This window comes from Castanea sativa, chromosome 2 (genome assembly GCF_040712315.1).
Source record: "Castanea sativa cultivar Marrone di Chiusa Pesio chromosome 2, ASM4071231v1".
In the NCBI taxonomy this organism is placed as follows: domain Eukaryota; kingdom Viridiplantae; phylum Streptophyta; class Magnoliopsida; order Fagales; family Fagaceae; genus Castanea; species Castanea sativa.
In genome coordinates, this window is record NC_134014.1 from 38,912,131 (window position 1) to 38,984,219 (window position 72,089).

Genomic DNA, 72,089 nt, shown 5'->3' on the forward strand with positions numbered 1-72,089 from the left:
CCTAGGACGTTTCCCCTTTCTTGTTATGTAACAAAGACTTTCTTTGTAATGTACATTAGAAGTAATTAATGAAAGACTGTCTTGTTTAATCTTCATTTGACTTGTACTTTTTAGTATAAGAGTTCTCATCAGCACAAAAAGATGAATGAGTGGAACAACTAACTCCATTTTCAATATTAGAACTATCATAACTTTAAACAACAGTACACATGCTTAGCTTACACTTTACAAATTACGCCTCGAGAACATAACATGTGTGACACAATGATGAACGACTAACAACCTAACTTAGGATTCAATTTGAGGCATAAAGTGGTCAAAATACGTCATCAACATCTCAACATTAATACGACATGGATTTTTGCTAGTATTTCTAAAATAAAGTATTCAAGGACCTGACATAAATAAACTTTGTCTTAATAATAAGTACGATATCAATTTGTACAAGGTACGTGGGCCGAGAACCATACATACCCAAATTCCTGTTTGATACTTAGAATCTGTAACTTGAAACGTTAATTTCACCAAAGTAGGAGGTCTATGGACCCAACGTAACTAAGGTTCTGTTTAACAAATGATAAGACATCAATTTTCACAAGGTATGTGGTCCGAGGACACTGCATCGCCAAGTTTCTGTTTGATACTTGAATAGATATCAATTTCCACAAGGTATGTGGTCTGAGGACCATGTGTCACCAAGTTTCTGTTTGATACTTAAAAATTGTAACTTAAGATGTTAATTTCCCCAAAGTAGAAGGTCTATGGACCCGGCATAACTAAGGTTCTGTTTAACAAATGATAAGACATCAATTTTCACAAGGTATGTGGTCCGAGGACACTGTATCACCAAATTTCTGTTTGATACTTAAATATATATCAATTTCCACAAGGTATGTGGTCCGAGGACCATGCATCACCAAGTTTCTGTTTGATACTTAAAAATTATAACCTAAGATGTTAATTTCCCCAAAGTAGAAGGTCTGTGGACCCGGCATAACTAAGGTTCTGTTTAACAAATGATAAGACATCAATTTTTACAAGGTATGTGGTCTGAGGACACTGCATCACCAAATTTCTGTTTGATACTTAAATATATATATCAATTTCCACAAGGTATGTGGTCCGAGGACCATGCATCACCAAGTTTCTGTTTGATACTTAAAAATTGTAACCTAAGATGTTAATTTCCCCAAAGTAGAAGGTCTGTGGACCCGGCATAACTAAGGTTCTGTTTAACAAATGATAAGACATCAATTTCCACAAGGTATGTGGTCCGAGGACACTGCATCACCAAGTTTCTGTTTGATACTTAAATAGATATCAATTTTCATAAGGTATGTGGTCCGAGGACCATTCATCACCAAGTTTCTGTTTGATACTTAAAAATTGTAACTTAAGATGTTAATTTCTCCAAAGTAGAAGGTCTGTGGACCCAACATAACTAAGGTTTTGTTTAACAAATGATAAGATATCAATTTTCACAAGGTATGTGGTCCGAGGACCATTCATGACCAAGTTTCTGTTTAACACTTAGAATTGTGAGAGATAAACCCAAGTACATATTGATAATTTGAACAACGAACGATAAAAGTGCTTTTTATTAATAATAATACCTTCGTAGGTTGTTTACATTCCAGGGGCGTTGTACAACTTTTTCATCTAGATCAGCTAATCGATATGATCCTATGCCCGCTACAGAGATGATCCGATAGGGTCCTTCCCAATTTGGTCCTAGCTTTCCCCACGCTGGGTTTTTGGCAGTACCTACAACTTTTCTCAACACCAGATCCCCAGGCGCTAGTGGCCTTAGTTTCACATGGGCATCATACCCTTGTTTAAGCTTCTGCTGATAATAAGTCATTTGGACCATAGCGGCCTCCTGCCGTTCCTCAACCAAATCCAGGCTTTTTTCCAGGAGATCATCGTTATTTTCTGGGCTAAAAGAACTCGTCCTTAGCGTGGGGAAACTTGATTCTAAAGGTATCACCGCCTCGGCCCCATAAGTCATAGAGAATGGTGTTTCTCCAGTGGATCTGCGCGGCGTAGTCCGATACGTCCATAACACATGTGGTAGCTCATCTACCCATCTACCATTCGCGTCATCTAGCCTCTTCTTGAGTCCACTGACTATGACTTTATTAACGGCCTCAGCCTGCCCATTTCCCTGAGGATAGGCTGCGGTGGAGTATCTGTTTATGATGCCCATGTCACACAATACTTCCCGAAAGCTCTACTATCGAATTGAACGCCGTTATCTAAGATAAGTGTGTGTGGTACCCCAAATCTAGTGATAATATTCTTCCATATAAACTTCTTGGAGTCAATATCCCTAATATTTGCCAAGGGCTTAGCTTCAACCCATTTAGTGAAGTAATCGGTTCCCATGAGTAGCCACCTTTTGTATCCCATAGCCCTCGAAAAAGGCCCTACTATATCCAATCCCCATTGAGCGAAAGGCCAAGGACTGGTCAAAGGATTAAGGACTCCCCTAGGCTGATGAATGTTGGGAGCGAACCTTTGGCATTGGTCACACTTTCTTGCGTAGTCCTGAGCTTCCCTCTGCATATTAGGCCACCAATATCCCTGAGTCAGAACCCTATGGGCTAAGGACCTTCCCCTAGTATGGCTTTCGCAAATTTCCTCATGCAATTCTTCCAAAAGTGCCTCCGTTGACTCGGGGTGTACACATAACAAGTATGGTTTGGAGAAGGAGTGTTTATACAATTTTTGATTCTTGGATAGCTAGAAACGAGGCGCCTTTCGACGGATCTTATCTACTTCAGACTTGTCCTTGGGAAGAATGTCGCTTTTTAGAAAAGATACCACAGGATCAATCCAGCTAGGTCCGGGCCTTATGAGATGGATACGGACGGCACTTACAGTGGTCAGAGTTGGTTCTAGCAAGTCTTTGACGAGGATAATTCTAGGCAGACACTGAGCCGAGGACGTCGCCAAGGTGGCCAACGAGTCTGCATGTGTGTTTTCGCTTCTAGAAACGTGAGAAAGGATAAAAGAATCAAATTCTGATTGTAAACATTTGACCTGGGTCAGATACTCTTGCATTCTTGGATCCCTAGCCTCCATGGTCCCCGTCACCTGGCCAACCACTAACTGAGAATCCGAGAACATATGAACTTCCTTTCCCCCCATTCTACGTACCATGTTCATGCCAACCAAGATCGCTTCGTACTCAGCCTCGTTATTGGTTGCCGAGAACGCTAATCTCAATGATTTTTCGAAGACAATTCCCTCAGGGGATACCAATACAAGTCCGACACCAGACCCCCTCTGGTTGGCTGCCCCATCAACAGACACTTTCCAAATCGGAGGTCCTTTGTCCATGATCATGCCAACTGATTTTTCATCCACGTGTGATTCCTTCGCAGTTTATTCCAACAATGGTTCAGTAAACTCTGCCACCAAATCTGCGAGAACCTGGCCCTTCACCGAGGTGCGCGGTATGAATTTGATATCAAAAGCTCCCAAAATAGTTCCCCACTTAGCTACCCTTCCGGAGTAGTCAGCACTTCGTAACACCGACTTGAAAGGCAGTTGGGTCAAAACCATGACGGTGTGGGACTGGAAATAGTGAGGAAGCTTTCGCGTGGCATGGACTACGGCCAGAAGTGCCTTCTCCAAGGGCAAGTAACGCACCTCAGCTTCACCCAAGGATTTACTGACATAATAGACCGGTCTTTGCACCCCGCCGTCGTCCCTTATAAGGACTAGGCTGATTGCATGGACGACCACAGCTAGGTACGCAAACAGGATTTCATCAACCTCCGGCCGAGACATAATGGGTGGCCGGGAAAGATATTCCTTAAGTCGCTGGAAAGCTAAAGCGCACTCCTCGGACCATTGGAATCCTTTCCATTTATTTAACAGTTGGAAAAAAGGCCTGCACCGGTCAGCTGACCGAGAGATAAATCTGCTGAGAGCAGCGATCATTTCGGTCAACTTCTGAACTTCCTTTGGATTCCGAGGTGGCTGTAAGCCTTGGATGGCTCTGACCTATGCCGGATTCACCTCTATCCCTCTATGAGTCACCATGTAGCCTAGGAACTTTCCGGAACCCACCCCAAAAGAACACTTTAAGGCGTTAAGGTGCAACTTGTACTTTCTAAGTATTTAAAAGGTGTCATCCAGATCTTTCACATGCGTGGGTATTGTCTTACTCTTCACTACCATATTATCCACATATACCTCAATGGTCTTTCTAAGTTGCGATTCAAACATTCTGGTCATCATACTTTGGTAAGTAGCCCTTGCGTTCTTCAATCCGAACGGCATCATTTTATAGTGATAGTTCCCTGTTGGAGTAATGAAGGCAGTCTCCTCCTGATCATCCGCCGCCAATGGAATTTAGTGATAGCCTTGGAAGGCATCTAAAAAGCTCATCCGAGGATGTCCGACCGTGGCATCCATAAGCTGATCAATGCGTGGCATCGAGAACGAGTCCTTTGGGCAGGCTTTGTTTAAATCTGTAAAGTCCACACATACCCTCCACTTTTCGTTCTTCTTTTTCACCACAACTGTATGCGCCAACCACTCCGGGTAGAAAACTTCTTTAATAGCTCCAGCCCTTTTGAGCTTGAGCACTTCTTCTTTAACAGCCTCGGAATGCTCCTTGGAGGAACGCCGAGGTGGCTACCTCCTAGGAACAACTGCAGGGTTGACATTCAAGTAATGACAAATGAAGCTTGGGTCAACCCCCGGAGCCTCATAGGGATCCCAAGCAAAGACATCGATGTTGTCCTTCAAAAACTCCAGCAATTCCATCTTCTCTTGGTGTGGTAAACGTACGCCAACTTGAAAGAACCTTTCGGGATCATCAGCTATCAGAAACTTCTCCAAATCTTCAACATGGCTTCCTCTATTGTCACCGCATCGGGCGCATCCAGAGTCGTTAATTTCTATAAGTCCTTCATAACCGAGGCCGAAGACTCTGACTTGGCTTGATGCAATACTACAGCCGATATGCATTGCCTTACCACTGCTTGGCTGCCAAGAATTTCTTCGGTGAATCCCCCCGAGGGGAATTTTACTTTAACATGCAAAGTTGAGGAGACAGCACCTAAAGCGTGTAACCAAGGCCTGGCAAGGATGGCCATGTATGGGGAGTATGCGTTAATCACAATAAAATCTTCCTCTACCGTTTTCGAGCCTGACTGTACAGGAAATTGAATCTGTCCCTTTGGTATGACAGCCTTCCCCTCGAAGCTTATCAGTGGGGAGTCATAAGGAGTGAGATCCTCTAGTCTTAACCTTAGCCCCTTGAATAAGTCGGGATACATAATATTCGCGCCGCTGCCTTGATCGATCATCACCCTTTTGACGTCGTAATTGCCTATCCTCAAAGTGACCACCAGGGCATCATCATGAGGTTGAATGGTCCCAACCTTATCCTCTTTCGAGAATCCCAAGACAGACACATTCCCTTTAATCCTCTTCGGCTTCGAGCTTGACTCCTCTGCCTGGGAGTGTGACACTGCCATCACCCTGGTAGGACAAGAACCAGTCCTGCCAGGTGCAGCGAAGATAACGTTAATCATTCCCAAGGGCGGCCGAGATGAGTTGTTCTTCTGATTATTTAAGCTGGATTGACTGCATTGCCCGTTAGGTTGGTACAGGTGCTGCTTCAATTTTCCCTCGCCAACAAGCTGTTCCAGATGGTTCCAGAAGGTCCGACAGTTCTTAGTAGTATGACCCACATCCTGATGGTATTGGCAAAAAAGGTTCTGATTCCACTTCGTAGGGTCCCCCGCCATCTTACTAGGCCATCTGAAGTAGGGTTCCTTACGGACTTTCTCCAATAGTTGGTGCATTGGTTCTCAGAATACAGTGTTAACTGTTTGAGGAGTGGCTGAGCCAGACTGCCTAGAGTAATCTCTCCTCGGCTTATTGTTGTGATACCTGTCCGACCTGAAATCTCTCCTATCCTGCGGGATAACTTTCGCCTTACCTTTACCCTGCTGTTGATCTTCCTCAACCCTTTTGTATTCGTTAATACGGTCCATGAGGTGACGTACACTCCATACGAGCTTTTTGGTCAAGGATTTCCTCAAGTCATGGTCAGTAGGAAGGCCCACTTCAAAAGTATTAATCGCCACCTCGTCAAAATCTCCATCTATCTCGTTGAACATCTCCCAATATCTGTCGGAGTATGCTTTCAACGTCTCCCCCTCCTTCATGGCCATAGATAGTAGCAAGTCCAACGGTCGAGGAACTCTGCTGCATGTAATGAATCAAGACGCAAATGCCCTAGTAAGTTTCCTGAACGAACCGACAGACCTCGACTTTAGTCCATTAAACCATCTCATAGCAACAGGTCTCAAGCTAGAAGGGAAGACTTTGCACATCAAGGTTTCATTGTGAGAATGCACCGCCATCCTCTGATTAAAATGGCTTACATGTTCCACCGGACCTGTCCGGCCGTTATAAATGGTGAAGGTGGGCTGGGTGAACTGCCTGAGGAGCCTTCCATTCTCAATCCTGCGTGAGAAAGACGATTTAGAGAGTTGGTGTAACGCTCGGCTCATAGCGTCGTTCCCCAAGCCCCTGGAGGGGAGCTTCCTATGCTTGCGACCTGGTAGGTCATCCTCTTCACAAGAGGAGCTTTTGCTGGGGGGCGTGTAGAACCTTGAACTGTAACTACTTCCCTGAGATTCCCCCGAGGAAGGATTGGATGAGGGTGAAGCCCGCCTTCGTCTGACACGGCGCGACTTCCTCTTTAGGTGGTTAATCTCCCTCTGCATGGCCTTGGCATCATCCTCATGGGTGGCACTGCTTCCGCTGCGCGTATGACTCGCGCTAGGATACACAGTATGAACACTTCCCTCTCGATCCCTCCAACGCTCAAGATCTTCGGGCTGTGATCCCTGAGATTCTACATGGTGTGAACCTAAACCTACCATGATGTTCCAATTCCTTCAACGCTAGATCCCCACAGACAGCGCCAATTGTAAGTGCACAATTGCACCTAGACCCAAAAACAAGTGTTGGGCTCAGGCCCAATGAGCTTTATACAATAAAATTTATAGAGAATGAGTTTGAAATCTAGGTTCAGGATGTTGGAAGTTCGATTAACAGACTAAAGTACCACAATCTAAACAAATGGTAGACAAATATGACAAAGAGACCTCCTCGGACGTAAGTCGAGGACGATATGTGTATATATGTTCTCTTTATATGTTAAGGTTTACAATTCCTAGTTCTTGTTTTTTCTCAGTGGAAATTGCAGAGGTCCCGCCTCTTTTCTTCTTCCGTTTCCTTATATATTTCTTCTTTATTAGTTCATACACGTGTCATACAAATCTTCCCCCCTGGATACTTGTCACATCCACCACCTTCTCAAGGTCTTCAAATAATAGCTAGAAGGCTGAATACTACTATTCAGAGGTCATTTCCCCATTAATGCGGCCAGGGAGGTAGATGCAAGGTCTTTAATGTGGAGATAGCAGCCTTTTTCTTAGATATTTCTCTCACATCCTTGCGTCTAGAGGGTGCTTGGATCGCCCTCTTACCCATCACTTATTTCTAGAATTCTGCTTTTAACCTTCTTGACAAGTCCCAGGGTCATTGCCGGGCCTGTTCGAGGAGACATTCCTCCTCGGACAACTCCTCGGATCTTTACAGTGCAGACTGACTTGTGGGCCTGAAAGCCTTTAATTAAAAACAAACTGGTACCCGTCAATGAAGCCCAAAGCCTAAATGTTTATCTAGGAATTTAACCCCCCACAAATTTGATTATAAGTTTTTATATATGTATATATACACTTGCATATTTGATAATCACTCAATAATTTGTTCCCAATATGTTGATTAACCTCCTAATAATTCATAAGAAAAATAAATAAATAAATAAAATTGATCACCCAATCAAGCTAACCATGGGGGGAAAAATATACACACTCTAAGTTAATACTCCAACAATAGTCATATAAGATTTGTTATGTAAAGCATACAAAAAGAAAAAGGAAAAAAAAAAGGTGAAAGAAGTGATATGAGTTAGCCTTTCATTCATTTATGATCATTCCATTCTATTATCTTATGAACTCCCAAAGAACGCCAACCTTGCCCCTTAGGGATTTGTTTCATGAAATGTAATAACTTTAGTTGTGGAGAATTTTTCTTTTCTTTGATGAGTAACTATCCCACTTGAAGTGTAGTACAAAAGGACACATGAATAAGACCTTCACTCTTCTTTCCGTCTATGTGTGTTAAAATACTTAGTATTCTCAACAACAACAAAATGACACATGAATTAGATTAACTCGTGAATTTTATAAACTATTGTGTATTAGATGAGTTCACGTGCTTATAAACTTTGCATATCTTTGCATTTGGAAGAACAACATTTATTCTTTGAAGTTTTGAAATCGTTGATGCATAGTAATGCTACATTTTTTTTCTATATTGTAAATTACTAGCATTTCAATTTCTATCGTATACAGATAAAACAATAGGTAAATTACTAACAACTCAATGTTCGTAGAATTTATCATATCAATTTCAGTCTTTTTTGCATTGTTCTACCATTTCACATTGACAAAATTTTTTTTAATAAAAATCAAAATTTATTTTAACTCATGTAATAGCACTCATACTAGTCATTGCAAAATAGAAAACATAACCAGTTTTACACATTTTACCTTGATGAGGATTGCACTAACAACATGCTTGGTCGTGACTAAGTACACGTACATGGTCTCACCTTCCTTTGGTCGATGATATGACGTAAGCATTAGTCATATAAGCTTTCAACTTTGAGAATGCTCAGCCACATTTGTCTGTCCACTAAAAATCCTTCATTTTTTTTTTCAATAATTGAAAGAAAGATCTGCGCCTATCCGTCGATTTGGAGATGAATTGGTTGAGGGCGGCAATCATGCCAATGAGTCATTGTACTTCCTTGGGACTCCTCAGCGAGTGGAGGCATTGTATGGCAGTGATATGATCTGGCCTGACTTTTATGACTCAGTAATAATTGTAATGAAGTTTGGAGCCCCTGACTGAGTTTTTGGGCTTTCCCTTTTATTAAAAGCTTATCTTGCCTGCAACATAGTTCCTTGGCCCAAGCTTAACCTTTTATCTTCATTATTCTATAGTTGTGAGTATCGTGGGCCTAGGGTATGGGCCCACAATTATGATTTAGGACAGAGCTTTTAGCCAAACCAGGTTGGGGGAATCTTCAACCTAATACACGGTGGTTTATAAAATCACACACATGTATTATATCATATGATTAATTAAAATAATATAAAAATCCACATGACTATTAAATCGATCATATGATAAAAATGCATGTTGATACTCATTTGGCATGCCACATAGTAAATTGGATGCTTACGACTTTTTTTTTTTGATAAGAGAATGCTTACAACTTATATAGTAGTTTGTTGGGAGTCCTTTCACAATAAATAATTAATGAAGTTTTGCAGGATATAGTCACTGTTAAACATAACGAAGATGTCAACGACATTGTATGAGTCATTTAACGACGTTCTGTGGGATATTTTGTTGTGTACATGCTATTGAGCACTTATTGAGAATATTAGTGTTTACGTTGTTAAAGTCCTTCATAAATACACCATAGGTTGAAACTTGCGGAAAAAAAACAAAAGCATTCAAATAAGTGGAGCCATAATCTTTGCCAATGAGGGCTTTTGATAAAACTCCAAAAAACTAAAATATTATACATAATAATATGAGAAGAATGTGTTTTGAAGGGAGAAAGTGATGTTTGATGGGTGTATATTTTATGTTTTTTTAGAGGCTCAAAGAATGAGATTGAGAATGAAAAAAATGAGAATGAGGCAGAATAAATTGATGTTCTTTGATTGCCCCTCCTATTATGCAATTGCTTTTGGTCCACCTTTGTAATGGGTTTGGATTGGTCTTTGTAAAATAGAGATGCCCTTGGTATGTTGCAAAAATGATGTATTTATATCATAAATTCTTAATCGGTTTAGAAAGCTTTTTACATTGGGTAGAGGATTGCAGTAGACTTGGCTTTGTTACTTAGTTGAGAAATTATTAAGGTGAAACTAACATGTGGTTTTAGCTACAAAAGGGAGAGATCTTTTTTTTTTTTTTGTTATAAGATATAAATTATATTCTAATTTAGTTTATGTGTATAATATATGTATATAAAACTCCCTCTTGAAGAGATGTTTTATTATTAAATCAAAGAGTAGTTGGCTGTAATTAATACATTGGATAACAATTTATATTAATGGAAAAATTGAGAGGATATAAAAGGGAAAGATCGTGTATGCGACATAATCGAGTTGAGACAACCTTTTGATTCGTGTATTCCAAAATGACACATTAACTAAGGAGATAGCTATCAAGTTTGTTGCTCATCAAAAACCTATTGCTACTCAAATTGCCCTTGAGATTAGACCATGAGTTACATGATGGATAGTAGAAAAAGATGATATATAAAATTATTGACTTCAAGATGATTGTTATGGTTAATTGAGCTCATTATTTAATCATGGTAGTTGCCTTTTAACTTGTCATGCAAATAATTTGGCTTTTGACATGCATTATATGTACAAGTTGATTTGCAAATTATCGTATTTAAAAAAGGAGAAAGAAAGATAAAGAAGAGACATGAATTGAGCTTGTCACAAAAGATTGTGAAATTTATTTAAGATTGTTTTAGTTGTAAATAACTACAATATCAATATTTATATGACTATAGAGGTAATTTATAAATTTAATTTTTGCTTATCTTAATTTTTTTACTTCACTTCTCTTTTGTCATATTTAATAATCAATTCCAATGGTTTTAGTTCTTAATACAATTTGAAAATTTTGTATATCACATCTATGAGTGAAACGAGTATGTAATAAGATTTGTAAACATAAATCAAATTTAGCCAATAATCTTATAACTTAGTTGGCATCTCCTCATGTTTATAATGGAGATATTTATTATTCAAATTCTTCTATCTCCCAACTATTGAATTAAAAAAAAAATTAGGATGCATTTTGGTGCATGTTTTGTTTATGCAAATTATCCAACAAGGTAAAAGTTAGAATACAAAGCCGACTTTAGGTTTAGGCCATTGCCGAAAGCTCTTTATTTCAGACAAAAAAAATCCCTAAAATGATGATAAGTAATTGGTTTCAACATTAAAAAACACAATAATAGTAATAATAATAATAATAACAACCCACACTTAGGTAGTACAACTCTCATACCCATCCTGAAAAGGTTGCCAAAATTGTGAACCAATAGAAATGAAATTTTATTGAAATGCTATATTGTTTCATAAAAAAAAAAAAAAAATCATGAGTGTGTTGAATTATCATTAATGATTAAATGATCATACCAGCTTAAAGCTTCAATTTTTGTGAGACAATTTTGGAGGTTTCACTTTGGTTTAGTTAGTATTATATTCATCATGATATATGTTGAATTTGCTTTTACTTAAGTAGAATGAGGCTATTGGATGATTCTTATTATTTACACTCTGTTTGTTTTGCTGGAAAACTTCCTGTAAAGATAGTTTTCCACATTTTTCAGTGTTTGGTAGCACAAAAAAAAACTGGTCAACAGAAAACTATCTTTAGTCAATGGAAAATCCTAATAAAAATAAGGCTTGTTTTTTATAGGTTGTTTTCCAATTTTTTTTTTTTAAACAATCTCTATTTCATTCATTCTCTCTTCCCTTTTCTTTTTCTTTCCTCACACCCTCACTGTCACTAACTCTGGTCTCTCCTCTTCCATAGATATCTCTCTCTCTCTCTCTCTCTCCATATTTCTCTTCCCCTTTATAACACAATTCTCTTTTTAGATTTTTTCCCCCTCATTGCTCAGCAATTATTTCATTCTTTTCTACCAACTTGCAAAAGAGAACATATTTGCAATGGTAATTATTTCATTCATCTCTACCAAAATCTCAATTCTTTACTTTGAATTTTAAACTTAATTTTATTTTTTCGCTAAGAAATTTTTGGTTTGATGGATTCTAGGTAGAAGTTTTTTGCACATAAAAGTACTAAATAAAAAATAAAAAAGAAGAAAGAATGAATGAATGAAGTGGGATAATCTTTTTTGTTGACAGATACATTATGCAGATGCTATGTAGTGATGATATATTATGTAAATACATTATATAAATACATAATTTTGAGTAATATAAAAGACTTGTGGTTGACCATAGTAGATAATTAGTGTACCAACAAAAAGAGTAGACAATTAAAAGTTATTGTTATTTGTACTTATTAAAGATGTATTCCTCTGTCAATTTTATGTATATAGACAAATGGTTGATATATATATGTGTGTGTGTGTGTGTGTGTGTGGATGTTTCTGTCCATATATATGGGCAAAATGAGTGGTGGAGATCATAGTGCCTATATAAATATATAGTGCCTATATGATTCTAAATTGCTTTTATATAGGATAATCTTTTTTGTTGACAGATACATAATGCAGATACTATGTAGTGATGATATATTATGTAGATACATTATATAAATACATAATTTTGAGTAATATAAAGGACTTGTGGTTGACCATAGTAGATAATTAGTGTATCAACAAAAAGAGTAGACAATTAAAAGTTATTGTTATTTGTATTTATTAAAGATGTATTCTCCTGTCAATTTTATGTATATAGACAAATATTTGATATATGTGTGTGTGTGTGTGTGTGTGGACGTTCCTGTCCATATATATGAGCAAGATGAGTGATAGAGATTATGAAAATTTGACAACTAATTTTGATTGTATCTATTATCAAAATTTTAGTATGAAAACCAAATTCATTCTTGGTTTTTTATTATTATTTATATTGATTACATTAGTTGGTTTACATAATACACATGTTTTAAATTACACAAGAAATATAAAAAATAAAAATAAAAATTTGCATACCAAACACCAGAAAACATTCTCAAGCTCATTTTCAAGGTTGTTACAAACATTGGAAAATGATATAGTTTTCTAGAAAATGCTATCTGAAAAATGAACAATTTTCCAAAAAACGTTAATGCTGAAACAAACAAAGCGTAAGTGAAGTAACAATAGTCCATTTGATAAATTTGATTTTATAAATAATTAAATATACACTTTAAAATTTATTTTATCCTTGTTACATTATGATTATTGTTTTATATTATAGATAGTTTTTTTTTTTTTGTAAATGTATTTACTCATAAATGCCTACTGCAATATATATATATATGAAAAACTTTCTTAGAAAAATGAGGGAGACAAATAGAAAAATCAAGTACATCAAAAAAATGGTTTATTGGTAAATTTGTTACTTGCACACACACACAACACATATATTAGGAAATTGAGGTGAAAATCTCACTAATGAACAGTAATATTCATCAAGAAGAGTCAAAATATGATGAAAAAAAAAACATTATGAAGTTCAAACATATTATATAATAATTCTTGATGATTATATAAAAAGACCAAATTCTTTTACAAATGTTTGTTACATTTCTTGGAAAAAAGAAGAAGAAGAAGCCTTTAGTTACAATATTTGATATAGTTGTTTTTGGAGGAATAAGTTGTTCAAAATGAAAATTGATAATGTCATACTAAAGATTGTGTCAAAAGAAGATTAAGTCCATTAGTCATTACTCATATTACCAAGATGTTAGCAAAACCTAAATGCAAAATTGTAACAAGCAATTTTGTATCTCAAAAAGGAAAGAATAATAGAATTTTTTTTATAACAAGTAAAATATAAAAAGTGAAATAAATATAATTTAATTGAAATTCAAATATATAGTTGGTTTGTCAAATATTCATACGAAACAATATCATGCATAGCTCCAAATTTATGAAAACTAGATTAGTAAAGTTTTTAATGGCTAAATAAGAGATTTAAAGTTCAATTCCCACTTATACAAAAAACCGATTAACGTTTTGGTCTGATGATAATAGCACAATCATCATAAGGGAACGCCATAGATTGAAACTTTACTAAAATTATAAATAAAAAATGCGCCAGAGACTGAAACTCTATTATAAAAATAAAATAAATATTTAGCATAAATATAATTTTATCAATTCAGAAAATAAATAAAGAAATTCAAATTAGGAACATAGAATCATACCTTAATTGAGCAATAAAATCTATTCCATAATTTCCTTTAAAAAAAAAAAGTCTATTCCATAAGAGGACTATTTGTTAAATAATTACATGATTGGGTTTTTTATATTGGCTGTTTTGCTTGCCTTTCTTTCTTCCACCTATGCCAATTGCCAACGAAGCTGAACCTTTAATAAAAATTAAAAATTAAAAATTAAAAAATTAATAGAAATGTGTCCTACTCCTACACAAACTCGGTACTCCAACTCAAACTCGGAGTGGGACTCAGGGTGTGCGTACTACGCCCCTCACTGCACGTTAGCAACTCGCCGCTTTGTCTCTGGGTCCTTCCGTTTCCATTCTCTCTCTCTTTATTCCCCAAACCTCATCCTTTCAAGCCATCCCCATTCGCTCAGTTTTAAGCTTTATCTCAGCTCGCTTTGCTCTCTCTCTTCGCGTGCCCATTCGTCCTTCGTCGGATTAGGCTTTTTTCACTGTGAAAATCGCGAAATTTCGATCCAAGTCCGCCAATTTTCGGCCTAATTTCAGGTAATATATACGATTTCGCATCGGATCTGAAATTTTCGATTGATTTGAATTCAGTTTCTGCTTTTTTTCATTGAAAAATATACAGATTGCATCAGATGGTTGAATTAGAACTTCGTTTCAGAAAATTAGGTTTCTTTTTCTTCTTACTTTTTGAGATTTTCGATCAAAATTGCATAAAGTTGATTTTTTTTTTAATAATCAAACCTAGGGTTCGATTCGATTAATTAGCAATCGATTAAAATATTTACTTCTCGAATAAAAAGATGTATTTTCTTTTGGGAAAAACAGAGATTTTTATCGTAAAGTTCACATCGTTTGTAAATCTCTGTGAGCTGAATTTTTTTTTTTTGGGTTAAACTGACCATCTAGGATTGATAATTTGTTGAACTTTATTAGATATTTGTTTGTGGATATTAGTGCTCTGATTGATGAATTAGATTTTCTTCTTTGCATTCCGTTTATGAAATAATAATTTTTAAAAATTCGAATTAACTTTATTTTTATATCCAAAGAACTTGAATTGACTTTAGTCCTCGTTGAATTTTCAGAAATTTCCCTGATATAATTTTTTTTTCTCTGGGGTTTCAGGTGTTCAATACATTTAAGTGGTGATTGGCTTATTGTCTAAACAATCTAATTGGCGATTCAAAATCGAGATGCGGGGATATGATAGAGAAGTAAGCAGACTTGGGTCTTTGTTGATTTATTTATTTTTGTTTTCTTACTTTTTTTCTGAGAGGCATTTGATAACTGTTTTGGTTGATGTAGGAATTACATGGAGGTCTGGAAGATTATGATGAGTATGAGGAGGAAGGTGAAGAGCTAGAGGAAGATGTTGGAGAGGCAGGAGAGGAGGAAGAATATGAAGGAGAAGAAGAGGAAGATCCTAAGCCTACTAAGGAGGAGATAGAATACCTTGAATTGAGGCAACGATTGAAAGAACAAATCAGAAAGCAAATGAAGAAAGATACCAGTTCTTCTCACAACAGTTCCAATGACAAAAAGAAGAAACTTCCATATGATAAGTGAGTGATGTGCCTATTTCTTCTAACATTACACAACTATTCATTTTTAATTATTTTAGCTTGTCACAGCCCTCTTCGTCTTCTTTTTCTTTGTTTTTTTGTTTTTGTTTTTGTTTTTTTTGCATTTTTTTCTTCTTGTTTTATGTGATCAACTTTAGACTCTTCAATGGAAACAGCCTACTAACTCAATTTGTCACAATGTAATTTGATCACAACGTTGGATTTCATTCCTGGCAGAAAGTTTTTCCCCATAGTTTGGCTACATTTTGGTTGCAGTATTAATTAGGAGATCAGCAATTTTTGACATTGGACTCTTTTAGTTCATTCGTCCTTTTAATGAAAAAAGCAGAAACTACCTGAAAATACGCCAAAAATCGGTGAATTTTGATCAAAATTCCGTGATTTTCAGAGTGAAAAGTGTTCAACCATTTCAGTGTGTAATGCACAGGTTGAGAGTGTAGTACAAGACTGTTTGGATTGGACAAGCCACTGTTGAGTTGGAAATTATCTGGAATTTAGGACCAAGACTGGTGGCCAGTGGGAACAGGATAATGGTTGATTATGTTGGAACTCTTTCACTCCTTTCCTTGGTCATAATCCATCACACCTCGACATACATGTTTGTGTGTGTTAGCACAATGCTGTGTTTGGTAACATTACAATGGTAAATTTATACTCTTCACTATTGGGCAAAATTGAAGAGAGATATGTCCTCACATCTGCCCTGTCCCACTGATTTGGATAATATTTGGTATTGCAATGGTTTGAGGTTGCATTCAAATAATATGGTTATTATGTTTCATGTTATTTGATATTTAGGTTTTATTTTATTTTTATTTTTTATAATAATAATAATTTTTTAATGTTTCTTTTGGATATCAGTCAATGAATTTTACAAGTGAAATAGATTCCTAATTTTTTTGTTTTTGCAGTTATGGATCCTTCTTTGGCCCATCTCAACCGGTTATTGCTCAAAGAGTAATACAAGAAAGCAAGTCATTGTTAGAAAACCCGCATTTGGCATCCAGAGTTTCAAAATCCCACCATGGTGTATCTACTGTAAGCCTCTCTTTTCTGATATTTAATAGCTTGTATGCTTCAAATCTGATCTTTGTTATGCATGTTTACTGAGGGGTTTGTCTCACACTTGATGGGACCACCTCTGGGGCACTCATCCAAGTGATTTGCTTTGTTCATTTAACCAGTTATGTTATATTGACTTATTTGGGATAATTAATAAAATATTTGGTTTCTTCAAGAGCATGAATGAACATGCTTTTATATAATTGATACCTATTATAAACTGAAATATCCAAAGTGTAATTGTATGTCCATTTTTATCTTTCTAGTAATTTGCATCCTATTTGGCTGCATAATACGCCTTTCTTCAAACAGTTTATTTATAACTTGCCTTAGCAAATAGTCTTTTTTATGCAATTACTTCATTGTGCTCTCAACTCAGCTTGTAAGGACAAGAACATTTTTTTACTTTTATCTTGTTTTTCAAAATGATTGTTACACTAAAATCAATAATGATCAGGGATTTAATGATTCTGTATACTCTCATATTCTAGAGGTTTGACTTGCATGGTCAAGATGTTAACTAGATGTTTTTTGGTGGCTTTCTTGCTCCTTGACACTTTTCCGATTCCTTTGCCACGAGTTACGGATTGTGACATTGGGAATATTTGCAGAATGCAAATGCTCTGAAGTTTTCTGTTTTTTCTTTTGACTTTATATTAGATGTAATTTTTATCTTGATGATCTTACCTGCCCTTGCAGGACAAGAAGAATTCTTCAGCTGCTACAGGGTCAAAACCTGGATCACGTGACCAGCTACCCAAAGTCAGAAGTGAGGTATTTATAGAGCAATCTGTTTTGTGTTGGTCTTGAACATTGACAATTTCTTTTGAACTGTTTTCACCAATGAAATAAATTTTTTATATGCAGCTAAACACTAAAGTCCAAAAACTTAAGCATACAAGAGATTACTCCTTCCTATTATCTGAGGACACAGAGCTCCCAATTCCTACTAAAGAACCTCCACCTAGAAAAGTCTCCATTCCACATTCTGGTGTGTTGCTGCTTTACTAGATCTATCTAGCACTTTGGTCTATCATGCTTAAATCATACTATTTTCATTGAGGAAACTTATACAGGTTTTTTGCTGATGTTGAAGAGGCGGCGTCATCTCAAGTGCCATTGAAGAGTAAGCAACCTTTGGGCAATAGTAGCAGACATGTTCATGGCAGTCGTGAAGAAAGGAAAATGGTTTCTATGAATGGCCACTTGTATCCTAAAGCAGGGCCCAACAAGTCTACTTCTGTTAGTAAACCTAATTCAGCCTCTGTAGATTCTAAGAAACAGCTTGGTAGCAATAATGGGAATGGGCCTGGCCGACCCTTGGCGCCAAAAGGCTTGCCTTTGAAGAAGCCTGTTGCAACCATGGAGAAGAAGGCTTCTGCACCAGGTGCAAGACATTCCATGGCTGGTGTGCAGAAACCACTCCCTTCAAAAGTGCAGCCATCTATTTCAAAGCAGCGTTTGGAACCGAGAAAGGGATTACAAGAACCTAATAGGTCTAAAATGTTGCCAAAACAGCCAATGACGTCGTCTAAACCACAGGTTTTTGCCTATTCCTTTTCACATGCACACTCGCACACCATTAACTTGCCTTGACAGTGTTTTTAGGAAATTATGCTGCAATTATTTGTAGATTCATAATGTCTGCTCCCTTTGATGAATTTTTTTACAGATGAACAAGCCACAAAAGAAAATTCCATCACATCCTACTTCACAAGAGCATCGCCCAAAGAAAAAGCCTGTGAAACGGTATCCTGATGATGGGGATGAGGATGAAAATGCTATTAGTTTAATCAGACAAATGTTCGGGTAGAGTTTTCTTCCCCCTTCTACTTATTCAATACTCTCTTTTACTGGGTATAATATAATGGTGTGAAAAAGTGTGAGGTTTATTTCAGAAATTCATTTGCAGTGGTCAATTCATTTTTATGCTTGATTTTTTTTGTTTGTTTGTTCTTCTGGAGTGTGTATTGTTGTTTATATGAAAAAGAAAATTACTTGGTTAAAAGTTAAAACTGCGTTTTGAACTGTGGTAATGATCAAATCTCTTGTCAGAGTTGTACAACAGTTTGGGGAAATTGATTTGAATTGGTGTTTGGTCAAGGGACTGGGACATTGGGGTAAACCGGGGTTTGTCATTGACCTAGAATTGAACATAACTGCCAATTGACCTGGGTTTGACTTTGTCCTAGGGTTAATCAGAACTGCCAATTGCAGCAACTAGTTTAGTGCTTTGGATGTTGAATTAATATTATAGTATATATATACATAAAATCTGTGTCTTACGTCTGAATCGAGAACTTGTGTATTGTGTATTTTGCAGGTACAATCCCGGCAGATATCGTGATGAAGGTGATGATAGCGATATGGAAGCAAACTTTGAGGATATCATGAAAGAGGAGAAAAGAAGGTTTGCAATGTTTTACTTTGTTTATAGGGGAAATTATACTTTGCCCACCTGTGGTTTGCCCAAAAAAACACTTTGCCTACTTGTGGTTTAAAAATTGACACTTTACCTACCTGAAGTTAGTTTCATTTGTCTCCCGTTACCCATCTCTATTAAAAATAGGGGTAAATTTGTATTTTTGTTACCCTTTTATGTTTCTCTTCTCTAAAAACATAAAAAAAAATCAAGGGAAAAGAAGATCTCAAAGCTAGGTTTTGTAAAAATTAAAACTTAACTTTTACCTCTTCTTTTCATGTATCAACTTTTAGATCTTTTATTTTAAAACCTCCCCTCTTTTCATGTACCAACTTTTAGATTTCACCTAGTAGATAAGAGGGCATCTTCCATTTTCTTTGCCATGGACTGGAGACCGAACTCAATATAAGGGAGAAAATCTTCAAATTTCAAACCTTCAATCGGATCACAGACGAAGGACCACTCGATCTTGCACCCATTTTTGCCATCATCGTTGATTGGCGACAATATGAGTTTCCCCACGCATGATTTCATGCCTATGTTATTATCAATAATCTCATAGATCAAACACGGTTTGATGGGATCAATCATCAGTAGTTTCTCTTTGACCCACTTGATCATCGATTCCTCATTGCCATTGGATGAAGTTGTTGTTGTGGTAGGGACGTACTGGACCATTCCAGGCTGACCAAGGATCCCATCTACTTGGTAACATGTATCCATTGTAGGAAGCCATTTCATGTATCAAAAGTTTATACATGAAAAGAAAACCTAAAAGTTAGGTTTTAATTTTGACAAAACCTAGCTTTTAGGTCTTTTTTTCTCTTGACTTTTTAGTTATTTATGTTTTTAGAGGAGAGAATCATAAAATGGTAACAAAAATATAAATTTACCTATATTTTTAATAGAGGTGGGTAGCGGGAGACAAATGAAGCTAACTTTAGGTGGATAAAGTGCTAATTTTTAAACCACAGGTAGGCAAAAAAGTGTAATTTTCCCTTGTTTATGTCTTTACTCCATTTTAATTAAATCATATTCACTGTGACTCCTTACATTCCTTTCCCTCTCGTATAAATTATATTCTGTTTTATATCTGAGCTTTTCCTCCTCCTCCTTTGTTACATTTTAATTTTTTAATTTGTTCCTCAACAGTGCAAAAATTGCAAGGGAGGAAGATGAACAACAACTTCGCTTGATAGAGGAAGAAGAGGAAAGGGAGCGGCAGGCACGGATGAGAAAGTTAAAGAAGCGTAAGCTGGGCTAGTAGTAACCCATAGGGAATTTAATCCGTTAGGACATTTCTCTGCAATACGAAGTCCCTCCTCATTCTATCAAATCACCATTTTGTTGTAGCTGGTTTTTTTTTTTTCGGCACAAAATCTGCTGAATTATATTTTACTTGTTCATTCAGTTGTAAGATTAATATATTGCCGATTTTTAAAGTTTTTGGCTAGGAGGCATGGAACACCTACATGGGCTTCAATAAGTCTAGGTGCTAACAAATTTCATAATTTTTTTCCAACTATTGAGATGGACCATGATTAGTGAACAATAAAAATGATATCAATAGTGATCTAATGTAAAAATAATCTTATACTAATCACAATTTGTCATCTTAAATGTTGTGAAATGCTGTAAATATGTTTTAGATTATGTTCAAAAGCCATCTAATTGAACGACTCAGTTATGCCTGCCAAGTGGCACTGTCAACTCAGCAAAATAATTTTTTATAAAAAAAATGTTAAAATGCAGAATACATCCTTGAAGTTAGAGAGAAACATTAGCTCTTGCTCTTTAATTCTTTATCACTAGACCAAGACACCAATCAGTTTTTGGTATAGGTGGGGATTGAATTCTAGATTTCTTATTCAACCATCAAAGACTTTATCAATTGTTAGCTCTTGTTAGTTTCTTAGATGATGTGTTCGTTAAGTGTCACGTCAGCTTGTCACATATGTTAATTAAAATAATTAAATCATTACAAGTGTTATTAAGTATTTCATTTCATTAACTAAACTTAAAAAAAATAAAAATAAAAATAAATCTTCAAAGTCTATTAAATTTATTAAAGAAAAACATATGACAAGTTAGTAAAAGAGATTTCATATATTATTTCATTTACATATTTAGCCCAAAATAGTTTCAAAAAGTATTTATCATCTCATATTATTATAGTTTGAAATAGTGTGTGTGTATATATATATTATACATACATATAGGTTACAAATAACAATAATATCTAATTATTAAAATTATATTATACAAAAATATTAATAGATAAAAAAGTTGAAGATTATAATAAAAATATGAATAAAAAATTTTTGTGCTAAAAATAATAAAAATATCGATTATCTGGTAAACATTAAGAATATAATTTATTGTCTTTCATAAATATATGATAATAATTAATAATTAAAATTATATTATTTAAAGTAATTAGATAAAATGATTTTTGTTTTTGAAGTTATAAAAATTAAATCACCAATTTTGTATCGTTAAAAATTGTAGATAATTGAGGTTCAATTCAAGCAATAGTCTGATAGTAATGTCATCCTTTGTGGTACTCTATATTTGTACGCTCCATTTGTTTCAATGGAAAACCTTGTGTAAAGATAGTTTTCCTTATTTTCCAATGTTTGGTAGTATAAAAAAATATGAGTCAAAGGAAAACTATCTTTGGTCAATATAAAAAGTATGACTTATTTTTAGAGATTGTTTTCCATTAAATTTTTTTGGAAAACAACTCTATCTCACAGCAAGCTAAATAAGGGAAGTTAAGAGGTTGTTTTTCAACTTATTTAAAGTTGCTACCAAACATTGGAAAATGAGATAGGTTTATAGAAAATGCTTTTTAAAAAATGACTCATTTTCTAGAAAACATCATTATTGAAACAAACAGAGCGGTAGTTTGAATCTCACTTTCATTTTCCTCCACTATCTACCTGTCTTATATAATTTTATATAAAAATTATACTCTAACCTAATCTAAGTGTAAATATGTGTAAAGTTCTCTTATGGAGACTAAAATCCTAATCATTTATACTTGTAAAGTGTCAATTGCGCCAAAGGTGCATAACGGTGTGTATTTATTTATTTTAGATGTTAAAGTACTGACTTATAATTTAGCATCTTCTTCTCAAAAAAAAAAAAATTAGCATCGTATGCCGAAATTCAAGGTAATGTCTCAGTTTGGTAATTTCCTTATGTATACTGTTTGAATTTATCATTAAAGCTTTCTAAAATTTCCTATATAATATAATTTTTTAAAAACCTTTATACATCTAAACATACAGTAATAGTCTATTTAACAGAGCTTCATATGTGGTTCAGTTAGCTCAGTTGGTAAAATTTTTGATAGTTGTATAAGAGATTTGGGTTCAATTTCCGCCTATATCAAAAATTAATTAATATCTTGATCTGATAATAAAGAGTTATTATTAAAAACAGATGTCATAAGTTTAAACTCTCTTTAAAATAAAAAATAAAAAATAGAGCTTCATATTTGTTGACGCCACATGACTCATCTCATGAGTACATCCATTATCATTATTAAAAAAAAATAAAAAATTAACAAGTGTTTGACTGTTTTCTCGAGTCTCGAGTCTCGAGCCTCAACTGTTCCTAAACACACACTTATCAACAACAAAAAAGAGTTCCTTTTACTGACTTAGTCATTTGGCAATGCAACAATATATGGGCGTGAACCGAAAAGGGTAAAAAAAAAAATCTCAATATCAATTTCTCAAACTCTAAAACATACGAACACGCGAAACTGAGTCTCATCAAATCTGTCTTTCGGTTGTGCACGCGAAGAAAGAAGTTGTGAGAAATGCTGACGATGACTTCACTGAATGCAGTGACGATCCCTTCGCCTCCAAACCCAACCTCAGCGCACTGCAAACCTCTTAGAGCTCCACCCGTTTGTTGTTTGAGGTAAAAAAACAAAAAACCTCCGTACCAAATCAAACTTTAAAGTTCAAAGTTCAAACCACAAAACTACTTTAAACCACTTTTTATTCCAGCACCACCTAGTTGTTACAGTAACATATTCTTTGGATACACGTTAAGGCCTAAGCTATGATTATGAGTCCTAACGTTACTTGTTTCGGAATTTTGGTTGTTTTGCTAAGTGTTTTAACGATTTGCTAATTATTCAAAGTGCTTTAATTTAGTTAAATAAACACTGTATATCTTCCTCTTTGAAATTTTGTTGGATACCACCATTACTTTGAATTGGAAGAATTTCCACTTTCATATATGTAACACGCGCACCTGGTGGGTCGGGGACAACGACTCGACCCTCCACCTTGCACTTATGAGAGAAGGAGGTCCCTTCTTGAACTAGAGCTCACTGCCTACTGTATGTAATGAAGAAGGAAGTTCTGTAGCAGCTACATTTGAAGTAATTGATACTAATTTTCAGGAAAAACAGGGGTGGCAATGGCTTAAATAATAAAGGGTCATCACATGTGGAGTGAGTGCTTCCTTTTTCTTTCAATGAATGCTTCCCCCCCCCCCCCCCCTCCCTTTTTAAATGAAAATATCCATGTACAAGTTTGATATGTATTATGTATGCATTTTAGGTCAGAAGGTCTTGATAATATGGAGATTCATCAGGTATGTAGTGGTTTCTCCAAATATGATTTGATGGTTTTTGTTTTTTGGTGGCATGGTTTAATTATGCAGAGAATTTTGTTATTTCTCATTGCTCATTGGAACTATTTCAGTCAGCAAATGGGGAGCTGGAAGTGAAACGGAATGATATTGGGCGGCTTTTTATAGAAGCTCAGCAGAGTAAGTCCACATTTGATGTCCTTTTTTTTGGGGGGGGGGGGGGGCGGGTTGTTGTCTTAAATGTTAGTCATATGTATTCTGATGCTTTTTTTTATGATATTCAGACATATTTTACTTGAACAAACAACGTCTCGTGGCAGTGGAGGAGTTGAACAAAGCAAATAGAGAGAAGCAACTGTTGCTTGATAGGATAGAGCGATTAGAAGCAGAAAAGCAGGCTGGTGTGGGAAAAGGTAATAGTGGCTTAACATGGTTGAAGCAATGAGTCATGACTAGTTGTAGTCTAATGTAGATTCTTGATTTAATTTTGGTTTTATTTCTTTGTTGTATTTTAGTGTTTGTCTGCTGTTTCACTTGAAAAGTTGGGCATTGCATTCATCATAATGATTGATGCGATCTTGAAGGACTTTCTTGTATGTTTAATACTAGTACCAAAATTTATGTTGTGTTTAAAACATCTTAGTTAGTGATTGTGACTGTATGCCATTTATAATGGCCTGCATATTTAGCAGTTAAAAACATCTTAGTTAGTGCATGTTCTCTGTTTTTTTTCCCCCTTAATACTTCAGTATTTATGCATTCTGTGTGAAAGGAAAAAATATCATCAATAGCAATGTGCTCAAGTTGAAAATTGTGTTTCCATCGGTGTCCCACCTAAACCAGATAAGCTATCACTTTGTTGGGAGTTGCTGCTTCGGATAGACTCAATGGTCCTCAGTGGCATGATTAGTGCTGGCGAAGCATCTGATTTCAGAAGGCTGGTCATGGATCACAAGGTTATAGTTGCTGATGCTTTTAATGAAATCCTGCAGAAGAAAGATGCTGAACTTCTATCAGAACTCCTCCACTTCTCAGACAGAAGCAAAAAGTATAATTGCCTACTAGATGTTGCAACATTTTTTTTCTTGAACAGTTGAGGATAATGAACTGAACTATGGCATTGAGTATTTCCTATGTCATGCTCACACACACACACACACACACACACATAAAATGGACATGCATAGGGACACACTCAGAGTGATATGTATGTATGAATGAACAGACATATGTCTGTACTTTTTATATAATTATGAATGGTATATTGACTTGCAATTAAGTCATCTGCCGTTTTGTAAAAGTCATCTGCCCTTCTGTACATTTAATGATAACTTACAAAATTAATATATAATTTGAATTATAGACTTACAGAACAGTATATTCTGGAATTTGAACTGAATTTTCCTCCGACCCCAACCCACCATGTGGCAACTCAAATGAGCATTTACATGTACTTTTAGTCACATGACCTATTTAAAAGTCATGTGAATTGCTTTGATGACTTAAGAGTTGTTCTAGGCCCACAACCTTTTTTGCCACAACTTTGATGTGGCAAACTGTGAAAGATTTCCTATCACTTTCACATGAACCCACAATTTTTTCTTCACTACTCACAGTCTGCCAAATCAAAGTTGTGGTTTGAATATTTACTTTTGTTAAATTATTCTATTAATGTAGATTTGTACATAAGTATTTTGCCTTTCTCTCTTTGCATGTAATAGCCTTTGTGTTAACCTATCTCTAGTAATGTCTATGCTGATTGAACATTAGTGAATATTTACTATGCTAAAACATGTATGTTGACTGGAGTATAGAAAAGATAAATGGTTGGGATTTCTTAAAAAATAAAAAAAGAAGAAGAAATGGCGGGATGTCTTGCAACAAACTTTTGCATACTTCATTTATGACATAGTCCCATAAAAATGTGGTTCATGTGTTAATCATTTCATAAATGGGATGTTGTCCATTCAATTGGAGATGCTTAACTACATTTCCCTTTCAAAATCATAAACTTTGGTCTAAATGTAATTTATTATTTTTTTTTATTCTTTTCTTTTATGTGCTTATTTATTTATGTATCTTTACCATTCTTCCACAAGCTTTTCTCTGTTCTGACAATTGAGTTTTGTATAATTTTCAATCAGGAGTGGCTTTCACGTTATCCATATTTGTACTGAAATGTCACCGCTGGTCTCTGTTGGATCTTTGGCAACTTATGTGACAGGCTTATCTTGTGCACTACAAAGAAAGGGCCACTTGGTGGAGGTTATACTGCCAAAGTAATATAGGACATTTTCTTTGATATTCATTCTCTCTCAGATTGCTTGTCATTGGAATTTAGCAATGAAAGGTCTAGATCTCTTTTTGCATGTTCTTTTAGAAACCATGTGAATGCTATAACATTTCTCTCTTTGGGTTTGAGAAAGAATGAAGGAAAGAAAGAAAATGCTAACATTATGATTTACCAACTCTCTGTCCGTCTAACGCTTATCTTCCCATTGTTGTCTCACATGTCAAGCTCATGCATCTACAATTTCCCTTTTGGGGGGAGGGGGGGGGGGCTTTAATCCAAATGGACCGTTATGAACTTGAGCAGATGGTTATAAGTTGAGGTTGACAAGAGAAAACTACATCAAAAGATTTGAAACCTGTTAAGAGTATTTCTGGCAGGCGTACCAAAACTTTGGGGTAGCCAAGGCAACCTCCTAGGTGTCTCTTCCCTAGTAGGATCACCATTTGCCTTTGTCATCCGTAGGAAGTGGAAACTACATGAGATTTTGGAAACTAAGGCAAAAGAGTATTTAGCACCTGCATAATGATATAAAAGTTGTTAGGTCACATGGGATATAAGTTCTCTAGCTGAACTTACAGCACAATATGGTTTTTAGGCACTTATGCAGTCCATAATGGAATAATCCCCCCTCCCCGCTGTTTTCTACTAGGCAACAAGGTATAAAATTATGAAATTATTTATATGTAAAACTTGCAAACCTTTCCCTCCTTACTGTATGACCATTTTTTTTTGTGAACCATAAATGTTTCAAGTGAACAAATGATGTTTCTTTTTTGTTATCTTTTGATGGTTCTGATGTTCTTATTTCTTAGGCTGTAAGAACTTGAGTTGCTTTGTACATTATCCTTACTCCCTTGTCCCCCCCCCACCCTCCAAAATAAAAAAAGATAAAAAAGAAAATCATATATGTTTGCTTCTTGATCTAATGATCAGATGATTTAATGCTCTCTTCCATTATCTTTTGATGTTCTAATTTTTTGGGTTGTATGAAAGCTATTATCTATGCCTATCAGTCTTGTAGGAAGCATCTACAAAATTCTGACAAAAGTATTGGCTAATAGATTGAAGTGGATTTTGGGAGAGATTATTTCTGGTTCTCAAAATGCACTTTTACAAAGGAGACAAATTAATTCTGTCCTCATTGCCAATGAAGGCCTAGATAGTTGGTTGAAACTTGGGAGATCATGGGTTTTGTCCAAGTTAGATGTGGAGAAAGCATATGATCATGTGAATTGGCAGTTTCCATTATATACGTGTTACAACAATGCTGTTTCTAGGGAATATAGTTCCTGTGTGAGAGATACCAGATGTGATGGAGCTAGTGGGCAACTTAGGATGTTGCATATCTTACCTACTGATGATGTATCTTGGATTATCATTGGGAGCTCAATTCAGGGCAAGACATATTTGGGATAACCTTTTATAAAGAATACAAAAGATTTTGGCGGGGTTGAAAAATGGGACAACTCACTCTAATCAAGAGTACATTATCTAGCCCTTTAACGTTTTTTATTTATTTATTTATTTTATCCTTGTTTCATTACCTGCAAGAGTGGCAAAAAGGATGGAGAAACTCCAAAGAAATTTTCTTCGGGGTGGGATGGCCAAGGAATTTAAGTTTCATCGAGTCAATTGGATTGCTACATGCATTTGTATTCCTTATGGACGTTTGGGGATTAAGAATTTAATGGATTTAGTCAAGCACCCCTTGGCAAATGGTTGTGGCATTGTGTGGGGGAGGAAGATGAATTGTGGAGGAAAGTGACTCATAAACTGTAGGGCATCTCTTAGAGAGGTTGGTGGTCATATATGGCTAAAGGACCCCATGTAGTGATCCTATGGAAAAATATCAGACAAGGTTGGGAATAAGTTCCTTAAATTTGTCAGATTTGATGTGCAAAATGGGTATAGAATTCATAAATGCCGATATTCCACTTAAGAAGTACCCTCAACTTTTCCTAATAGTTAGAAACAGAGATGCTAGAGTAGCAGATTACATAGAATTCTAAAATGGTTGTGTTTTTTGGGCACCGATATTTTGTAGAGTGAGACATGCTTGGGAATTGAATAATATATAGAGCAGTGTTTGGATGACGTATAAGCTGTCAAGCCAAGGTGGGAGAAGGAAGACAAAATGGTTTGAAACTTTGAATTCCATTGACAAGTCATGGCTTTCAAGCAAATAGCTACTACAGGCACTATATGAGAGGGAAAAATACTTTCCATGGCAAAGCATACAGAAAGTTATTGTGTTGCTGAGAGTGGCTTTTTTTCTTTCAGTGGGTTGTATGGGGGGAAATTTTGGCCATAAATGATCTCTAAAAGAGGGGAATTATCATTATGGATTGATGTTATGTGCAAGAGCCCTGGGAAGTCAGTGTCAAGTGTCTTCATTGTATATTGTTTGGGAATTATGGTCTTTAGTCTTTTTCTTGAAGCCATCTATGAGTGGACTTTTGCTTCTAGATAGTAAATATTTTATACCTTTTTTTTCCCCGGCTCTTCCTTTGTATACATCCTGTATACTAGGGTGGTGCCTCTTTTTGCGTTTTTCAAAGAAATCATTACTGATCAAATTAATAGCATATGTTTGCTAGTTGATCAAAAGAATGAAGAATTTAATTTTTACTGTAAAAGGAAGATTGTTTGCCCTATGTTTAATTTATTGTGATATTGTGCATCAAATTGAAAAGAACTTATTAAACATATGCTTCCTCTACACTTTTGATTCTAAGTGAAATTGCAAGTTGGACGTTCTGATGTGTTTCCTTAAAGGAATCTACCTTGTAAATAGGTATGCATTTATGGACCTAGATGAAGTTCAAGGGCTGCAACAAATTAAGGCGGGGTTTTATTCATATTTTAATGGTCAACAGCATGGAAACAGAATTTGGACTGGGTGAGATTTCTTGTTTCTATATACTGCATATTTAGGTTGAGCTGTTGATCAACTTCAATTATACTTAGGAGTAGTTGTTCAGAAGGAAAATCAGCAAAATCAGTCAGAAACTGCATTCTAAATTGCGCTTAATAAATATTTAGACTCTTCATAATGTTCTTACACTTTATACTCATTTTGCAGTGTTGTCAGTGGCATTGGAGTCTCTTTTATTGAACCTTTGTACTACTCATCATTTTTCAGCCGTGAGAAGGTATATGGCTACTCAGATGACTTTGAACGGTTAGTAGCTAATTTCTATAACTTTTTTGATTTCGTATCTAGAGTTTTGATTGTTGGCATACTCTTGTATACTTCCCATGTATTTGGTTGTGCCCCTTTTTGCACATTTATAAATGAATACATTATAGATATAAGTTAATAAATTGTTTCTTTTGGCAATCAAAAACAAAATACCTCTTGTGAAGATTTGGGTGCGTTAGAGAGTAAAGACAAATTTTATGTCATATTAAACATGACACACCAAATTGGTTAAGTGCACATGCTTAATTTTAGTTGCATGATATTGGTAATTCCTAGAGGATAGAACACAAGCCCTACTCTGGTATAAGCATTATTGTACCAATTTGAAAACAGTGCAAAGAAAGTAGTTTATGACAATTTTTTAAATTTTATAGTTTAGAATCCAGCACACTCTTTGTCCTGGTAACCATCACCATCAGTGGTTCCATAATCCCAACCGTGGGCCTGCCCTTTCTCCAGCTTTTACATTACTCTGATTAAACTACTGCACATGCTGGAAATCTCTCAACACCATTACTCCACCCTCAATGCATGCTGCCCCATAAACAGTGTGGAAAACTGTCTAACAGTTTTTGTAGATTCCATCTAACTCAAAAAAAAAGACTGAACTTTTTATTTATTTTTATATATTTCAATTTGGAATCATACTCTTATAAAGTGAATACCTTATTCTGGTCTTCAACAAGGGAAAACACAAGAAAGGTCACTGTGAAGGGTCAGTTGTTCAAGGCACTTTACTTATTTACTCTCTTTGAATGAGACACCAAATCTTGTGATGCCAATGAGAGGAGATTAAGTCCTTTAGTTTTACTATAATAATGGATCTTCTGGTGCAATTTAATTACTTCAGCCTATCTGTTTGATGCTTTCAGATTTACGTATTTCTCTCGTGCTTCATTGGACTATATTGTAAAATCTGGAAAGCAGCCTGATGTGCTACACATACACAACTGGGAGACTGCTATTGTTGGGCCACTTTTCTGGGATATACATGTTAACCAGGTGCAATTTGAAATTGCTTTTCTTTTTCACATATTAAATTATTTGATTTGGCACCTTAAAGTCAGCTTTGCTTTTCTTTATGAAGGAAATTTATCTTATTTTTCCCCCACCAATATTTCAACCAATATTTATCTTTAAATAAATAGTTGATGTAGGTTCAGTATAATAATTCGGTAAAGTTACTTGAGTGAACCATCATGCTAATTGGAATATAGATTAGCAACGAGTGTACACTTTTACAGACACTTTGCTTGGGAAAAATGGAGACATTTTTAAAGCCTCCTTTCTCTTGTGGATGAGTGGGAAAGCTCTCTTTGTGTGGAAGAATATTGACAGTAATGGGTAGCTAGATAGATGGAACTGCACTACCAGATTGTGAAAGTTAAATTATCATATCAGCTCCTGGCTTCTAACTATTGATTTCTTCATGGAATTCCTCATCAAGTCTTAGTGGTCACATAAAAAGGGCAATAGGCAGTATGTGGGCCCTTGGAACTCATATTCATAACTGTGAAGTTCAGTCTTTAAACTCAAAATTCTTTAGAGCAGGATTTATATTCATTCACTAGTTCCTTTTATGCTGAGGTGAAAACTCTCTAAGCGCTGTTTTTTGGCTTTAAATAATATGGGACAGTTGATTTCTTTCAGTTGATGCCAGTTTTGTTTTATTCCATATAATTTTGTGGTTTTCATTCTCACAAATAGAAATGCTCTCACTTGTTTATATAGGGACTTGGAGGTACTAGAATATTATTGACATGCCATGACTTTAATTCACAGGCAAGTTTCTTTCTTGTAAATCTTTCTGGCTTAACTTGACATTATTTGATATCCCCCATATTTAATGCTTTAGTGTCTTGAGCAACCGGATAAGCTTTCACTATGTGGACTTGATCCTCCTAGACTTCACCGTCCAGATCGTTTGCAAGATAACACTAAGACACATCTTGTCAATATTTTGAAGGTATGCCCTATTGCCTATTAAAGCTTACTCATTCTTCTTTCATTCCCTCAAATACTGCATAATGCATTATTTAGCTAAAAATATCATTTAGGATGTCTTGTCAAAGTATTTCTTGCATTGGTGACATGTTTTTGCTCCACCCTCTTTTCAACATGTCTAAAAATATCATAGAAATTAAGCCCAACTTGACTTAAGAGAATTTCTAAATTCCAACCAAAGCAAGATTGTATCTTTGTATGTATGTGAATCATATGTTTAGTTTGAAAGGATCGGATACTGCTTTGAAATCAAGAAAGCCAGAATCTCTTGTCATTGGTCAATTCTATTGTTACATCTTACATGTCAATCAATAAACTCTTTACTTATTGATTCATGTACCTAACTGGAGTTGATTTGAAGCATTGGGTGTGCAATAAAGGATTTGATTAATATTGTTACTTTATAGGCACCATTGTACCTTTGGTGGAAAAATGACTTGCAATTATTTATTTTTGTTCTCTTTTATTGAAGAAATGCCTATAAATTTTCATATCTTATTAAGTGTAGTACTCTTGTTGTGTCATTTGTCATTTTAATAGGAAAAAAAGTAGGGCTGGATTTTGGGTTTTCTTTTGCCCATGTATGATCTTGAAGGACAAAGGTATATGCACCCTAGGATAAGGTGAAGTTAAATTCAAGGCGTAAATGCACTTTTAGTCCTTACATTTTGACGTTTTTTCATTTTAGTCCGTACATTTTTTTTTACCACTTTTAGTCCCTAAGCCAATTAACGCGTGTTACTTTCGTCCTTTCCGTTAGTCAGCCGACAAAAAATGCTGAGGTGGCAACTAGAGGCAATAAAATATTATTAAAAGTGCCACGTCAGCATTTTAAAAAAAATTTGTTAATTTTAATTAAATAAAAAACAAAAATAAAACAAAAAATAACTAAAATTAAGATAAAAAATATCTTGAATCAGTTTTTCTTCTCTCTCTCTCATCCGTGTCTCACTCTCTTAAATTTTCTCATTCTCTTCTCTCTCTCTCTCTCTCTCTCTCTCTCTCTCTCATTTGTGTTTCTCACTCGTGTAACTGGTGGTGCAGTGGCTCGTGGTGGCTGTGGTGGGTTGAGATCGGGGTGGGATGGGTTGAGATCGGGGTGGGGTGGGGTGGGTTTAGATCGGCGTGGTACGGGGTGGGTGGGTGGGTGGAGATCGGGGTGGGGTGGGGTGGGGTGGGGTGGGTTTAGATCGGGGTGGGGTGGAGGGGTGGGTTGATGTTGGTCTGGGGTGGGTGGGTTGAGACCGGGGTGGGCTGGGGTTGAGTTCAGGGTAGCTGGGTTTGAGGTTGGGGTGAGGTGGGTGGGTTGTAAGCCGGCTGGGTCGGGATCCGGCCAATGAAATAGTTACCGCCGAGATGCAAATGGCGGAGATTAGGCATTTCAACGACAGTTAAGAGGCAACTCACCGGTCATGTTGTTGTTGTAGAGATCGAGGACTTGGAGATTCTTGAGAGAAGCGAGTTGGGTTGGGAAAGTGCCGTTGAAAATGTTGTTGAGGTCGGCTTGGGTTTAGGTCAGGCTGGGGTGGGTGGGTTGAGACCGGTTGGTGATGGTTGAGATCTGGGTTCCGTTTGTGTTTGATCTCTATTTGTGATCTGGGTATGTGTTTGTGTTTGGTCTCTGTTTCTTTTTTTTCGTTTGTGCTGTTGTGATCTAGGTTTGAGTTTTTGGTTGCTAGATTTGTGTTCTTGGTTGCTGGGTTTGATCTGGGATGAACATGGTTGCTGGGTTTGATTTGGGATGAGCACGAAGAACATTTTGCTGGGTTTCAATTCTTTTGTTTGTTTTTTTTTTTTTTATAAATTAAAATTGAGTAATTAATTTTTTTTTAATTTTGACATTTAAAAAATGTCAAATAATTTTTTTAATAATATTTTATTGCCTCCGGCTGCCACCTCAGCAATTTCCGTCAGCTGACTGATGGAAAGGACGAAAATAACACACGTAAATTGATTTAGGGACTAAAAGTGGTAAAAATAAATATAGGGACTAAAATGAAAAAATGTCAAAATGTAGGGACTAAAAGTGCATTTACGCCTAAATTTAATGCTGCTTCGTCAATATCAGATGAGGATACTGAATTATCCAAAAAAAAAATGAAGGATGAAGGATACTTATTGACTCTCTTTCATAAATTTCTTGGAGTTTATTGAACTTTTGAATTTTAGATTTTTTTGTTTATTTTTTATTTTTGGGTCTTGCCCACCCCCCCCCCCCTTTTTTATTTATTTATTAAAAGAAAATTGTTGTTAAGTGAATAGAGATACATAAATCTTAAGATTCAAAAAGAGACATTAGTCTTGTTAGAAATATGGTTAAATGATTAAGTTCCACTATTTCCTATAAGCTTAAACTTTTGGGACAATCGGTAGTTTATTACATCTCACATGACAACTAGGTTGAAGTTGTCTGGTTTATGATTTAATACAAATGGTATGGTTAATGAGGGAAGGCCAGCTTGCAAGATTTCCCTTTTCATACCCCTTTCCTTACCCAGAAAGAAAAAATAATAACACACCAACAATGAGCTTTTATTTTTATGTCTTTTACATTTCCTTCACATCTTTACCTAAATTTCAGCTTCTACATCTGTTGAAATTACAATGGTCTCTTAAATTATTTACCTTGATCATTTATATTATTCTTATATTGCAAAATCTTTGGAGCTTCTTGCATCTTTTGGCTGTCTGGCATCACTTAAAATTTTGAGTTTATACATGTTTGCAGGGCGGAATTGTTTACTCTAACAAGGTTGTGATAGTGTCATCCATGAACTCAAAAGGCAGAATCATTAGTAGTTTCAGTCAGGAATTAAAACCTACCTTAAGCATCCACCAGTAAGTAACATCTGTTTACCATTTTGAAATTTGAATAATACAATGTTTTTTCTTCTGTGAGTCGTCATTTTTGTTAATCCCCCTTATCCTTGTATGCAATCTGAACAGGAGCAGAAAGTTCTTGATATAACTCTTTTTTTTTTTTTTTTTGAGAAACAAATTCTTGATATAACAAGTTTAATGGCCCAGTAATATGGTGCTTACCTATCTTCTTGCCAATTTTTTTTTCTTTACCTCCTTGCTTAGTATCCTTGAAATCTGCTTCTTTCTTGTGCTGATAATCTCTTCTATTTTCCTGTATTGCAGGGACAAGTTGGTCATTGCTCCCTATGGATTTGACAACACCACCTGGGATCCTTCTAAGGACAACTTTCTTCCAGAAAATTATAGTGCAGAGGATATAAAAGGGAAAACTGTTTGCAAAGTTGCATTACAACAACACCTGGCATTATCTGGCAGTGCTTCTTCTATTCTTGTAAGCTTTGCAGCTGGGGTCATTTTTAAACTTTGTTGCTTTTTTTGTCTTGACCAATTAATTATTTCTAAGTAAAAGGGTAATCTAAATGGATGTGTGGAAAACTACTAATGAAATAAAAAAATACATGTGTCTGACCCTAACTAATATGTTGAGGATCCATAGCTGATGCCAACCTTTTAGGACTCAAGCTTTGTTGTTGTTGTTAAGTGAATCTAATACCTTAAGGTGAATATGGGATGTGTACTGATTTCAGAAAATGAATGTCTCTTTGTACAAGATTTTGTGCATGTAAGTAAGAAGCACTATGGATAAAGGGTTGTTTGATATTAGTTTCGATATTTGTTTGACTATAATATGTACGAGTACGAGAATATCTTACTATTATTCCTGCATAAAGATGTTTATATATGTGCAAGGGTGACTGTGCCTATAAAAGGTATAGTTGCTTTAAAATTGGCAGAACTAAATCTGTACTCAGAATATTTGATGTAAAAAATAGGTAAATTTTGTTCAACAGTTTAGTTTAACATTAACTCTGCAGAGTGCATATATTTCTACAATTACTGTGGAGGTTGCATGAACCTGGATCTTCCATGTCAGCAGACCTTACATCATGTGGGTCCCCTGTAATGAATGGTCCATGTCAGGTAACAAAACTTATTGCAGCTGATTATTTCTCTGTTCTGCAAAATTTGATGGTATGAATCAAATACTTTGATGGAATAGTGCTTAGACGGAACCTGAACTGGACCTAAAACTCAATGACAAAAAAAAATTTCTTTGGTTTTATTTACAAAATAGTGGGCCTGGCAGATTAACCCATTTCCCACATATATGGAGGTTGAGAAAAGTAATTATTTCAGTTAAGGGATGTTATTCTCCACATCTTTCTTCTGTCTTTACAGTAGTTATATGTAGTGGCTTAGGTGTGTCTTTTGTTCTTTTAGGTGGCTGATGAACTGGGATGATGTTCCACTTCATTTCTTATCATTCTAATGATTTTTCTGTCCTTATTTTTATTAGTTTCTTTCCTCTCTTTATTGGAATGGTCACTGAAGTTAGGATCTGATGTTTTATCAGGTCGGATGCTTCTTCGCAGAACTATCAGATATTGATATGGAGAACCTGAAGGCAGTTGTTCAGAATGCAACCAGGAGAGGTGTCCAGGTTCTTGCTTCTATTAGAGTTTGTGGTTACTTTTTCCTAAGAAAATGCATAGCTTAGTGGCTGAATTTAACTGAAATCCCTTACCAGCTGATGTGGTAGTGAGTTTTTGTTCTTGTTAGAACTAAGTTACAATTTGTTGATGGTAGGGGAAAATGTAATGCACCACATTATTTGTTAAGACTGGATATATATCTGGGTTTTAATTTAATTCTTTTTCCTTTGGATTTCTCATTGATGTGATTGTTAAGTTGAATCCTACAGGTTATCTTAGTGGAAATTAGCAAAAGTTCAATCACAAATACGAAACTGGAATCTTTTCAAGAACTCCTCAAGGTACAGGCCTCACTTCCTTTTGTTCTTCATCTTCTTTGACATCCTTCAACAACTTATCATATACAATAGATAGAAACAATTGCATTCAAAACTATGTTGGTTTTAGGCCATATTCCATCATCCTATCATATTCGAGCTGACAATGACTTTTCTGTTCTTAACTGCATGCTATTTACACTGTTTGTTTTGAAATTAAAGTTTTCTGGAAAATGAGTCATTTTCCAAATAACATTTTCTAGAAAACTATCTCATTTCCTTGAAAACGAGCTTGAAAACGTGAATCTTTACTTCTTTGTATCATGTGGTGTGAGATAGAGTTGTTTTTCATAAAAATTTAACAAAAAACAATCTCTAAAAAATAAGTTTTCCATTGACCAAAGATAGTTTGGAAAACTATCTTCACATCATTTTTTCCATCAAAACAGTTCATCGAAACAAATGGAACATTAATTCAAAAAAGATGGAATAATTTGTTTGATGAGCTACTTGCTGCTAATAACATTTGTATGTTTTCTTTGTATGTACTCAGGATCAAAATGTGAGATTTATAAACAGACTTGGTGAAGCTATATCACATTTAGTCTTTGCAGGATCTGACATTATCTTGTGCCAATCTTTTCATGAACCTGATCTCCAAGTGCCAGTAAGTTCTGTCACTCTCACTATTTATATGTAAAGTTTCTTATGAATGGGTTTTCAAACTCCAAGCTACCACCTTCATGGACCACTGAGCTTTATTATCAAACTTTCAAAGAGATCCCATACACATTAGCACATGCATAAATACAGAAATACCTGTATATGTGTGTACATACAAATACAAACCACTAGATGTCTATATTCCTGTTACTTGAAGTTGGCTGCATGTATCTCTTCTTGAAGTGCATATTCCAGCTACACTTTGTTCATCTTCATTACGGTTGGCTACACGAATTCTCTTGCAGTACTGTCATGCAGCTCTGTCTAGGGCTATGTCATTCTGTTTTATTCTCTCTGCCCCATGTTCTTTTTAGACTGGTTGTTGTCCTCAAAGTGCTGTTATCTTGTATTTGAACAATTCTTTGTTCTGGTGCATTTTGTACGCTTCATGCCTGGCTGAATTATGATAGAGACTTTGATTTGTTATAAATTTGGTGCTGCTTCCACAACCTCTTTTTCTTTATATGACCAATTCGTGCACATGAAATGTACTATAAAGTTTAATGGAGTGTTCTGCAAAATGTTGTTTCCTGTTGTTTTATTTTTTGGCTGTGAAAAATATAGCTCAAGGCTTTAAAATATGGAGCCGCGCCAGTTGCAATAACCTCCATTGATAATATTTCCAGGTAACTGTTTTTGGGCAGAGAAGTAGATTAAATATCTATTTTTTTCTCTTAACTCAAGAAAAAGAGAAGAATTCTTACTTCTCTGTGCAATAACTTTACAGGAACTTTGTAGATCATGACTATGAGAGGACTAAATTCTCCCAGTTCATCAGCTCTAACTTTGGAAAAATGTCCTTAAGCCAAGCCCTGGATGAAATTGTAAGAATTTACTTGGGTGATCATAGTCAGAGTTCCCTTCTTTTTTCCTGGGGTTTTGATTCTGCAGTTGGGAGGAAATTAACTATTTAGGATAATGTTTTATGTAGCTAAAGGGAATTAAAGTTCTGAGCTTTGTTGTCTGTAGGAGAACAATCCATCCAGATGGAATCGAAAAATATTGGCCGCAATGGCAATGGACTTCTCCTGGGATGCAGAGTGCTGTGACGTGCATGTTTCTGCCTACACTGCCATCAAAAAATTGTGAAGCAGGACCTTATGTATATATGTACATATTAATTTGTATATGCAATGAGAATATTACAAATAAGGAATTGAAAACCAAGATCCTTCTTTTTTTCTTTTCTTTTTTCTTTTCTTTTTTTTGGGACAGATTTCTTAACTACTCATGTACAGAATAAATAAATAAATAAATTCCTTACAAAATTTCGGGCAATTTTGGTCCACTTAGATCCATTTGGGTACATTCAGTCCATTTCGGTCTATTGTGATCAACTTTGGTCCATTTAGTTCATTACGGTCCTTTTGGTCCACATCAGTCCATTTCAGTTTATTTGGTCCATTTCAATTCACTTCTGTCCATTCGATCTACTTTGGTGATGTTACATTAACAATTATGTTACTTTTCAACGTGATATTAGTAGGTTCATTATATAATTACACTTTTATTATCTTATTAAAGTCTAGTATTTTTTTTGCAATATAATTAATAGATTTACTTATATCTGCTTTATCTTCAGTTCATTAAAGACTTATAAAGGATGTTCCATTTGTAAAGAACACTAGAAACAAATTCCAACCACATATTACATTCTTTAAAAAATATCTTGAATTATATAATAATTGAATGTAAACTGTATTATATTTCCTTCAAAAAAAAATTACAAAATTTAGAACACTTTCAAATAACAAATATAAATAGCTTAATTAAAAAAAATCTAATATACTATATCAATTATACTTTGTTAGAAAATAATCATATCATTTTAAGAAGGGTTTGAGACTAACACTTATAAGTCTTGTCTACTATTTTCATCTATCACTTAACCAAAAAAAATATTGTAAAATTTTTCTATGAATTACACAAGTTTGCGACTAGTTCATATAAATTAAAAACACAATTAAAAATTATATATTAATATAATGACGTGAAAAAAATGTAGGTTTTCAAAAGTTTATGTGATACTTGATAACATTAGAAACAAAATCAAAAAATGGTCCAACGTTTCATTTTATATATAATTATATTTACCTTTTGAGTTTGAGATTGTTTTTAGTTTGTTTGGTTTATTAAGTTTGAAAATTTTTGTTTGAGTTTACTAAGTTTGATTTTGTTTTCAAAATAGTGTCATTTCATTTGTATCAATGATTGTAAGGACACAATTCGAGCCCGAACCCACAGTCAGAAGGGGATGAGCTTGAAAGACCTTTTTACAATAAAATTTATAGAGAGTGGGCTTGAAATCTAGATTCTAATGATATTTAGATAACAAAAATGATGGGCTTTGACCACAATGATACATATAAAGAACTAATTATATGAGTATGAAAGAAATCCTATCATCGGACACAAGCCGATGATGACTTATATTACTAATTCCCAAGATAGATTACAATTATGGATAGTAAGGTTTACAGTGTTTTTTCTCTCCTTTTTCCCTGGGTCCATTGGTTAAGGTCCCTTCTTTCTTTTATACTCCCTATTTCCTTTCCTCTTCATCCTCCACGTCATGGTTAAATTGCTGGCTTAGATACTTGTCTCATCCACCTCTCCTGAAGTCTTTGGAGATAGGAGCAAAGTTCCACACTGATATTCAGATCTCGCTTCCCATTAATGCGGCCAGAATAACAGTTGCAGAGCATTCAATGTGGGGGCGGTGGTAACAGCTTTATCTCAGATATTCCACCGCCCTTCTTCTTATCTTCTATGTTTACTGTGTCTACCCTTACCTATAGGATTTTCTAGAACATAGCCGATGTCATAATCCTCCTTGGACCAACTTCTTGTACATACTTGCCCAAACATTATCTCTTGTTTATTTAATATTGCATTTATGAGTTAACATTCATACATCCTAGGACCGTTCAGTGTCCTCGGACTGGGCCTTTAACCCGAAGAATACTCATGGGCCACCCTACACATATTCCTGGGCCCAAGGACCCTATAATGATTATTATGGACATAAAGCTAGAGAGAAAAAAAAATGAATTGATAGACTTTCGCAGTGACCATTTTGAAAATGAACCGAAATTAGTAAACAAAAATGAAAATCTCAAATTGAAAATACCAAAATAGAAATAACCCAAATTTCAAGCATTAAAAATTGTAATTTAGAAATATATAAAAATATAAAATATGATATGATATGATGCGTATGCAATCAATGGAATGTGCTGAATGGATCTTATATCTATGATATGATATTATGTTTATGCACAATAACCTTATAGCTTAATTAATTGACCATTTTTAATGTTTTCAACGAAGATGTTCAAAATTCAAATCCCATGATAATATTTAAAATACTCCAAGATACCAATTGATTTTGAGCTAGGAGCATGGTAATTTTCATTTTAGGCTGCGTTTGTTTCGACGGTAAACGATTTCAGGAAATGGTTTTACGCGTTTTCGGATGTTTGGCAGGTGCGGAAAATTTGGTCAAATGGAAAATAGCAAACATTTGACTGTAAAAAAGGGCCTCTGATCCGGAAATCCTTTTCCATTCGTATTTTACCTTCAATTGGATTCAGCCCTCATTTTCCCTCTCGCCTTCTCGCTGCCTCAAGTCAAGCTCCAATCAAGCTCCACTCCCTGCCTCAAGCCGGTCCGAGCTTCACCCACCGTCCGACGAGCGCCGCCACTCTCCCACAGCTCCGGCCCACTGGACAAACCCACACCCACACACCTCCGACCCACTTTACCAGCCCACCAACGGCGCGAGATCGCGCCATGACCCAGCGCGAGATAGCGCCATGACCCACCGCGAGATCGCGCCGTTGCACCCTGGCACTGCGATCTTGCGCAGTCGCACCCCAGCACCGATCGCGATAGCGCACCCCAGCATCGCGATCGCGCCGACGCACCCCAGCCCTCGCGATCGCGCCGACGCACCCCAGCCTTCGCGATTGCGCCGTCGCACCCCAGGATCCTTGATCGCGCTGCCTTCGCGATCCTTGATCGCGCCTCCTCCTTCGCGATCGCGCCGCTTCTCTCTCGGATTTTAGGATTTTTTTTTTTTTGGGTTTTGTTTCTTTTGTGATTTTACTGAGAAATGATGATAAATATTTGATTGGAAGTTGAGAAAATGTGAGCATCAAGTAAAAAATGTATTTTCTATAATATTTTCAAGATCACAACCAAACACCTGAAAATATTTTCCAAAGTATTTTTTAAAATGCCACCAAACACCTAAAAATATTTTCCTTTCCGGAAAATATTTTCTTTTCTTGAAAATATTTTCCGGAATTGCTTTACTGTCGAAACAAACGCACCCTTAGTCCCAAGGAAATTACCAAAACCTCTTTAGATTATGCAATTTGCCATTTGAAAAAAGATTCTTGGTACGCCTACCAGTCTAGGGAGAGAGTGTATCGGTTGGAGGGATGAGTCACGAGGGAGCAACGTGGACTTTGGACTCGGAGTTGCAGCCTGGCCCTGGAGGACGCTTTCGTTGCTTAACAAAGACTACACCAAGCAAGGAACAACACAACACAAGACAACAAAATAGTATATATATATCATCAGATAACAAAAATCAATCATCCATCACAACAAAAATAACTTTCCCCTTAAGAAAGAAATGGATTCACTCCATCATCCCAACCAGTCCAATCTCGAAGACCAACAAGAAATGGAGACTAAACCCTTAAAACACGACGACTCAGCTCCCGCTTCTTCTCCTTCTCCTTCTCCTTCATGGTTCACCCCCAAAAGGTACAACACAATTCGGACCTTCTTCTATTTTCTATTTCTGTATTGCAAATAATTATTCTCGTTTTCAACTACTTCTAATCTCTAGGGTTTGCGTGTCAGTGTTTTCTAATTTAACCTCTGTTTGGTTGCCGAGAAAACATGTTAACATCAACGTATTGTATTTATTGCTAATTTCTTTAGGAAATGGAGTGAATGATTAATGCAAACATTTAATTTGTCCGAAACTAATTGCTATCATAAAAAGGGAAGGCTGAATATTGTGTGAATTAAAGTTCAGCTTGGATTGCAGTGTTTGCTGATTGGGATTTCATGCTTAGTTTTGTTTGAAAAAATAAAATGAAGATTTTTGGAAACTGGCTCCTGCATATGTTGATAAAGGATTTATTTTCTGTTTGCAGGTTACTCTTGATCTTCTGTGTAATTAACATGATAAATTATGTGGATCGAGGTGCAATAGCAAGCAATGGTGTAAATGGTAGTCTTGGGACTTGCACGGATAGTGGAACTTGCACTTCGGGTAGCGGAATTCAGTAAGATCTACTGTAATTATTTTGTTTGATTGTGTAATTATCAACTACAAATTTTACATACAATTCATCAGGGAAAAAAAAGTTAACCTACTATGAAGTCAATATGAGACACATTATGTCGTGCTTGCTAAGAGTTAGACTTGCATGAATCCTATGTAGATAAATTCAAAGTCCCATATTCCCAGTCCAGCAAAGGGGTTTAAAAAGAAGAAGAAGAAAGATTCATCACCCATGTCATACTATTTTCAGATATGATAACTACTAGTAACATTAATAACTCTTGTAACTATTGCAATTTATTACGTTATAAAATATTTTTTGAATTCCTAGATGGCTATGAATGAGTTTCTGGAAATGAAAACTTGAAATGATATGGGGGAACTCATCTTCATCCAAGACTAGGGTAGTGTTTTCGGTCATGAAGCCAATGAACTTTGGTTAAAGGCGGGTTCAAGATCCACTGTATGCATGTGTTATTTTCACATAAAAAAGAAACAACAAATAGTGATGTAGCTCATGAATGATGTGTACTCTAACCTCTCCCCACCACACCCTCTCTACGTGTTTGTCTCTTTCCATGCTCATGAAGACACATGCTTAATTTCCAAAGACACAAATAAGGTGCAAAATACTAAAAATAAATGCAATGCCAACCAAATTTTTATGTTCTAAATTTTCATTATATCGTAATAATTTCATTAAAAAAGCACAAAAAGGTGTGTGACCCTTATACATGGGAAGTATACAAAGGAAGAAAAAACTAAGGAACACAAATCCTGAGCAATATCACAATGAAGGAAAAGATCTGACATTGACTCCTCATGGCTCTTACACATATAACACTAATCCATGATAATTATTCCCCTTTCCTTGAGATCATCTGCTGTCAAAATTTTCCCCATTCAACACCAAGAGAAAAAAGCCTCTCTTGATGGTACTCATGTGTTTTGGAATGCTTTGCCATTGAAAGTGTTTTTTCCACTCCCATATGAAAAGCATTTTAATAGCTCTTGACTTGAAAATATTACATTTCAAAGGAAGTCAAGCCACTTTGTCTTCTTCTTCTTCCATATAAGCTTGATTGCATATTTGCGTTTAAATATTTATCCCACTGTCCTGTTTCGTTGGCCTTCTGTTCCATTTTGGGATGTCCCAAAATATGGCCATTTCCTCTTTGAAAAGTCAATGGAGATAATGTTAATTTTTTTTCAAACTACCCTTTTCATTATTTGAAGGGTTAATATTCCTCTTTATTTGAGTTTAAATTAAAGTTGGTTGTTTTGGAAACTTATATATTTTAATTTAAAAGACAATGCATTAAATGATGTTCCCTTGCATTTTCTAAACAAAACCAGCAGTAGGGGATGGAGGAAGTAATCTTATGCACACATAGTGGCATATTTTATCTGACAAGTCTCTCATAGAACTTTATGTGCATGTGTGTACGCATGCATTGGCATTTTCTATGATACAATCTTTATCACATTTCAAGATTGATAATTTTTCTCAGGTCTCTCATAGAACTTTGTGTGTGTGTGTGTGTGTGTGTGGGTGTGCATGCATGCAAGTAAGTTCCATTTATTTTATTTAGTTATTCGGTGAAACCTATGATTCGTTATTGTAATAAATAGCAATAACTACTTCATCCAATATGCATATATTTAATTTTCCATTTAAGCTAAAAGTTTGGTATTATGTATATACATTCTTATATGAAATTAAAATGGCTGCCATTTGATTTGATCTGAATGGCGCCAGCCATCATATAAATTAATCTTACTATTTCTTGATAAGATTCTCACATCTGTGAAATGCTTGAGTGTTCAGGGTGCTCTTAATAAAATTTGATGTACATCCGAAGATGTGGAATGCACCAGAAGCCAATTATTAGCAACTTTTTCTAGCACTTTATTTGATTGGTCTTGTGTGTGGGGCTGTACTCATTGTGATTCCATTCCTGTGTTTCTAGATTCTTTATCTTTTTTGTGCATAATTTTTGTAATTCTTTGAGTACTTTATGCCCTTGCACATAGCAATCTTTTTTAATAAAGTTTATTACTTATCAAAAAAATAAAAATAAAAGGAGTGTTTGGGGCATAGTGTCCATGCTTCTTGTTGGATTTGTGCTTGCTATATATGCATGCATAACGCACACATACCAGAAGCTGTAGTGAGAGCACAAGTTGAGCATCTTCTTTCTCTAGAGGAGATCTCGTGGAGACAAAAATCGAGGATGTTATGCATTAAGGAGGGAGATAATAATACAAACTTCTTTCACAAGATAGCTAATTCTCATAGAAGGTATAACCATCTAAGTTTCTTAGAAGTGGATGGGGTGATTTATGAGGACGGTGTAGAAGTTGCTGCCCAGGTAGTTCAATTTTATAAAACTCTGTATCAAGAGTCTGAGGAGTGGAGACCTTTTGTGGAAGGACTGGAGTTTGACCAAATAGGGGAGTTGGAGAGGGGCTGGTTGGAGAGGAGGTTTGAGAAAGATGAGATTCTATCAGTGGTTAGAGATATGGAAGGGGATAAAGTTCCAGGTTCAGATAGCTTTTCTATGGCCTTTTTCCATCAGTGCTGGAAAGTAGTAGAAAGAGATGTTTTGGTAGTCTTTGAAGAGTTTCATCAACACTGTAAGTTCGAGAAATCTCTTAATGCTACCTTTATAGCTTTGATTCCTAAGAAGAACGATGCCTCTAACATTCGAGATTTCAGACCTATTAGTTTGGTGGGAAGTATATATAAAATCTTGGCCAAGGTTTTGGAAAATAGATTGAAGATGGTGTTAGATCAACTGATATCTGAATCTCAGAATAGTCTTGTGGGAGGTAGGCAGATCCTCGATTCAGTTCTCATTGCCAATGAATGTGTTGATAGCAGAATGAAGAGTAAGATTCCGGGGGTGATTTGTAAGTTAGATATTGAGAAAGCTTATGACAATGTGAATTGGGAGGCTCTTTTGAAGTTATTGAAGAAAATGGGTTGGGGGAGAAATGGTGTAGCTGGATTCGAACTTGTATCTCTACAATGCAGTTCTCTGTGTTGGTCAGTGGGTCTCCAGCTGACTTCTTTGATAGTTCTAGAGGTTTGAGACAAGGAGATCCGTTATCTCCCTTGTTATTTTTAGTCATGATGGAGGTGTTTAGTAAGATGGTGAAGAGAATGGAGGGGGCAGGTTTACTTAGTGGCTTTAGGGCGGATGGTAGGAGGGGTAGAGGGGAATGTGTTTCTCATTTGCTGTTTACGGATGATACTGTTTTGTTTTGTGGTGCAGAGGTGGAGCAAGTCCTACATGTTCGACTGCTGCTACTTTGTTTTCAGGCTGTGACTGGTTTGAAGGTTAACGTAGCTAAAAGTGAGATGGTTCCTATAGGGGAGGTAAATAATGTGTAGGCTTTGGTAGAGATTTTGGGTTGTAGGGTTGGGGCCTTGCCAATGACGTATCTTGGTATGCCGTTGGGGGCGCCCCATAAGTCCCCTTCTATGTGGAACCCTATTTTTGGAGAAAATTGAACGGAAGTTGGCAGGGTGGAAGAAGTTGTATTTATCAAAAGGCGGTAGGTTGACTCTGCTTAAAAGTACGCTATCTAATCTTCGCACCTATTTTTTATCTTTGTTCACCGTTCCTACACATGTGGCTAACAAAATTGGAAGCTTCAAAGGGACTTCTTGTGGGGTGACTCTAAGACACATTTATTGGGTTGGGATAAGGTGTGTTTGCCTATTAGGAAAGTGGTTCTGGCGTTTTGGGATCGAGTAGAACAGGCTTTGGAGGAGGGTGGTAGCTTTGAAATTTGGGGAAGAATTGGGGGAGGGGGAGGGGGAGGGGTGGAGGTGGACCTCTAAGTTGGGAAGGGTGTTCATGGGTGTGGTTTGTGGAGAAGTATCCGGATGGGTTGGGAAGTTTTTAACAAATATGTCCAGTAGAAGGTTGGGGTGGGGGATAGAGTGAAATTATGGACAAATAGGTGGTGCAGAGATCTTCCTCTCCATTTGGCTTTTCCAGTCTTGTACAATTTTGCTGCAAACAGAGAGGCATCTGTAGAATCATCTTTGATTTGTCAAGGAGTAGGGGATAGGAGAACTTGGGATGTTTGTTTCATTTGGGGTCCTAATGATTGGGAGGCAGATATGGTGGATGATTTTTTTCGTTTCTTGGTGTCCAATTTACCTTCCGTGATGGATGGTGATCGGTTGAAATGGAGAATGACAAAAAACGGTGATTTTACTATCCGCTCATTTTAACATAAGTTACATGGCTCTTTTTCTGTTGCTTTTCCATGGAAAGGTATTTGGAAGGTTAAGGCACCCTGGCATGTCTCTTTCTTTGTTTGGATAGCCGCATGGGATAGGATCCTCACGGGAGATATCTTGAGACTAAGGGGCTTTGATTTCGTTGACTGGTGCATTATGTGTCGTTGCTGTGGTGAGACAGTGGATCATTTGTTGTTACATTGTGGGAAGGCTTATCAGTTGTGGTGTTTTGTCTTTATGATTTTTGGGATCTCATGGGTTCCCTCATGTACGGTGCAAGATTTTCTTTTTAGTTGGTGGAATTGGTTGGGGAAACATTCATCTTACATTTGGAACCTAGTTCCGCTGTGTTTGATGTGGTGTATTTGGAGGGAACGCAATCGGCGGACGTTTGAGGATTTGGATAGATCTGAGGACCAACTGCTTGCTCCCTTTTCTAGTTCCCTGTTTGATTGGGTTAGGGCTTGGGGACTCACATCTAGTGACTCTATTCCTTTATTCCTTAGCTCCCTTTTTCTTTGTATTTAATGTCTTTTTATGTCTTTGCTTTTTCATCTTTTTTGTACTTCTGTTGTGTTGGTGCTTCTTTGCATCTAGTGGTTTTTGAATATACTTTTTTCTTAACTATCAAAAAAAAAAAAAAAGTAAGATTTACTGCTGATGGGTACATGGACAGGCTGGCAGCCTTCATGCATGAACACACACTGCAATCATTCCTCCCCTACACCCACACCACCATGAGATTCTAAATTTTGGGAGAAGATGTAACTGTTCTTAATCTATTGGCTGAAATTTACAATCATCCTCTTCCAACATTACGACTAGTAGTTGAAGCTTCATATGCTATAGATTTTTTTTTTAAATTAAATTTTTATATGCTATGATATGCTATAGAATTTGTTTTCTTAAAATCTTGGTCTTCTTTGGCTTATCGTATCATTATTCTTGTAGGGGAGAATTCAAATTGAGCAATTTTGAAGATGGTGTTCTTTCTTCTGCATTTATGGTAGGACTTCTTGTGGCATCTCCAATATTTGCATCCTTGTCAAAAAGGTGAACACCTTCTATAGTATATAAGTTGCTCACGAAAATAATATCAGTGTCTTATCATTTACCCTATTGGGATCCAAGTTCTTATACATAACACATCATTGCACTTGCAGCCACAATCCCTTTAGGCTTATTGGAGTTGGGTTATCTGTTTGGACATTGGCTGTAGCTGGGTGTGGTTGTTCCATTGATTTTTGGTCCATCGCAATATGTCGCATGTAAGTTTAACAAAACTGTTGCCTTCAAGAACTGCACTTTTTTAGTGCCTTTTGTCACCTTCATGTGCTAGATTGTGAATTTTAATGTGTGCGTTGTCTGTCTAGGCTGGTTGGTGTCGGAGAGGCTTCTTTCATAAGTCTTGCTGCTCCATTTATAGATGACCATGCTCCTGCTGCTCAGGTTTGTTTGATTTTGCTTCATATTTTAGTTTCTATTTTTAAGTTATTATTGAACTTTTAGAATTTCTATGAATTTTCTATTTATTTATCCGCTGATTTTGCATTTATTTTATATAATTCTTTGTCATGGCACCAGAAAACAGCATGGCTTGCAACATTTTACATGTGTATACCAGCTGGAGTTGCTCTAGGCTATGTTTATGGTGGATTGGTAAGTTTCATATTTGGGTAGCTAAACCTCCAGAATCTGTATCTATGATTCTCTTTTTGTTAAAATTGCAACTTCTTTTGTCTTTGTTTGTGAAGGTGGGTTTGATTGTCCTTATTTAGCTTACAAAAATTTGCCTTATATGCTACACAATGTTGATTACATTTTTTAAAAATATATATGCAATTTTTTATAATATTCTTTAAATGCTACACCATGTCAACTGATAAGTTTTGGATGAGGTGATTACTAATGGTGTTCAAGTAAAATTGTTTTGTGAATAGCCCTTTCCTTCATTACCTGCAAATTTGGTTGGCCTATAATACCACTGCTGAAGTCTGTTTCCTATTCTAATTAGTACTGAATGGCTTGCTGTTTGCTCTTTATCTGGAGCCCTAGCCCTCCTGCCTTCACCTTTTCTATTTCCCCCTTTCTCCCAATGAACCAAAAGGAGAAAGCACTGTTGTGTTTTTTCCTGCAAGCTGTATATGTTAGTACTCCCTTCTGTTGAAGGTTCCCACAAAACTCCAAACTGGTGTTTGGCCCCTGTTTTGGTTTCGTGACAGACTATCCCTGTTAAGATGATAGGGTTAGTTTTCTACTATTTGGCAGTTAGTAATGGATTATCAGATTTATTAGATCAGAGAACCTTCACTGATTTATGTGATTTTGGTTTCAGTAATCAAGATTAAAAAGGTCCAAGAATCTGCACTCTTCTTATCTCTTTGTCTCTCCTAAATTTTAATCTGTTTTAATGACATTTTTTATATTGGTTCACTTGGTGGCATCTTTTTTTATTAGACTCTGGATATGTGTGATCATTATAGGCTTCTGATTTTGCTAATTTTTAGGTTGGAGACTATTTGAATTGGCGATATGCATTTTGGATAGAGGCCATTTTTATGCTTCCATTTGCTGTTTTTGGTTTTGTGATGAAACCTTTGCAACTAAAAGGTACTTCTTTTGGGATGCATCACTCTATATGTGTGTGTGTATTTAATATTTACTTGGTAATGGTATTGAACTTGTACCCACAGGCTTTTCTCCTATTGAATCAAAAACATCATCAACATCTGTTGAAATTGCTTCACCTGTAATTGAAGGTATTGCATATTTTGTCTCTTTTTTTTATTTTATTTATTTTTATTGTTATCACTTTTGTTCTTGTTGTTGTTGTCCACTGCTCATACAATTTCATTCTTGCAAGAAACTATAATCTAGTTCTTATCATGCTTTTTTTTTGGATAAGTTCTTATTATGCTTAATTGAAGAGTGGTCTTTAATAGTGTGGTGACAGAATAATTCTTATTTACCCCCTCTCCCTAGGGGGTGCTCATAGAAATCTCCCACCTGTTGTCAATCGACGGATCAGGCAAAATTGTCTGTAGCTGACCACTTGGTGGATGGTTGAGCCCTAGGCAGTTCATTGTTTATAACATGTTTACATAGACATTTACTCCAAAAACAAAAATCTAATTTTGTGAGTAAAAAATACATTTAATTTATAAATCTAAGATTTACAAGATTTTATTTCGATCTCATCAAAAAGCAGAAAACAAAAGATGAGGTTGTCCCCACTAACAAAAATATGAGGGGGAGTTGCTTAAGATAGTTTGGTCATATTCAGAGGAGAGTGATTAATGCACTAGTTAGAAAGAGTGAGATGATTTAAGTTGGTAGAAGAAGAAAAAAAAACATTATTAGTGGTAAAAAAGGACATGTCAATTAAGAAAGTAACAAAGGGTATGATTTTGGATATAATAGAGTGGTGGGTAATAAACTATGTGGCCTATTTTGACTAATCTGTTGAGAATCCATAGTTGATCCAAAAGTTTGGGAATAAGGCTAGGTTGTTATTGTAAAATAACCATAAAAAAAAGGATCTAATTTATTGAGAAAAAAAAATCTAAAATTATAAATTTTTTATTTACACAGATCTAATTTCAATCTCATCAAAAAGTAAAATTAAAATAACCATTACATTTCAGTATTACAATCAAATACCAAGTCATAATTTAAAAAAAAAATTAAAAAAAAAACCATTTGATTTTATTATTTTTTTGGAAACTCCAAAGCCACGCTATGCCAACTTGTGAAGCTCTAAAGTCAAGGCTTTTGTTGAAGAAAAAAGACACAGATTGGAGCTTGCATCATGTGATGCCTGGGGAACCCAAGGTCATGAGAACCCAAAACCACCACAAATCATAGAGTTACAGAGAATAGCTGAGAGAAAAACATAGTTTAAGAAGAGAAAAGACACAGATTTACCAGTATGTGAGGCGGGTGAGAGTTGAGTTGCAAAACACACACCATGGATTAAGAGAAAAGTCATGGACTCATGACTTGAATGAAGATTGAGGGGAGATGAGAGTCTGAGAGAGGGGGTAATCTATTAAAAATGAGAAAAAGAAAGATAGGAATAATAATAAGAGATAAGGTTAGATTCTCAGTTAACAACAAGCTTACCTTAGCCAAAAAATGGAAAGAAAAAGAAGAGATAAATATAAATTAAAGATGTGGTCAGGTTGGTTTTTCTGTTAGAATTTCCTTAAACCTGACACTTGACCCGCAACATGCTTTTTAAGGAAAATAAGGCCTGCAGCTAGAGATCAATTTTTGAAGTTGACGCTAAACCACCCTCTAGTTTGCACTAAAGTGAAAACGCCATTGCATATTTGGTCATCAACCTTTGAACTTCATTTCAAAGTTGTCCTTATACTTTAAAATGTTTCACTTTAGAAATTAGACCTTATACTTTCAAACTGGTCTTTATCATCATCTAATGGACTGAAAATTCTGACTTGGCAAATGAAATTCATGCCATACCGTAGGCTCCACATCATCAAAGTGACACTGGTTTCATGAATCCCATTTAGTATGCCAGCATTTTTATTACCTATCAAAAAAAAGTATGCCAGCATTTTCTATCCATCAGTTTTTAGTTGACAATGTGGACCATTTTTAAAACATTTTGAAGTATAGGGATGATTTTGAAACAAAGGTTAAGGGTTGTGGACTAAATATGCAATTTAACCTTAATAAATTTGCAGTATATTTATCACTTGAGCAAATATTTAATTCCTCATGACCAACCCCATTGCCATCTTCCATTGCTGTCTATTGCTGGCGTATGGTCTCCTGAATTCTCACCACTCTTCAAGACCTCATAGCTGCCCAAAACCCATTGGTGCCTTTTTAGAACCCAACGCCCATAGCCTACACCATGGAACACCAAAATCAACCCTAACCTACTACTATAAATCCTGCCCTTCAACCATTAATGTCTAAAGCTGATCCATTCATCTGTTGATGCCGCCACCAAACTGATGATCCATTTGATCTGTGAACCCAATTAAACAAGAGTTGCCTTAGATTGCAAAATCCTCAAGCTGCTGCCCCTTTTTTAATAAATCAAGGGTTGGTCACCCAAATCTTGAAACCCAAACCCATTACCCACTCCTTGATTTCTCTTCGGCGAGGTGGGAGGGAACATGATGAACATAAGGAGGGGGTCAAATTTCAGGACAGAGAAGGAAGATATGAAGAGAAAATTAATGAGTTCAGTTTAGTCCAATCTATAAGGTATTTTAGTGATAACTTTTGAAATTTGAAGGACTACTTACAAAATAGTTTAACCACAAAGGGTATTTTGTAATTTTTCAAATAAGGGTTGATTTAGACAGGGTATTTTTCTCAAGCTACACTCAGAAAATTGTACACATAAATGTGTGAAAAATCAGTTAATTTGGATGGAACCCTAATTATTCCATTTTAGTACAAACTTAAGCGTAGCTTAGTGACAAATTCAAAAATTCAGGGATTAAATTGTGAAGCGGGTAAACCGTTGTAATTTGTAAAATTTTTTTTGTATGTGTGTGTTTAGGAAGCATACGTTTTACAGAACGGATTTGGAAGCACTTTTTGATGCCGATTTATTGTAATGCAGTATTTGTGTGCCTAGGATGTAAGTGCAGGCAAGTTTCTGGTGGTGATATTATATAACTAATACACTCAGTAAAGTGTCGTGCCAACTAGATTTAGCTGGATCCACTTGAATTCTTTTGCTAGTCTGCTCTGTGTAAGGGCATATAAGCTCTAGTACTTATAAAAAAAAGGGCCTATAAGTTCTAGGTCATATTCTCTCTCTCTTGTGCGCATACACATACTCACTCTCCTTTCCTGTCTATTGATATTAACAAATCTTGATTTTGTGGACATCATTGTGATGCAGTCCACAGAAACCAATGGCTGCTAGAACTGATTTAAAGCAAAGAAAAATAGGAGAATAGAAAGAGTAAATGAAGAAACAAACCCAAAATAGGGCCGTAGAGAATGATTCCCTAAAATAGATATATTAATTGGTAAAAGATGCCGTACATTAGCCCATACTTGACATATAAATAGCACTACATTCTCTAATGACAGCTTGCATAATAATGACTCTCCCTAGTTCCAAGATCATGCAATCAAAAAGTCATAAAAGACTATTGACTCAAATTAAGACTTATTGACTAACCCAAATTAGGACTTATTGACTAGACTCCAAGAAATATTAAAGACAGCTTTGAAAAATCATATCTAGCTGGCCACAGCAGTCTCCCTTGGTTTCAGAAAACTCGATCTTGAGTTCAAGTTCAGATCTTTCCCTTGATATATTGGATGTCCAATCATTCCTTTCCATCTTTTTTTTTCTCAAGCGATAAAAGTGGAATCAACATGCTACTTGTCAATCTTCTCTCACATATGATAAACCTTGTTGAACAAATTCTTATTTGTAATTTGTTTTTTTTTTTTTTTGGCATAGTGTAGCACATGAGACTAATGCTAAGAAATTAGCATATTCATCCATTGATCCTAGATTTCGTTTCCCTTTTGATTCACATGGCACACAAGCTTCACTTATCTTTTTTGGACAAGGACCCTTAATCTCCATTGATGGACCAAAATCAATATTTAACTTATCATCAGGAAATATATATATTTGTCAACCCAAGAAAATCAACATGTGGATTTTGCTTTTCAAGAGATAATGTCTTGACACCCAATTGCTCTATGGCTACAGCACTGAATCTTACCTTTGAATAATTCTCTTTTGTAAAATCAACAACTTTTTGTATTTGAACAAAAAAAGTCTCATCATCACCCTCAACTTGTTTGCACAATTCATAATCGTCATCAGGGTACTTGTCATAGATTGGTGGAGAATTCCAATCCACAATAATGCCTTCTTTAGAGTATTTTCCTCATGTCTTGAAATATGTTTGGAAGACAATAAGCCAAGGAAGTGGAAAGCTGTTAAAACAGGTCAACTCAACTTTCCTTGAGCTGATCCCTCCATCGACCTCACAACAGTACATGAATAAAGTAAATCCACAGGAAAGACTTCCTTAGCTTGAAAATTACCATTGAATTCTGTTAATTCGAGCTTTATGTTCATCTCCCTTCTTGTGTCATCCCAAACAGGGATCAACTGGATGACCTGTAGGCTGTCTGCCACATCCACAACCTGCCATATTCACAAAAATCATACTTAATCCCAATAGCTCTGATTCCAAATGATGCAGTCCACAGTAACCAATGGTTGCTAGAACAAATTTAGATCAATGAAAAACATGAGAATAGAAAGAGTAGATGAAGAAACAAACCCAAAATAGGGCTGTAGAGAATGATTCTCTAAAATATATATATATATATATTAATTGGTAAAAGATGGCTTACATTAGCCCATACTTGACATATAAGTAGCACTACATTTTCTAATGACAGCTTGCATAGTAATTATTCTCACTAGTTCCATGAGCACGCAATCAAAAAGTCATAAAAGACTATTGACTGAAATTAGGGCTTATTGACTGACTTAAATTCTACACAAACTATAACATAAAGGACTAAACAATAAACTGACCAGACTTCAAGAAATATTAATTTGAAAAATCATATCTAGCTGGTTGCATCACATTGGAGGTGTTTATCTTTGCAACATAGTTCTGTGCTTCTTGGTTCTTTACATTTTCAATTTTTATTTTTATTTTTTATGATAGAACTGTTCATTATGGTTTTCTAAGATATAAAGCTTCTTCACTGAGTGCTAATTAGTTCCCAACTGTAGATTCAGAGGTCTCAGATATAAATGGTCGTGCTGCGGTTCGTGTTGAAGGTATCATGGCTCAAGCCTCTGATAAAGGTTCTGAGTAAGTGGTTCTTGCATCTGTGCTTCTCCATGCCTCTTTTATACTTACATATGGCTGTATATGTACTGGCATTTGCTAACATGAGGAAAATTGGATTATGCCTCTTTTTAGAAATATATAGACAGTGAAGGGAAAGGAACTAAAACTACTAATTTTATAAAAAGCAGAGGGAGAGTTCCAAAACAAGAAAAGTTAAAAAAAAAAATTATTATTATTATGTTTTAATTTTTTTTAGAAAGACACCACTACAAAAAATCTAAGTACCAAATATGCATTTTGTCCTCACTGAAGACTCATCATCGTCAAAGCACCTCAAACTTAGAAATTTTTTTTTGTTTTTGGTGAGTATAGTTAACAGTGCATGTTGAAAGACAGAACTTCAGCTATAAGTATAAGAAAGATAATTGACCTGTTAGTGTCTCTAGGAAAAGAAACAAATAACATAATGCTTCTATGAGAATAATGATTAAATTCACATTTTCTCCTCAAGTTAAACTTTTGGAAAAAGTGGTAATTTATACGACTATGATTGAGCTTAATTGCTTTAAGTTTCAGTCTGGCCTGTACCATTAAGGTGGTTCATGGCAATGCAGGTTTCTTATTTGTTTTGTCCATTGCTATGCCTAGTTATCCATATCAAGGGATAAGAGTTTTTTCAAGTTGCATTTGTATGTCTGGTAACCCATTTGATGTCTTTCGACACCTCGTAAAAATTTGTTGCAAATAGAAAGAGTATACACATCTCATCTCCTTACCATCCTCCTCTATCTAATTGTTTCCTCATCTTTGTATTTCAGGTCAGAGGGTGCATTTAGAATTTTGAATCGGTTTTCTAGATTTTCAGAAGACATGAAAGTGCTTTTACTGGATAAAGTTTATGTTGTGAATGTTTTAGGTACTTTCTCATTTTCTGCATAAGATTGCAGTTTCTTCATTTAGATAAAAAGTATCAACTCAAAATGAGCTCATATTTGTGATCATGATCTTTGTTAGTTTCACTTGGAGTTTCTAATAGAGTGGTGGCTATCAGGTTACTTATCTTATATATTAAATATTTGTTTATGTTGTTATTATTCTCTTTTCCATTTGGTTGGCAGGTTACATAGCATACAACTTTGTCATTGGAGCATACTCATACTGGGGACCGAAGGCTGGTTATAACATTTATCATATGGTATAACTATAATATTAACTTCCATTTATTATCCTTTCATCTGGAAAAAAAATTTCTCAGTTAAATTTGACCTTTAGTGATAATAGCTACCTCGTGGTTAATTGAGACTCTTGGCAGAGTGATGCAGATTTGTTGTTTGGAGGGATCACTATCGTTTGTGGAATTTTTGGGACGTTATCTGGAGGCCTCATCCTGGATTATATGGGTGCTACAATCTCTAATGCTTTTAAGGTGAGTTATGTCGCATCTAAGGAATATGCAGGTGAATGGCTCTTGAAATACATATTCATGCATTCTTAGATATCCCAGCTGCTGATTACAACGTAATTTTAAGTTTGTACTACAATTGTGAGTAATAAGACATTATTCAACCTTTCCATAAGAACACTTGGACAAATATAATGTTTGTTGATGTTGCATACTTGCATAAATGCTTGAACTTTTCATTTAATGGATTTGCGGATAATTTACTTGAGCCATGATGTTCATTGCAATAATTGCAAAAGTTTGAAAAAGCTTTACAATTTCCACCCCAAATCTCACTGTTAGTTGCTTTTGAGCTTGCATAAGTTTTATTATATATATATATATATATTTTTGGGGGGGGTGTGGGGGGGGGGGGGGGTTATGTTTTTCATTTTTGTTTTCTTAAATACCATTTTCCTGGGCATGTTTGTATATTTTGATTTTGACGGGTATTTAGGATTTTAATTTTCTTTCATATCCTATGTTCACATGTACGCACATGAAAACACAGACATTCACTTTATTATTGAGCAAGTAAATGCTGTAGGTTTCTTACTAAGCATTTCCTAATCTTTTTATTTATTTCTGGTTTTGGTTATGTACAACATAATTAGTTTGAAACTTTGAATTGATTTTCAATAGTTATTTGTTGAAAGCTCATATTATTTTTTATTTCTTTATTTTAAATTAACTTGTTTCTGCAAATTTTTATTGTGATATCTAATATCTTATTTATAATATAATCCTGAAAGAGGCCAAGTTTTATACAGAAAATGATTTTGTGACTTCTGTATTTGTGTACGTGCACTGAGGGAGATTGTCATCTGCTTTGTGTTATAAATGTAAAATTTTCATTGTGCATTTTTAATATCTGAATTTTCTGACAATAACTTGTGTACTATTTATTATATTCTAACTTTCTCTATTCCTGCAACAGCTTCTTTCTGGAGCTACATTTCTAGGTGCAATTTTTTGCTTCAGTGCCTTCTGTTTTAGAAGCTTGTATGGTTTTATACCTTTTTTCTCAGTGGGTGAGCTACTAGTGTTTGCCACACAGGTAAATTTATAATTTTGTGAATTTGGTTAAAAATTTGATTGTCATATTAGCTGGGCTTGCAGTTGTTCTTTACTTAATGGCTGATTTATATATGTGTGTGTATATATATATATATATATATATATATATATATATATATATAAACAAGTGCAAGTTGACAGTAATTTTTAGAATGATTTTATTCTGAAATAATATTTTGAAATTTGATTTTCACCTTTCCTTCACTGAAACTCTTTGCTTTTGCAGGCTCCTGTTAATTATGTGTGTCTCCATTGTGTCAAACCAAGTCTGAGGCCATTAGCTATGGCTATGTCAACTGTTTCAATCCACATCTTTGGTGATGTGCCTTCCTCACCTCTTGTTGGGGTCCTTCAGGTGTGTCTTCAAAACTCTCTTGATTCACATCTTAGAGGAAGGGGAGAATAATGTCATTGATATAAGGTTGTCTCCTTAACATGCATAAATTGTTCCAATAAATAATTAAATAATATTCATTGTTTTATGATCTATTTTGTGCTGAAAGGTGTAGCATCCTGCATCTTCCACTTTGGACAAATAATCTTGCTACTTTTTTGGTCCTTTGTGGCTTCCTAATTAAATTATTTTTTTGGAAAAAGTAGTTTTTAGATGTGGTATTAGTGAGCATTAGGTTGATAATTCATATGAAATCTGGACCTTTTTCATAAACATAAAAGTTACTCTCTGGGTACCTCTCTGGGTACTTAAGAAATGATGCTTATGACATTCTGTAATGTCCCAATTTTGGTGGAGTGGAGAGATTGGGGACATTGTAATGTTTTAAACTAAAGTGCGGACATTACAACTACCTTATACTTAAGGGGGAAAACTGTAATATGTCATAATTTTTAGGAATCTCTTCTTTTAGAGCTATCCTTTATTGATAAAATTACTTTAAAAAAAATAAAAATATTCTAATGTCCCATAAGCCATTTGCATGTGTACAAAATAGTGGAGCAGAGATGGCCCAGTGGAGGTTTTAGAAATTAGGAGGCTAGAAAAACACATTTAAGAAATTCTTAGGCTTGTATATCTGGTTAAAGTAGGATGTCTTTCAGCCTGATCATGAAAAACTTACTCTAACCAAACCTGTGGTTTTATTAAATGTGGTCAGGAAAATTAAATGCACCTCCTTTTTATTTCAAGGTTGTGGAGGTTTCTTTGTCGAGCTCCCACACTATTGAAAACCTCATCACTTCATAACATGATAACAACTCCACATTTGGATGCTTTTTGTTTATATGCTGAATTTTTTTTTTTTTTTTTAAATTTAATTCATTTTGTTCATCTCTGGAGGTAAGGCAGCCTATCAACCACCTCTCAAACCTCGCAAAAACATAGAGCCTTGTGCACTGTATACAACCTTTTTTCTTAGTAAAATCATTATTTTCACTGTTTGATAATGCCCTTGCAATTCCTTTCTTCAGCTTGGGGTGGCAAAGGCTTCTAGTTTGGTTTCCCTTCCTGCTTTGCATCCTTAGCCTCTATCCCGTCTTCAAATATTTTATGATGGCATCATCTTGGCTCTAATAAATGTCATACACAGGATTATGTTAACAATTGGAGGGAAACAGCACTTATTCTGACATCCATTCTGTTTATTGCTGCTGGGATATGGCTTATAGGTGAGTGACAGAGAATCAGTTAAACAGCTTGTGCAGAGGTGATGATATAAGTGTTTCTACCTTTGGCTTCAATTGAAGCCTCCAATATTTTGTTTTTTCATAGTGAACTTAAGTTTAAAAAATTTAAAGAAGAAATTTAAAATTCAATATAGCATGCATTAGTTGTATATATACGTAAATACGTGTAAAGGCGATTACCCTGTTTTGATCCGGGTCAAAGTACAGTCCTGGTGGGGTAGATGGAGTTTGATAGATAGTCTTAAATATTATTGTTTTCTGCCTGAAGCGGCTACTCTCAAGGCTGCTGTATCTGTTCAGCACAGATAAGATTTAATTTTTTGGAAAGGTTTGGCTCCAAACCTGTTTGAAGCCTTAGGCTTCAACCCCCAATAGAAAGATAACATGTGTCCTTGTCATGTGCAATGCACATGACTCACTTAGTTGGTTGGGTTAAGTGAGTTGACAGGGACACATGTCATCTTCCCATTAGGGGTTGAAGCCTAAGGCTCCAAACATATTTGGAGCCAAATTTTGTCTGATCTTTTTATAGTAAATCACTTTGTTTTCCAGAATCATGATTGGCTTCATATACTTTAAGAAGCTTTCTCAGTAATGTGAAGCTACTGATTTTGAAGTTAATTAAAGAAAAAAAGGTGGAGTTTGAAGCTATCAGCATGAGCATTCATTCTTAAGATACCACAAATTGTTTTTCAGTATTTATCCAAGCCACGCTTACCAGATATGCCTGTTCTAATTTGACTTCTCAAGTGTAATCTGTTAAGACTCCAATAAGCAAGATAAAGATGTATTGTGCCAAGTGTGTTTTGAGCAACTTCTGGATAATTCTAGTAGAAGAAGCCTTACCTTAACTTTGTAGGGTGCTAAATTATTGTTAAACTCTCATTCTGCTCTATCTAGGGCCATTACTTCTATTAAATCTCAAGGCCATCAAGCCTTATTCTTAGATTCTGCTTGCATTTTTTATTTTTTTTTTTTTTTATCTTACTACTATTTTTAACTTATATAATGTTTCACTGTTTTATCTCTTTTCAACCTTTCCAGTATTTGTAAAATTTGTTCAGGTTTCATCTTTCTCAAATAAAGCTGAACTAAATTTCACTGCTTACTCATGTTTGCTCAATATTTTGAATTTTGTATTCCACAGCAGTTTCCTTTGCTCCTGATGACCTTCAAAAGAAACATAAATTTATTTACTGGCTGATACAGCTTTGGAAAGATGTACCACTTTTGGACTAAATACTGTCACTAATTCAGTAAAAAGAAAAATTCATGGCATGGTAAATTGTACAATTCATTTATTTTGTACAAAGAAAATAGAGAGTTGTACTGTTGTTTATTCATTCATCCGCAAGTTATCTATTTTGAGCAACATAGTTAATCTTTGATAATGTTCCATCATACATCTTTCAAGCCCAGGAATGTGATGACTGGATAAGAAAGTCAATGAAAACTTATCTGATTGTTGATGAGAACTAAATAATATGGAGTTTAATGAAAATTGTATTACTTTTACAGGGATCTTCCTGAAAAGTGTGGACAAGTTTAATGTAGGTGATGAAAATGAAGTCTCTACGGTTGAGAAGGCCAACATGAAGCCATTGCTTGGAGGGAACAGAAATGAGATGATAGATGACCCTGGCGAAGCATAAGTTTCTATGATGCTATGTTGAAACTTATGCTTTGACAAGTAGTTGAACTATGCTTTCTCCCTGATGCAGTGCATTCTGCTTTCTTCATCCTGAATATAGTGCAACATTTGATAGTTTACTTGGGTCTTTCTTAACTGGTGATTTGTGGTGGAAATATACAGCATTGTTATAGGTTTCTTAAGATTTTCCTCCAATCTGTAACTTGATAATTGGACAAAAGTAAGCAGCTATCGGCTCTTTCTGGTTCAGAGTCTTTAAAGTGAGCAACTTGATGGAAAGGTACTTTAATTTAAGAGTGGATCTGAAAAACTCCTGTTCATCTATAAGAATTCTAGTGCTGTCGGATGAGAAGTGTTGGGTTGCCATTTGGATAAGATTGCTGTCAAAATTTGTATGTCGAAGATTTGTGAGAGATCATGCAAAGCTAAAACTGTATTTCCACCTTAATCAGTCAGAAAACAAGCAGGTACATGTTAAGGTTGAGCTTTGCTATTTGTTTATCAGAGAAATTGTTGATAGCAACAGTTTGTAACAAGAACTTTTTTGTATTGTTGACAGTACATTTTCAAGTGTATAGTATTCAACAATTATGTAAATAAAATTTATTTGTTGACAAGTTACAACAACAAAGCCATAGTGCCAAATTTTGGGGGTCAACTATGGATCCTCAATAAATTAATCAAGGTTGGACATAGGTATTTATTTTTTCCTTCATTGATTTTATCTGAAGTCTGTTATTTCTTTACATGACGCTACCTTTTTTTAATACTACTAATAATGTTATTTTTGGTTGTTTAGTCTTTTACAGATGCTATTTGCTGACAAGTTAACAGAATTTAAAATATTGGTGTATTATGCTCTTCCTAAATTGTGTTTACCACTTCATATAGACGCATCAAGCAAATGTGAATCATTTAAATAGACGTGCTTTGAATGTGTGTGTTTGCTTGAAGTATCTTTCCCCTTTCTTCCTAAATTAGTAAAGCTAAATTAGTACAAGCAGAAGTGGCTCAACATAGTCTACAGCCCTGATCATTTAAGTCTATCACTAAACCTACAACTACAACAACAACAAAAATTACATTAGCGTTTGGGAAAATTGTATAGTTTTAACTTTTAAGCCCTCCATTAATATTATGGTATGAATCATGCAACTGGTGTCTAACATGCAAGGTGCAACTAATTTCTAGTTGGTAGGAATCACCTGTGGATCCCATTATTTGTGTATGATACGGATGTACAAAACTAAAAGATACCACCTCCTTTCACTCTTCGACGGAGAGATATTACAAATTTTACTGTATATTTACAAAGTAATGTATTATTAATCACAAAAAGTTATTTTATAATTTATTTATAATTTTGTTACTGTAGTGACACCAATCACATTTATTACCAAGTCAGTTTGTAAGCTTTTGTAATAAAATTTAGGATAAATTACAAATTACACTCTTAAAATTTGGTGGTGATTGGATTTTACACCTTGAAATTTCAAATTTTGGATTTTACCCCAGTATTTTGAGTGTTTGGATTTTATTCCTTAAAGTTTGGGGTGTTTGGATTTTACACCCTAAAGTTTCATAATTTAGAAGTGGAATAAGAATCCAAACAACCCTAAACTTTAGGGAATAAAATTCAAATTTTGAAATGTTAGGATGTAAAATTTAAATACTCCAAATTTTAGAAGATAAAATTCAAATTCTGAAACTTTAAAATGTAAAATATAATTAACTCTAAACTTTAGATGTGTAATCTCCAATTTACCCTAAATCCTCCTGGTGGCCAAAAAATGCTTGGATAAATCTTTTTTTTTTTTTTGAAATTGATATCTGCATAAATATATTGATCAAAGTTGGTTAGTGATGGTCACATGTTAGTCCACTCAATTGAGAAACCAATATTTAGGGACATACTATTTTTATTATACAACATATCAAACCGAAAATTGTGTGTGTGTGTTATAGAGCAGAGAGGCAAGGAAGGGTACTCAATCAAAGAACGGACAGAAGGACAAAAGGAAAGAGTGGGTCGGGAATTCCTTTGCCACAAGCAACGGTAGTTTGGAGTTTGGACCATTTGACAGGTTGTGGACAGACAAATGGTTAAAAATGGGGCGACAGAGTGTCTTCAATCTTCACTAGTCATAAATTGCTCATTGATGTCAGCCACCAAACAGATATATATATTGTGTGTGTGCGTGTGTTATTTAATTCGAGTTACTTGGGGCTTTACTTGTTCAATCCCATCCACATCTTCAGATATAGGTGTGCTATTAATTAAGTATTCATACGATCGTTTCAGATGTCGCTGTCAATGGCCTATGATCCGACTAGGGTCAAATGTGTTTGTCAGCAATTTTGAATATTCATTGATGGTTTTAACTTTTAGATGGTCTGAGTCTGATTGCATCTGTTTGATATATATGCTTAAATAACCATTTTTAAAGTTTAAAATGTTTTTAAAAAAATTGGTGTAGGTAAAAATATGTGTAAAATTATATGTGATATTGTTTAAAAATTAAAAATTATTATTTAAAATCATGTATCAAACACCCCTAAATTTTTAACTTTTTTTTTTTTTGTGTGTAGAAAATGAACAGAAATTTAGAATCGATTACTCATAACAATATTCCTTAAAGAGCAAAGCACATGGAGATATTGTGTTACCAACTAACCAAAGACCAAGTTGTTAAAAGTAAATGATATGAATAATGAATGTGATGAATTAAATGGGGGGAAAAGGGGGATTAAGGATCTCAATATATACTCTGGATGGACATGATTATTTTATGGTGAAGTTCTAATTAAGAATTCTATGAATACACCCAAATTTACGCTTATTCTAGTGAAATTGATTTGACTTCGATCCACGGTTCCACCTTGTTCGGCAATGTTAAAATTTGAGAGGGGCAACTGTAATGGCAGCCATACCGTGTCTTGATTGTAGTATTTTCAATTTTGTATTACTAGGTGTATGAGGATGCCAGGGTGCAGCCTACTCATGGCTACATTGTACGACATATCTATCTACCAAAAAAAATACAAAAAAGTACTCCTTATCTAAGTTATACTTTCTACCTCTTTCAGTCAAAATAAAAAAAGTTATACATACATACATACATACATACATACATACATATATATATATATATATATATATATATATATAAAAGTAAAATTTCACGACTTGTCAGAGATAAGATAAGTCTAAACTATATATAATGTTCTATATTTATATAAGTATAAATGTTTAAAATATTATATATATATAATTATATACTTAAGACTGAATTATAAAGTTGAGAACCTTGTAGTTCAACTAACATCTTTTAATATATTTTGCGAAGACATCTAAAGTTTAAATCTGCACTATATATATATATATGGGGGTATTGGCCTAAAGGGGCCTGAACAACTTGTCTGCAAGGGTTTGGGCCTGAATGACCCAGAGTAGCTCGCATGACTGAAGCCCAAGATCATTGGGCTAGAACCATTCCACTAGGAGGCATGCTAGGATCGAGACACAATGGTCGACGACGCCTCTTTGATCAAGATCGTGTTTGGCCTGGCGTAGGTACCGACCGGGTGGTCTGACAAGAAAACAAGGTTGGTCCAAGTCAGTAACCGAACGTTAGATAATGCCCTTGGGGAATTCTCCGCCAAACACTAGATGACTTATGGCATAAGTTACGATGAAATCCTCTAAAATCGTGAGGATCCCTGGAGATTTACATGGACGTGGGAGGACGTGTGTAACAGCAAAATAATGATGATCAACCCACTAACAAGGTACTATAAAAGGTGGAAGAGGCAGAAAGCTAGGGGTTGGTTGGAAAAAGAAGGAAGAAACTAAGGGGATGAGAGATAGAGAGTAAAGAGAGGGGGAAACACTTGGGAACTAAGGGAAGTCAGGGAGAGGGTCCTAGGTTAGGGGTTAGAAAGGACACACCAAGCAAAGCTAAGAGCCCCATTAATAGGATCAAGAGATAGTCCACGTATAAATTAATTGAGGGCCCAAATACTATCACGCAAGGGGTATTTGGTGCCCACAGTTGGCACCGTCTTTGGTAATCTTACTCATTCTAGGGGCTTTGAGCCAATCTAATACTATCTGTTCATGGAAGACTCGCATGTTAGAGAAGGTTCTAAGGCGAGAAATCATTCAAAGGCCTCATCACAGGGTTGTAGGAGGCAAGAAAGGGAGCGTAGAAGAGAGTAGCAGCACATATAGGATGGGCATCAGACGAGGGTAGACTCTGATAAGGGATCTTTACAGGGGGAGAGAAATGTATCTTATGTCCCCAAGCGATCTCGTCGGAGTGATCAGCTAAGAGAATTGGAGAACCTACGAAAGCAAGTTAATGATCTAGAAATAGAGTTGAGAGGCCGACACCGCAAAAAAGAGCAGGACGAATTATCTATTGACCTCGAATAAATTCTGAGGGCGTTATCCTGTGGCAGTGGTTCGCATTGTTCGAGGGAGAGATCTCGTGAAACAACTGGGCGGCATAGCAAATCTCCCCGTCATGGTCGGCATGATCATCATAACGCAGCTCTCAATGCTATGAGTAGAGCGATGAGGAGGGCTGCCCGGTCACCTTTCTTTGAACAGATAGAGAGCACAGAGATGCCTAGGTGGTTTACCCATCTGCCATTTACCATTTATGATGGAAAAACCTATCCGGTTGAGTATGTAAGTCATTATATACCAATGATGTCGCTTTATTCTCATAATGATGGGTTAATGTGTATGGTGTTCTCGTCCAGTCTTGGCCCAACAAGTATGAGATGGTTTAACGGATTAAGGAAAGGATCTATTTGAAATTTTGGTGAGTTGATGCAGGAGTTCAGCGCTCGGTTCATAACATGCAGTAAAGTCTCTCAGTCCATAGATGCTTTGTTGTCCATGAGGATGAGAAGCGGGGAAATCCTCCGTTCTTACACTAATAGATATTGGGAACTCTATAATGAGATAGGAGGAGGGAACGAGTAGGTCGCTGCTAGCACTTTCTGGTTGGGTCTCCCTGAGAATTCCGAGTTGAAGGACTCTTTGACCATGCGACTTCCCGAAGGCATGCATTAGCTAATGAGAAGGATTGAAGAATATAAGAGATTAGAGGATGATTGCTTGTAGGGTAAAGGCAAGGCCCCAACTTCCTCACAGTACCGTAAGGAGTATCGCCCTGACAAGTTCCAATAGAGGACTAGGAGAGAGCCGAGGGACCCGGCGATGATTCGACACTACGCCCTGAAGGAGTTAATCTGATGTTCAAAGAGCCTATTTATAAGATCCTTGAACGCATTAAGAATGAGCCTTATTTTCAGTGACCCGGTAAGATGGGCAATGATCCGGCAAGGAGGAACCAAAGTTTGTATTGCACTTATCACAGAGAGAAAGGTCACACCACCGAACAATCTCATGTCTTGAAAGATCACTTGGAACAGCTGGTGAAAGCAGGGCACCTCAAGGAGTTATTGGTCGGTCAAGGGGGAGGGAATGTGGGCCAGGGATCATGGAGCCGGAATGACCGCGCCCTTCCCCCCTCCATTAGGAATTATCGAGGTTATTTATGCAACCTTGTGGGGCATAAGCTTGAGCAGTCGGAGGGAAGTTTTGAGTGTGGTGTCTTCCTCTGAAGCAGGTGATGAGGGTCAACCGAAGAAGAAGCTCAAAAGGGCGATTGCCCCAATTACTTTTAGTGAAACCGATTTGGAAGGGATGTCCCAGCCACATGATGACGCTTTGGTGGTAACTTGTAGGATTGGTGGTTTCCTAGTTAAGAGAGTAATGGTAGATCAAGGAGCGGGGTCTAAATTATGTACCCCGACCTTTATAAGGGGCTGAGACTGAAACTTGAGGATCTAAGTAAGTATGACACCCCCTTGGTGGGTTTCGATGGAAATGTAGCGATGCTCGAAGGGAAAATAAAGCTCCCAGTGGTAACCAAGGGTAAGGAAGTGGAAGTTAACTTTATAGCGGTCAATGCCTATTCGCCCTTCATGGCGATACTTGGACATCCCTAAATTCATACTATGGGGGCGGTTCCTTCGACACTACACCAGAAGATTAAGTTTCCCATGGAAGTTGTAGTCGCAGTAGTCCATGCTGATTAGAAGGTAGCGATACAGTGTCTGGTGACTGCAATAGCCCACGAGATTAAGCAGAAAGAGAAAATTGATCGGGAGCAATTATAGCAATTACCAATAGCTGAGAGTCCAGCGGGCATAGATAGTGTGGAAGAATTAGTCCAAATCATAATATTGCCTCATTTAGACATGTATTTTCGAATTGATAAGAGCTCATCAGTGGAGGATCGAGTGGAAATCTTGTTATCATTGATGCAAAACTTGGATGTGTTTGCGTGGATCTCATATGAAGTACCTAAGTGGACCCGGCTTTTATCATGCACAGATTGAATGTGGATCCCTTAGTCCCTCCCAAGAAGCAAAGGCCAATAAGAGTTGCAAAAATTCACGTTGAGGCTGTAAAGGAGGAGGTGGAGAAGCTAAAGAGGGTCGTGGTCATTAAGGAAGTGTTTTCCCAGAATTATTAGCCAGCACAATGGTTGTAAAAAAGAATAACGGCAAGTGGAGGGTTTGCGTCGATTTCACCGACCTTAACCGAGCATGTTTGAAGGATCCTTTTCTGCTGAAGATTAATCAATTAGTAGATGCAACAGTCGAGCATCAGAGAATGAGCTTTTTGGATGCATTCCAAGGTTACCATCAAATCGCATTAGCACTTGAGGACCAGGAGAAAACATCCTTCATCACGCCTGGGGGGAACTACCATTATATCATAATGTCTTTTGGGTTGAAGAATGCAGGAGCCACTTATCAGTGAATGGTCACCCAGATGTTTAAGGACCAAATCGGTAAGTCCGAAGAGGTATACATCGATGATATGGTGGTAAAGACGAAGGGGATTGAAGGGCATACATCTAATCTGGCCGAAGTTTTCGATGTACTAAGGTAGCACAAGTTACGCCTCAATGCCAAAAAATGTTCCTTAGGAGTACAATCTGACAAGTTCTTAGGTTACATGATAACCACCCGGGGAATAGAGGTGAACCCCGATCAAATTACAGCAACCCAATAGTTGCAACCTCCCAATAATCCAAAGGAGATACAAAAGCTTACCAGGATGATTGTTGCCTTAAACAGATTTGTATCCAGATCGGCAGATAGGTGTCAAACATTTTACCAGTTATGGAAGAAGTGGAAAGGCTTTCAGTGGACAGAGGAATGTAATGCGGCCTTCAAAGATCTGAAGTCTTACTTAGCCAGCCCACTCGTTTTGTCGCGACCAGAGCCCGAGGAGGACCTCTACCTGTATTTGGCAATTTCCAACCATGTTGTTAGCTCAATATTAATCAGGCAACATGAAGGGATTCCAAGGCCCATATATTACCTCAGCAAAACCTTAATGGATTCAGAGACTCGGTATTTTCCATTGGAGAAAATGGTATTGGCCCTAGTGCACGCTACGAGGAAGTTACTGCATTACTTTCAAGCCTATACAGTTTGGGTGTTGACCGAGTACCCTTTACAACTGCTATTGAAGAGATCGGATTTCAAAGAGAGGATAGTGAAATAGGGGACGAGACTGGGGACGTTCGACATACACTACAAGCCGAGAAATTCCATTAAAGGACAAGTGTTGGCAGACTTTGTTGCTGAGTTCACTCCTTCCTCGAGGACTTCTGTGATGATATGCCAAGTCACAGTTAGACAGTGGAAGGTGTATTTGGATGGTGCTTCTAACGTGAGAGGTTCGGGAGTTGCAGTGGTGTTGGTGTCCCTCGAGAGTGTAAGAGTAGAGAAGTCACTTAGGTTGGGCTTTCGGGCTTCGAACAATGAGGCCAAATACGAAGCCCTCATTGTAGGGCTGCTGGCGGCAAAAAAGCTTGGGGCAAAGGAAGTAGAGGTATTTTCAAATTCCAGGTTGGTGGTGAGTCAAGTAGATGAGGGTTTCGAGGCAAGAGATGAGTGTATGTTGCAGTACTTATAGTTTTTCGGATTTCTATGTGCGAACTTCTGTGAAGTTAGTGTAGTCAGGGTACCGAGAAGTCAGAACAGCCATGCTAACTCCTTGGCCATGTTGGCTTTTTCTTCAGATGATTGCATTCCCCAGATGATACTAGTGGAATTTTGGAGCACTCGAGCATTAAGCAGCAAACGTTAGTGGCAACTACGTCAGAATTGGGGTCGAGTTGGATAGATTCATACGTAGCCTTTTTATTCGATGGGTCTTTGCCGAGGGAGGCAAAAGCAGCTGAGAAATTGTAGAGGACGTCGGCTCGTTTTTGGCTATCCAAGGATAAGAGGTTGTACCGACGTTCGTTCGGGGGACCATACTTGTTGTGCCTCCGCCCCGGTAAAACCGCTAAGTTGTTGACCGAGCTTCACGAAGGAGTATGTGGTGGACACTCCGGGGGTAGGTCCCTTGCACAACAAGCCATGACTCAGGGATTCTAGTGGCCAAATATGCAACAGGAAGCAGTAGATTATGTTAGGAAATGTAGTCAGTTCTAGATGCATGCACCGTTATTGCACCAGCCAGGAGGAAATCTCAACCTGATCGCTAGTCCTTGGCCCTTTGCCCAATGGGGGCTAGATATAGTCGAACCTTTCCCTTAGGCTTCGGGGAATAGGCGGTATATGGTAGTGGCGATGGACTATTTCACTAAGTGAGTGGAAGCCGAAGCCTTGGAAAATATCAGGGACGTAGATATAAAGAGATTTGTGTGGAAGAAAATTGTCACAAGGTTCGGAGTGCCCCGAGTGCTGGTGTCCAGTAATGGGTTACAGTTTCATAGTAAGTTTTTTCGGGAATACTGTGGCAACCTTGGGATAACCAACAGGTACTCATCACTCGCATACCCCTAGAGCAATGGGTAGGCCGAGGCAACGAATAAGACGATTGTCAACAGTTTGAAGAAGAGACTGGAAGGAGCAAGGGGAACTTGGGTTGAAGAGTTGCCGAATGTTCTGTGGGCGTATCGAACAACTCCCAGAAGGTCGACGAGCGAGACACCTTTCTCAATGACTTACGGTACCGAAGCGGTTATACCAATTGAAAAAAATTTGTTAAGTTCGAGGGTTGCATGTTTTACATAGGGACATAATGATGAGTGTATGGTCGGTAATCTGGATGCCTTGGAAGAGCGAAGAGACGTGATGTCTATGCGCCTTGCCAATTATCAACAAAAGTTAGCTCAGGGGTACAACAGGAAGGTTAGGCCTCAGGAATTCATGCTTGGGGACCTCATCCTGCGAAAGGCCGTCGAGAGTATGAAAGATCAAAATGCTGAAAAATTGGCCCCAAACTAGGAAAGGCCCTACTAGATGACAGCTAACGTCAGAGCGGGAGCCTATTACTTGGAAGATCTGGAAGAAAGACCCTTACCCTGACAATGGAACGTCTACAATTTAAAGAAATATTACCAATGAATGTAATGAGTTGCATGGGATGGCCGTTTTAATTTGTAAGATAATAAGGACAATGGAATTAAGTAATCTTCAGTTACATGATCTTGTGTAAAGTAGGGGTGAATGATGAAGTATCCGTGCATTTGTTTCACATTTTCCTAAGGACAAAAGTCTAGCCTCGGCCTGACCCCAGTCACCGACCAGATGGAAACCTTATAGTTTTTCCTGAGGACAAAATTCTAGCCTTGGCCTGACCCTGGTCACTGACCAGATGGAAACCTTATTTTTTTTTCCTAAGGACAAAATTTTGGCCTCGGTTTGACCCTGGTCACTGACCAGATGGAAACCTTTTTTTTTTCCTAAGGACAAAAGTCTGGCCTCGACCTGACCCCGGTCATCGACCAAATGGAAACCTTATTATTTTTCCTAAGGATAGAAGTCTAGCCTCGGCTTGACCCCGGTCATCGACCAGATAGAAACCTAACATCTCTCTTGGGATGAGTCTAAGTTATGCTCGATCCTGAATACAAGCATTAGCATGGATGTGTTTTACAATTACTGCAACATTCTATTTGACTAATGATAAGGGAGTGCCCTTGCTTTTAAGTACGCACTTGATGTTAACTAATAAGCGTGCATAAAAGCGGTGCACCGAATAGTAACACCGAGCAGTAACACTCAAGAAAGTAACACTGAAGCAGTAATAAGGTATCACCGAACAATAACACTTAAGCGAATTTTTATTGTGAATCTTGAGTTTGATACTGTTACCGAATATTTGGATTATTATGTTACCTAATGTTGACAGTTAAACACTTCCCGGTATGGGCGTCAAAGCCTTTAGTACTGGTATTGAGTTAGTAAAAGCGTGATAAAATAAGTAGAGAACATTATCTTTTATTGTACAAATTCAATATAATAAGGAGAAAGTTAAAACCATCAGTCTCATACAAATAAAAAATAAAATAAAATAAAATAACACAATACATATATTTCTAAGATTAAAATTTAGGGGTAACAGTAGCCGAGGGATTCGTGGCGGGGGCTCATTGGTCGGTTGGAGGGTTATTGGGTGGAGGGTCAAAGGTGACCATTGGTTGGGCAGTCTGATTGGACGTGGTGGCTCCAGTTCTCAATTGGTCATCATCAAGCACCACCACATGGGAGTCGATCTGTCGAGACAGCTCTCGGGACTCAGGGCTCTTAGCACCTTCCTCTTCGTCACTATTGTCCTCTCCTTGCTCTTCAGCCTGAGCTTCAACAGCAAGGTCCTCAGGAAAAGGCACTTAGTCGGTATTCCTAAAGGGAGAGTCTTTAGGGAGTCCAATGGCATTAACAGCTGCAATCTAGCCTTCCATAAACTTGAATTTTCAAGCCTGAAAGATCACGGGGCCAGCTAAATTTTCGGCATCCCTAAAGCCCTGTGTTAGTAAGTTTGCTTTCAAGCTTTCTCCCAACTCTTGTAGTCAACAAATTCTTTGTCCTGGGTAAAAAGGATGGTGGCGATCTCGGCGAGCTTAAGCTCGGTCTCACTAAGCTTGCCTGCGGCCTCATTGGCTTTTTGCTCGACCAGCTCCAGCGCTTTTTTGGCAGTTGTTGCACGCCGCTTCATGATGTTTAACCCTAGGGTCTTCTTTTTCAGGCTAGCCTTGGCCACCTATTTTAGGGCCTTTTTTTTATCGGCCTCTTCTTGAGCATCTTTTAGCCAACCCTCCACCATATGGGTCAATTAGGTGGCCTGAATCAACAGAAAGGTAGAATTAGGTTATTCCAGACCGATCGATAACACTTATGTATATAAAGAAATAAATTAATAAATAAACCGATATATGTGTGAAATAATGATCACAATAATGAGTGTACATTGGGTATTAGAGAGAAAGCTTGGGTGGAAGTAAAACGTTCTGCTATGGTGTGCCACTTCAACTTGAGCACCAAGTCATCATCTCGGCAGCCGGAGTAGTGCTCCATGTCAACCTAAAGCAGTAGGGCCTGCCTAAGACCGTTCGATACCTGGCCCCCCTCGCCGCTCCTCTAGGTTCAAAGATAAGAGTTGGAAGGCAGGACTTTATCTCCCAATTGGAAGGTGCACTCCCTTGGAGCAATCGAGCCCAAGGAGAAGGCAGTGACTTGTGAGCCAATTATAACAGGTTGGTGCGGGGGATGTGTCTCCTGGGGAGTCTTATTAGTTGGTGGAGTAGTCAACCGACCTGAAGCTTCGGTGAGTAAGCGGGTAACATGAGGGGTGTTGTCCTCGGTCATAGCACCACTGGTACCTTTGTGGTGCTTCCTCAGTTGGCAAGACGCAGGAGGAGTAGTTTATTGAAGGGTAGGCTAAGCAGGAGCTTGGCCCCCCGAAGCCTATGCGGCCGGGAACCATTGGTCCAAAGCCATTGATTATTTCTTCACCATTTCTTCTGCCGGAATTGGGAGTACATAATCTGTCTCTTCAGCAACTAGACCTTCTTCTTCAAGATCTCCTAAAAGGGGAGCCTCCACAGTAATATGTTCTGCTCAGCCTTGGAAAAAGTTGTCTCCCGAACCGTCTTGAATGGGTTAGAGAGTCGTGTCTGACCAGTCGAGGACCTAAATGTCTGGTTTCCCTGAAAGTAAGCCCCTTAGGCAAGAAACCCGGCAACCGAACGTCCAGGTATGATAATAACGGGCTACCAGCCGTCAGAGCAA

General features: G+C 36.5%; 3 protein-coding genes across 5 annotated transcripts; all 3 read left to right on the forward strand.

Annotated features, from left to right (window-relative positions):
• The first annotated feature begins 14,232 nt into the window (after positions 1-14,232).
• Positions 14,233-20,587, forward strand: LOC142625631 (uncharacterized). Its single transcript, XM_075799295.1, has 10 exons — positions 14,233-14,615; positions 15,204-15,292; positions 15,384-15,640; positions 16,573-16,699; positions 17,423-17,497; positions 17,591-17,714; positions 17,820-18,265; positions 18,396-18,532; positions 19,047-19,133; positions 20,298-20,587. The coding sequence occupies exons 2-10, from the start codon at positions 15,272-15,274 to the stop codon at positions 20,407-20,409; spliced, it is 1,386 nt and encodes a 461-aa protein (XP_075655410.1). The 5' UTR covers positions 14,233-14,615; positions 15,204-15,271; the 3' UTR covers positions 20,410-20,587.
• Positions 20,588-22,809: 2,222 nt separating this feature from the next.
• LOC142626094 (putative starch synthase 4, chloroplastic/amyloplastic) lies at positions 22,810-38,129 on the forward strand. 3 transcript variants are annotated; one of them, XR_012842446.1, is made up of 21 exons: positions 22,810-23,078; positions 23,569-23,619; positions 23,729-23,762; positions 23,873-23,939; positions 24,044-24,172; positions 24,603-24,807; positions 25,904-26,038; positions 28,847-28,951; positions 29,135-29,233; positions 30,127-30,256; positions 30,986-31,036; positions 31,110-31,220; positions 33,987-34,096; positions 34,403-34,571; positions 35,116-35,221; positions 35,655-35,741; positions 36,003-36,074; positions 36,604-36,717; positions 37,338-37,399; positions 37,501-37,597; positions 37,743-38,129. XR_012842446.1 is itself a non-coding variant. In XM_075799870.1 (20 exons), the coding sequence occupies exons 1-20, from the start codon at positions 22,975-22,977 to the stop codon at positions 37,860-37,862; spliced, it is 2,052 nt and encodes a 683-aa protein (XP_075655985.1). In that variant the 5' UTR covers positions 22,810-22,974; the 3' UTR covers positions 37,863-38,129. The 3 variants fall into 3 exon arrangements, 2 of the variants coding, with proteins under 2 accessions (XP_075655985.1, XP_075655986.1); XM_075799870.1 differs by lacking the exon at positions 35,116-35,221; XM_075799871.1 differs by lacking the exons at positions 23,569-23,619; positions 35,116-35,221 and having other exon boundaries at positions 22,861-23,078.
• Positions 38,130-41,172: 3,043 nt separating this feature from the next.
• On the forward strand, positions 41,173-60,603 carry LOC142624714 (putative sphingolipid transporter spinster homolog 2). The gene is made up of 16 exons (XM_075798432.1): positions 41,173-41,549; positions 41,948-42,079; positions 47,288-47,389; positions 47,500-47,604; positions 47,710-47,785; positions 47,921-47,995; positions 48,844-48,946; positions 49,030-49,095; positions 54,102-54,183; positions 54,981-55,078; positions 55,281-55,357; positions 55,475-55,588; positions 56,541-56,660; positions 56,907-57,035; positions 58,225-58,303; positions 59,840-60,603. The coding sequence occupies exons 1-16, from the start codon at positions 41,416-41,418 to the stop codon at positions 59,971-59,973; spliced, it is 1,626 nt and encodes a 541-aa protein (XP_075654547.1). The 5' UTR covers positions 41,173-41,415; the 3' UTR covers positions 59,974-60,603.
• Positions 60,604-72,089: the final 11,486 nt, after the last annotated feature.

Excerpts from the sequence above, each read along its gene's own strand:
- LOC142625631 (XM_075799295.1), top strand. The coding sequence starts at position 15,272 with ATGCGGGGATATGATAGAGAA. Across the intron at positions 15,293-15,383 it reads TGCGGGGATATGATAGAGAA|GAATTACATGGAGGTCTGGA; the intron begins GTAAGCAGACTT and ends TGGTTGATGTAG. Across the intron at positions 15,641-16,572 it reads AAGAAACTTCCATATGATAA|TTATGGATCCTTCTTTGGCC; the intron begins GTGAGTGATGTG and ends TTGTTTTTGCAG.
- LOC142626094 (XM_075799870.1), top strand. The coding sequence starts at position 22,975 with ATGCTGACGATGACTTCACTGAATGCAGTGACGATCCCTTCGCCTCCA. Across the intron at positions 23,763-23,872 it reads ATAATATGGAGATTCATCAG|TCAGCAAATGGGGAGCTGGA; the intron begins GTATGTAGTGGT and ends GAACTATTTCAG. Across the intron at positions 34,572-35,654 it reads GCAGTGCTTCTTCTATTCTT|GTCGGATGCTTCTTCGCAGA; the intron begins GTAAGCTTTGCA and ends ATGTTTTATCAG.
- LOC142624714 (XM_075798432.1), top strand. The coding sequence starts at position 41,416 with ATGGATTCACTCCATCATCCCAACCAGTCCAATCTCGAAGACCAACAA. Across the intron at positions 41,550-41,947 it reads TCATGGTTCACCCCCAAAAG|GTTACTCTTGATCTTCTGTG; the intron begins GTACAACACAAT and ends TTCTGTTTGCAG. Across the intron at positions 54,184-54,980 it reads GCCTCTGATAAAGGTTCTGA|GTCAGAGGGTGCATTTAGAA; the intron begins GTAAGTGGTTCT and ends TTTGTATTTCAG.